Raw genomic sequence first — 72,089 nt, forward strand, 5'->3', positions numbered from 1 at the left:
GGTACAGTAAAAGATCCTTCAGTATACGGACTGGCTTATTTGGGCGGGAGTATTCCCCCTCCCGCCTCTGTGCGGGATTGCTCCCGGCTTGGCTCATTCCTTCAGGTGACACTGAACGATTGAGAGCTAAGTGCCTTGTGCGTGTAGCCATGCTGCGCGGGTGGCCTTCCCTCATGGCTTGTATCCGAGGCTACGGGAACAGGCGGAGTCCACCATGGGAGGCATTTCCTGCGGGACCAGCTTGCATACTGCGCGTAAGGACGTCACTTCTCTGAGCATGGTTGGTCCTGCGGATCCAGTTGGTCTCTGCGCAGACGTCCCTGTTTAAGGTGAGTCTTGATGGTCCAAACAAAGAAACACCATTCCTTTGCATTGGTGTATCGTTTATTCAAGTTGGCTATCGTATTACCCGTCGCAACCGCAACCGTTGAAAGATCATTTTCGGCGATGAAGTATGTGAAGTTCGATTTGCGTAATCGAATGGGTTATGAAAATTAAAGCGACAACTGTATTTGTTACATTGAGAAAGACTTGTTAGTCAATGTTAAAGTAGATGATGTAATGGTTAGATTTCAAAAAATGAAAACTCGTAGAGAATAACTTTAATATATTTGTTTTCTAATATTTTGTTTGGTAATTTTTTTTATATATATGACCCGACTCGACCCGATTCGACCCGACCGGATTCGACCCGACAGTTGTAGTAGTTCCGACCATAAAAATTCCCGACCCCTATGAGAAAATTTTCTGAATCCGCCACTAACGTACACCCATTGATGACTAGAAGCTCGGGCACATGGTTTTCAGACCAACATAATGTACACCACAATCACTCTTAACACGTTTATCATCACATCTAATTACTCATGATTTTGAATAAAAATAGTTGGTATGCTAACATGCTTTTGTACCACAATTATATGATAAGTGACTCTTTCTCTTGGAATTCTTTATCCCAATAAACATGCTAAGATAATTACATCAAATTTACACTTTTGTACTCCTATTCTTTTTTTAAGCAGCTCTAAACATATGAACCTTACCAATTTACCATACACACACACTTACTTAAATACATATACACGTGGACGCGCGTACACACATGTACATAAAGAGAGGGGGAGAGTTTTAATATTTGGTTTAAACTTTTATTACGTGTGAAAAAGAATTTAATAAAAATAATGTTTCACGTGTATTACTATATATATAATTAAGAACTTTGGTACCGTAATTGACATATTCTTGCGGCACCGTATTCGTCGGTGATTTTTGATTTTTTTAGTTCAGTTACCATAATAAATGTAATGAAAACTTGTCAATAGTCAAAAATATTTTTGTTTTAGTTCCGCGACCATAACAGAACTGAAAGAAACCGACTGAGTTCACGTAGACTTGCGGCCTTATTTTAAGCCCATGACCGACAACACTCCGTTCACCCCCCCCATTGATCATTGGTCCACCTCAGTTTTTATATTTTTTTCCCGTTTTTTAGTTACAGTACCGTAACGTACGTAATAAAACGACCATGTCAAGTTACTGTCTCAATGCTCAGGACCGACAACACTTGGGTTTACCATCGCCCGAGTTTGCCAACCAAATAAACATCGTCTTAAATATTTTGTTTTCTTATATGTTATATGTTAATTTAACGAATTAATTTTTTGGGTTTTAACGCTCAAATTTTAGCAATGGTGTGTATATTGTAACAAACGTAGCCGGTACTGACTAAATTTGTGTTGGCTCATCGTCGTAACACTCTGGTTTATCCAACGTTGGGTTTTACTAACTGCCCCGACGGCCGACGCAACGCGCTGAATAAAAAAATTCTAGTTTAGTATAACTAAATTCTTTTTCACACGTAATAAAAGTTTAAACCAAATATTAAATTATCAGTAACTATTTGCATGTGCTTATAAAAGAATAGTATACAATTGGTAGTTACCTTTACTGTCAATTGACGACACGACATGAGGGCAATAAAATAATAGAGAAGACGGAAATATAGATTAGGTATATCCACGCGTGTTAAGTTAATAAATACAACATTCATATAGTTTTCTGGTATTCAATATTATATTCAAGTAAATTATAATTTCAATACCGTTATACATTATAATATAAGAAACTGAATCAGTTTTGATATTTGATATTCTAAAAAAATCCCGACGTAGAGTAAGCTTAAATGGTAGAATTCTTTTTCTATGACTGTTTATAAATTCCGTTCCGGTTGCATCTCTTAAAATAAGTTCAGTATCAATTTGATTTCACCTATCTCATAGATTCTAGTCAAAGATTCATAGAATCGAAATTCCATCATCGCTAGATCTATAGGATTTTAGTTGATATTTGATGGATAATGAGCCAGCCAAAAAAATCACCCAAATACTAAGAAATTCCCCCTTGACAGTAATATATATTGTAAGTGATATATGTTGTATATGTAAATACTAGATGTGAAAATATGCGGAATATTTCTACGAAAAGATAAAAAAATAGAACAACAGGCTAGACGTAAATCAATATAAATAAGAAGAGCCGATGATATAGAAATACTGAATCGTAAATAGAGTTCAGGTTCTAATTCAATAGAAAATATAGATGGGATTGTCTATAATGAAAGACAAATGAAAGATTTTCTCAAGATTATTATTCATCTACTTGATATTTTATAACTTATAAGCATGGAAATAGGTTCAATTTTTAAACCGGTTTCCAAGTGGAAAATATTGGGCTAGTTTGATACTGGTTTTTAACAAGTTCGGTTCGGTTTTAGGGGGTGTTTGGGATTGCTTATTATTATCAACTTGTAACTTATTAACTTTTTAAAAAGTAATAAGGTGTTTTAGATTGCTTATATTGTGAGTGAAAAAGTTTCATAAGTTAAAATGTTGTAACTTATTAACTTAATAAAAAAGTTATAAGGAGGTAAAATAAGAAATTGCAAACACCCCCTTAATTGATTTAAGATCGATAGTTCGGTTTAGGAACCGGTTTCGGCTTTGGATCGCCTTCTTTTTTCTTTTAAATGAAGCCCTGTTGAGGGCCTTTTCAGACGGGACAACGGCCCATGTATGATCCAAATCGGCCCATTAACTATTAGTCATTGCTCCGTTCTGTACTCGCCTACTGTCATCGCTGCAACTGCCGCAATACGCCGTCGTATTTGATCTTCTGAAGCAGTGGGTTAGTAGTTCTTTCGTGTCAATTGGTTATTATATTGTTTAATTTGTTTAAATTGTTATAATTTTTATTAAACTTAACTTCTAAATTATTAAACTGCTTTAAGACATGTTTCTAAGCTTCAAATCTTCCATGTTCATGCCACATCATTATTATCTGTATAATACTGTGTTACATCACGACTGGCAAACGGGTCGGGACGGGTCCGGGTCAAGGGTCAGAACAGCTTAGGGTCGAAACGGGTCGTTTAAAAAGGGTTAATTTGGTTCGAGTCGGGCCGGGTTCAGGTTGGAAGGGGTCGGGTCAAAACGGGTAGGGGCGGGCTTGAGTTGCGGGCCAGAACAGCTTAGGGTCGAAGCGGGTCGGTTAAAAGCGGGTTAATTTGGTTTGAGTCGGGACTCGGGACGGGTTCAGGTTGAAAGGGGTCGGGTCAAAACGGTTTGGGGCGGGTTTGGGTCAAGGGCCAGAACAGCTTAGGGTCGAAGCGGGTCGATTAAAAAAGGGTTAATTTGGTTCGAGTCGGGACGGGTTCAGGTTGAAAGGGGTCGGTTCAAAACGGGTTGGGTTAAAAAACGGTTAAGTTGCTGTACATTTCACCTTTGCTTTTGGCTTTCGGCACCAGTAACACACACTCAAACGTCGGTTACACATACCGGGGCCGATAAAAAACGCGTCCGGCACCACTTAACGTGCGTAAGTGAATATCTGATTTTTTCAATTTTTACTTAGGTTATGGATGTGGGACATTGCTACTTAGACGGAAACGCAGACGTTGTCGAGTTTTGTCCACACGACTCGTTCCACCATGTCTTGGCTGCTTCAACTTACACCCTGCAAGAGGGTGATCAACCGAGTAGATCAGGAAGCATTTCGCTTTTTAATGTCGACCTGGACCGAGTCGATTTGTTTTATCGGTTGAAAACTGTTGGTATCTTTGATATGAAATGGAATCCAGTGGGAACCAATGCAACGCATCCGTTACTTGCTCAAGCAGACGCTGACGGGTTCGTGAACATTCATCATTTAAAAAACTCTAACGGTACGTTAAAATGTTAAATTGATAAAATAAAGGGATTACTATATAGAATAGTAACCAAGTTTTGAAATTGTTCCAATTAGATCATTTATAAAATCTTTTGTTCCAATCGGGTCACTAAAGTTTTCTTTTTGTTCTAATCCTAGATATTTTACCTGGATAGCAGGTTATGTTGGTTTTTTTTTTATTTTTAAATATTTTGACATTGCAAAATATTTTTTAAAAATTGAGAAATATAATTTTTAAATTGCGAAAATTGCAAAATAAAATCTGGAAAATTGAAAAAAAACTGAAAAATTGCAAAAAAAATCTTTTTTTTTCTTTTTGCTATTTTTCAGTTTTTTTTTTTTTTTTTTTTTTGCAATTTTTCACAATTAATTTTTTTTTTCACAATTTTTACTAATTTTGTCAATTTAAAAAAAAAATTTCAGTGTCAAACTATTTAAAAATACAAAACAAATCTACAAAACTTGCTATCCAGGTAAAATATCGAGGACTAGAACAAAAAAAAACCTTTAGTGACCTGATTGTAACAAAAGATTTTATGAGTGACCTAATTCCAACAATTTCAAAACTTGGTTACTATTTTATAAAATGCCAGTGTGTCTAAAATGATTTGAACTTATGTAGGTGATGTTTTAGAAGTACATAAACAAAAAGTCAGTTCGTCTATGTGTCTATGCTTAGACTGGAATCCACGGGCCACATTAATCTCAACGGGCCTTTCAAACGGCTCAGTTTCGTTAATATCTGTTGACGAGACCAAAACAAGCGTGCTACAAGAATGGAAAGCCCATGACTTTGAGGTTTGGGCCACTACGTTCGACCCGGACCAACCACATATAGTCTACACCGGGTCAGACGACTGCAAGTTCAAGGGCTGGGATTTACGAACCAGCCCGTCCAAAATTGCGTTTCAGAATTCAAAAGCCCATAAAATGGGTGTTTGTTGTATTGCAAAATCTCCACATGATGTTAATATTTTATACACCGGAAGCTATGATGAGTGTTTGTGGATATGGGATGTTAGATCGATTTCAAGGCCTGTTAATGAAACGTCGGTTAATTTAGGTGGCGGGGTTTGGAGGATCAAGAACCATGATGTTGTTCCCGGGTTGATTTTGGCGGTTTGTATGCACAATGGGTTTGCTATTGTTAAAGTCAACGGGAGTGAAGTCAAAGTGGTGGAGAAGTATAACAAACACGAGTCGCTTGCTTATGGAGCTGATTGGTATAGAGGGAGTGTACGCCAGTTGGACAATAAAGAGAAAACTATCGTTGCTACATGCTCGTTTTATGATAAACTCGTTCGAGTTTGGGTGCCAGAAAACGATGTTATTTAATATCTGTAAGTCTACATTCAATTGTCTATTAAAGATGTAAACTTTTTAAAAAATTCACTTGTTTTCGGTTAAGCAAGATTTTCGTCTTCGGGATAAATTGATAAACATGATGAAAAAGGAAATATCTTGATGAAAATGATAGATAGGGTGGAGAAATTTTTGAGGTTTTATTATTGGATTTGAATGAGGCTAAGGTTTTGATTTTTTGTGGTTATAGGCTAATGTTTTGTGATAATATATACATGGGACCATTGGTTTTGGAAGTATTTATAAAGTCTCTTTGTTATTTGTTATTTAGAAGAACTAGTAAACATGAACTGACTTTAATGTCATATGATCATGTAAAAAAACTACCTCTTTGCAAGGTTATAAGTTCATAGATTTATGAAAAATAACAAAAATATTTAAAGAAATACAAATAGAGTTGTAGGCAGTGAGGGTACATATAAATAAATAGAAGTTACCACTACTCATCCGTAAATGTAAATGATGTAGGGTCTTTGATACATTGTTTGTCATTTTTGCAACTTGTCAGTGTGCAATAGGTTTGAGTATGATGGTTTGATGTTTCTGTTTTGGCCTCATAAACATTATCACTTCTCTTGGTGTCTTGCATCGACAACCCCCCCCCCCCCCCCCCCCCCGGTCGGTCCACAAGAGATAAAGATTCCATCAAGGATGTTGTCAAGCAGAAACATTTGAAAAAATACCACAAAAAGGGTGTAAAAGTGGAAATTAAAATTTCAATTTCAATGTCAATTTTAAACATGTTATTGTCACTAATTATATTTATTAATCTCTACACTTTTAAAACTTTAAGAATAAAAATTCATTCAGTATATAATCATTAACAAATTTACCTATTTGTAAAAGAACCCCAATATTAAAATTTGATGAAATATATAGTTTATTAAAAAAATTAACAATAATAGTGTCTCTTGCTACAATTTGCTGTCTAACTGTATTTGTCTAACTGTATTAGCATGTTACATGTCTTCTGTTTTGTCTACTCATCCAACATATGTACCACAAAACATTTAATAGAAATCCTGAGTGGTTTATCATGTCCTAAAATCCAAATTAAATGACATTTGTACACCTATTGGTTTCATCATCAAATTAGTTCCAATCTTAAGTATTCACTATTCTCTTAAAAAAAACTTGAATTTCAAAAAGAGAGACAGCGATGTTATTTTCTTCAGTTAGTATGTCCTTATTTTTTTAATCTATGAGAATGTACTACTTTTGATATCCTCTATCATCATTTTAAAAAAAATTATTTGAACTAATCAGATGCGTAGCTGTTATACGAATGATGCTTGCATTTGCTATATTGAAAATGAGTTGTTTATGTCTTTCTGATAGTCGCGACCGAAGATATTATGATTCGTTTTCAATACATGAAAACGCGTATGGAACAATTATAATACGTAAACTTTTTTTTTATATAATATAATTTTGTATTTTATTTAAATGTTGATAAAATAATTTTGTTATGGTTGTGATATTGTGTTTTATTTATTTGGCCGAATGATGGACCCGACCCATCCGGGCCCGAAAACTTTGATGTCGAAAAAAATCGAACACCAAAAAGTTCTGAACATGAAAAAATTCATGGCTCCGCCACCGGAAGTCATTATTTTTGTTTAATAGTGTGATTAATGGCCAAATCATATAAGTCCTGTTACACACTCACTCACACACTCACAGTTGTGGTCAGAGTGACAGTTTAACTTAGCTTTCTCATCCACAAAACCATTCAATCCCAAAAATAATAATAATAAATAAATAAATATAATAAATAAAAATCCCAAACTTTTATTATTCTTTCATCTCTAATCTGTCCACAGCCATGCACTCATGACCTCACACTACTCTCTAATGGCTGCTCTACTCAAAATGTTATTCACCAAACACTCATGGGTTACTTGCATACTCATTGTTGGATACTTGTGTATGCAAGTTAACAGTGAAAGCTCACACCTTTATGTTAAGTTAACCAAGAAACCTGAACCCATATCAAATCTTGACTCACCTACATTTGGTTTTCAACTTGGTAATAATGCTGACTTTTCTTGCACCAGTTGTACCTTCAGCTGCAAGGTTTGTACCTACTATATATACTGTTTTATGTTTCTTGAAATATGAAAAAAGATTGAAACTTGATGTGAAAAATTTGATTTTTTTTCAAGATTTGAGCTTTTTGTTATGAAATTTGCATGCAAGTTATTTTTAAGATTAAATTTAGCCAAAAAGATTATGACCCAATTCAGGAAAACTAGTATTTTAGTGTAAAGCCTCTAGAATTACAAATCTTGGCTTTGCTATTCAAAAGCTTCGTTTTTAGTAGGATTGACTTTGCTATTTAAAAGGGGGTTGCGGTGCAACTTGTTGCCCTTTACCTGCCACTTTATTGTAATCATTTTTGAATTTAATGGTAAAGCAAGACTTATATTAGTAAAAAAAATAAAAAGTTGTAATCCATGCAATGGTGTTCTTGAATATATTGGGAATTGGGCCGTTTATAATTTTGAGATGTGTTTTATATCTTGTTGGGAAACATGCAATTCAGCAGTTGACCAAATATGTGTAAATTTGGATTCTGGCGGAGCCTGTTTGACCATAAAAGTCAAAACTTGGTTTTAGGCTTGTAGTTGAAGGTGTAATTGATTCTAAAGAACTTGGTTTGTGCTTGCAAAATATATTATGTTACTAGGTTAGAAACATATGTATTACACGGGTTGAATAAATTCAACTTACTGTAAACCAGCAGTTTCTATGAAGATTTATATGTTGGATGTCGTTAGCTGTCGGCGAAATACGAAACAATGAAGATTTAGAAATTGAAAAAATATAATTTAAGATAAGATATAATGGAAATCTTATGATTTAGTAAGTTTTAATAAAATATTAGAATAAATTTTAGATTTTTAATTATTTAATTATTTAAACTTATTATACTTTAATAAAAAAAAGTTGCTTAATAGGAGAGAGAGATGGAAACAAAAAGCTGGGCTTCATCAGAAGTTGACATGTGACAACCTGAGTTACTTATTTATTATGATAATAAGATTATTTTTAAAGTGTTTCTTTAATCAGAATATACTCTTTTGCTTGCATTCAGCTGGATGATCAAATGCCATCAAACTGTACATCTGGAGAGATTTCTTACACTAGATTGCAAGACGGGAACCATACGTTTAAAGTTTGCAGCAACGAGTCTAATCTGACTAACTGCACTACCTATAACTGGACCATTGGTTACTCTACTCTCCTCCATGATATTAGTTTAATTTAGGTAGCTTTAAATCATGAACATAACTTTAACGAAAATATACTCGTTATCCCTGCAGACACGGTTCCCCCGACAGCATATGTGACAGCATCGACGTCCTTAACAAACACTTCAAGCGTTTCTGCGCACATATCATTTAGTGAACCCTGCAGTGGTGGTGGCGGTTTTGGATGTTTATCTGCAAATGACTGCAGCGTAAGTAGGTATATGATTTGTGGGTGAGAAAGATTTGTAGCCACAAAAAAAAATAATAAAATAATCATAACTCAAAATTTAATAAAAAACGAAAAAAGTAAAAACATAAAAATGTTTCGACCGTCTTTCTCATTCTCACAAAAAAAAAACACAATGGTAGGTGAAAAAAGTCGTTTTGTCTTTTTGTTTATCATTGTGTTTTGTGTTTATTTTCGTCATTGTTTGTGTCTTTTTTTATTTATATGGTGTTGTATTACTCAACAATGTGCAATATTTTGTTTGGCATTGTGTTATATTTTGCGATCTATTGTGTCTTTTTTTAGTTATAATTGTGTCTTTTGTTCATTTTCGTCATTGTGTCTTTGATCTTGGCATTGTGTCTTTTCGTCAATTTTTTTTTATTTTTTTGTATTTTTTTTTAACGGGAATGATGGCGGAAACATTTTAGTTTTTTATTTTTTTTCGTTTTTTATTTATATTTTGAGTTACTATTTTTTTTGAATTTATTTTTAAGGGTTTTTTGTGTGGTCGTAAATCCTTCTCACACTTCTCATTTTTGTCTCCCTTTGTATTTTTAACTTTACCCTATGATTTTGTATCTATATGTTATACATTTTGATCTAAGTGAATAAAGTATCTTTTTTTTTACTTGCAGCTTCTTGTTTACGGTCAAGGCCAAGTTATTCCAAACAGTCTAAAAACCATAAAGCCGAATCTAAAATATTCTTTTTCGGTCAATTTGTCTACAAACGTTGATTACGGACGAGCAGTGTTAGTAACCGAAAAATATACGTGTAGAGATGCTGCCGGGAATCAGTTTACACGAACCACGGGTTCAAGTTTCTTGGTTCATTTTGGTAAGACTTATTAGTTATTTCCTTAAGGTCAAACAAGTAGTTTGACTTAAAAAGTCAACTGTACTAATTTCCTGTCCGGTTTTACAGATAGAAGAAATGTAAATGTTGACCTGAGGACTCATATACCCGAGCAGCTACTTCAACTCGATAACAATACTCGATCGGTTCAAGTGACTAACAAACACAAGAACTTGAAACTGTATCTATATTTTACCGAGCCTATAGTCAACACATCAACTGAAATCTTGAAATCACTCAAAGTTAGTCAAGGATCACTTGTTTCAACCACTAGCTATAACGAAAGCCTTGGAAACCGAAGATTCGGGTTTCAGTTTAAAGATATTAATGATATTGCCATCGTCACCACTGAGCTCGATTCAGGATCACTTGTAAGCAGACAAGGCACCCCGGTTTCACCAGTTGCACCTGTCACATTCCTATTTGGTATATTTATTTAAAACATAGTAGCTTTAACTTTAAAGTTAAAAGCTTAAAGCATTTAACTTGTTTTAACTTTTAACGGATTAATATGGGATTTAACAGATTCTCAACGGCCTGATGTGAGATTAAGCACGACGAACCATATGAAGACACAAGAGGAGCGTATCCCGGTGACGATAAAGTTTGTGAAGCCGGTTTTCGGATTTAATATGTCTCATTTATCGGTTTCTGGTGGACGTATGCAAGGGTGAGTGTTTCTTCTTTGAATATGTGTTTTTTAAAAAATATATTTTTTTTAAAATTCTGTTACATGATTTTGTGCAGTTTTCGTGAAATAAGGAAGAGTATCTACAAAGTTGAGATTTTACCGTTCGAAGAATGGGTGATAGTTCTCGTTCCTGAGAATGTTACTACAGATGTTGCTGGAAACAAGAATCTAGCATCGAATGTCTTACGGTTTTTTCACTGTATGATTTCATTATTGAATCTTGCTAAACCAGTTACACACTTATATAAGTAGCATAATGAAAACCCCGTAAGATATTTTATATATTATTAATCAACTATATAATGCAGATTCTGTACCGGCTGCATCTTTGGCGCTTTCTAGCACTGCAACGGCTGCATTCGTGTTGACCGCCGTCGTTGCAACCCTGCTCACCGTTTCCACCGCTTCCCTCCAAAACTACGGAGCATTTGCAAGCCCGTCGCCATTATTAACTACGAGTCCAGCGAGGATTCTATTTGTAAGTTGTGTTTTTTAAACTAGTGTACACTTTTATAAAGAAGAAGCAAACTTGTTTATTTGGTTCGTGAAACTAGCGCATTGTATGCCACATTCAAATCTTTGCATTATCCGGATGGTTAGCGGTTCCTTTACCGATCGAGTATAGTGAGTTTGTTAAGGGTTTAAGATGGAGTATTCCGTATTTCAAACTCCCGTGGGAATGTGGTTACGTGAAGCCCGTTTGGCCTATGAATCCACATTCATACGGTTCTAGAATCACCAGACCTCGAATAAAAGCCACGAGTCCAGACTCACTTTATGGATTGCCACTCACTGCAATGGAGTATAAATCATTTTTTGAGGTTAGTTGGTTTTATTTCCCAACATTGTTAGTTATTTTATTTTTCGCAACGTTTCTAATGGCGGGTTGTACACGCAGAGCCAAAATATTGTGCCAGAGGCAGAATATATTGCAGACTCAAATGATTCACACGGGTAAGTTTGACCCGTCACTTTGACCACTCACATGTTTTGGCATGCTCTATTAAGTTGGTTACAAGTATTGAACTTGGAATATTATTTAGGTGGACGGATTTTAAACGCAGCATGTTTTGGCTGGCGGTTATGAGTGGCGGCTTGATTATTCTGCATGTCTTGTTCCTCATAATATTGAAACTCCGAAAGAAAAAAGAGAAAGAAAACACTTACGTCTCAGTTATTTTTCCAAGATTTGAAATCTTTCTGGTAATTCTTGCAGTTCCATGTGTTTCTGCAGCTGCAGCGTCTCTACTCAAAGGTAAATATTTACTTTTGACTTTCAAGGTCAAACCTTTTACCTTTAAAATCCAAAATTTACTTGAAATTTCTTACTATCTTAAAATTTTAATTTTTTAAACATGTTTATGCTTTTTATACTGTTCACATAATCTCTTATACTTTCTCAAAACATTGGATTCCATACTGTTTTTCAACTCGACGAATAGTCAAACTTTGACCGCAAAAGTCAAAAATTTACGTTCGTTTTTGACTTTTTTTCAGATGGATCTGCTTCAAGTATCGCAGTTGGTACTTTAATACTCGGAATAGTGTTTTTTCTAATACTAGCATTATTTATGTTCTTATCTATCGGAATCTCACTCGGTAAGCTACTTCAATACAAAGAAATCCATCATGAAGATCACAAAATGCATTGGTATCAAGCACTTGTCAAGGTAACTTTAGGCCCGGGAAAACGAGGCCAATGGACCTGGATCAACACCTCAAATGCCAAATGGCTAACAATATTAGGCCCACTTTTCGAGGACCTAAGAGGCCCACCTAAATACATGCTCTCACAAATTGCTGGCGGGTTGGATTTCAACCCGTCCAGAAGCAGTATCATCGCGTCAGACGATGAAAACGAAGATGCAGAAGCACCCTTTGTCCAAAGGGTGTTTGGGATCTTAAGAATATACTACATTTTCCTCGAATCGATAAAAAGGGTTACTTTAGGAATCTTGGTTGGTATATATTCAAGAAACGCGTATTCTGAAACGCCCACGAAAATATTACTATGTGTTACTTCATTTCAACTTTTTTTCATGGTCCTCAAGAAACCATTTATCAAGAAAAAGGTTCAGTTGGTTGAGATAATATCGGTTTCTAGTCAAGTTGCGATTTTTGCGATATGTTTGGTTCTTTTGAGGAAAAATTTTTCTACCCATGAACAAACCAAGTTCGGGATCGCGATGCTTTGTTTGTTTTTACTTGCATTCGTTGCGCAAATCTTGAACGAGTGGAACTCTTTGATATGCCAGATTAAGCAGCTTGATCCGGATAATAAGTCTATATGCATGGGGTTAAAAATAGCATCATGGGGGATACTTTTGCTTTTTGTCCCCATTAAGTTAATGAAAAACATTGAAAGCCGGTTCCCATTAAAGGGAAGGACATGTGACGCCACGTCACCATCGGTAGTACTGGCTAGGAGGTTTACTAGCTCGAGTGTAGAGCGACCGTGGATGAAGCAGTTGAGAGATTTGGCTAAGTCTAGTTTTAGTAGAGAAAGCGGTGGGACTCCAACTGACCCGTCGAGTAGTCAGACGAAATGGAGCGGGTTTTGGGGTGAGAAGAGAAGTGGGAGTTCTTCGCAGGCGACGTCGATGGATTCCAAGTCGAAACCGAAAGCAATGTATAAGGATTTTGAAGCTCTTTTTGGGTCAAATAATAAGTGATTTTGTGCATGGTTATTAATATAAGGTTTGATGATTAAAGTTAGCTTGTAAATATGATTAATGATGAAAATTGGTTGCTAAATGCTAATTAACATATATGAAGATATGCAACAAGTATTAAGATTTTAGATTGGGATATGTTATTCCAAATTTAGAAGTTTATTAGTTTTGGAATCCAATTTAACAAAACCTTACCTATTCCAAGATTTTAACATCCATTTGTGCGCATAATAGGGGTGTGTGTTGCGGTTCGGTGCAGTTTTTGACTAAAACCAAACCGGAAACCAAAACTTCGATTAATGGAGTTTTTTGAAACCGTCGGTTTCGGTTTTTCGGTTTTTGTTTTGATTTTGGTTCGGTTTCGGTTTTTTCGGTTTTGCCATTTGAGCTTGAAAATTTTAGGCCGAAAAAACATTTGGCAAAAAATAATGAATTTAGGTAGAAATAATTATGTTAATTGTAAAATAATAGACTATATACATTTAATTAAAAATATTGGAGTTACATATTTATTAAATTCTTACAAATTACTTAATATAAAATATAAAAAAAATTAATTAGGAATTCGGTCCGGCTCGGTTTTTTCGGTTTTTTTTTACATGCAAAACCAAAACCGAACCGTTAGTGTGGTTTTTACAAAAACATAAAACCAAACCGTCGGTTTTTGTTTCGGATTGGTTTTTTCGGTTTGGATTTTTTAGTTTTGTGGTTCCGGGTCAGTTTTTTCGGTTTCTTGCACACCCCTAGCGCATAATCACATAACTGTATTTAGATAAGGGTTAGGCTAAACGTAACTTTAACACGCATGATTTCCCTTTTAATCCCAATTCAAAGCTAGCTTGTTTCCAATTATAATCAATTATCTTATGATAGATACATACACTAAGATAACATGGTGAAATGGAAGACTATTTGTGCTAGTGCACATCTAGCAGTGCAACCAATAGAGACATCAACTACGTATGGTGGGGAGTTTTTAGGAAAGTTTTTAAACTTTATAAAATAAACTGCTTTTATATAAAATAGTTATCTATCAAACTTTTTTTTTATAGCAAATCAACTTATAAAACAATGATGGCTAACTTGAAATGTATGCTTTCAAAGGCTCTGAATTGGTAAGTGTTCTTGAACTATTTGAATGGGTTCATGGCTCAGAAATAGATGCATCTGAAAAGTGTAAAGTTACCAATTCTGCATCAATCTTTTTTGACCATGGTCCTAAGAACAACCCATGTTTTTTACAAATGAAATTCATCAAAAAGTGAGTCATGGTGTTTTTAGTTAACTTTTTGCATGTGTTTATGTACATGCCACTTTAACTTGTAACATTAAATTTCTATTAACAGAAGTATGTTGGTATATATTAAAGCATAAGGTACTTGGTATAACAAAATAATAACAATAAGAAAACATACATTTTATAACACTATAAGCTTGTATACAACATATAATTACATCACACATTTATATCCAAAGTTTCTAGGAATGCTATTAACATTCTAACATATATATCAGTCTCACAAGAAAATCGCAAGTGTTTGGTTCGCCTCTATGTTTGCCACCAGGCTTCTCTTTATAAAGAATACTTTCCTCTTTTAGCAAGAAAAATCTATGTAAAATTTTTTTTTTTGCGATTTAAAGAACATATCGGTTAGACTCCGGGAACCATTTTGACAAGAGAAAATGCTTCAGTTTTATAACTAAAACAAAAATTCCGTAACATGGTACGTGCAACATTCCCACCGATAAGTACCTGCAAACATACATGTCAAATGTTTAGATTTTAGAAGCAATTTTTCGATGAAAACACACATAACACCTAGACTGTGTGTTCTTGTAAGAAAACATACCATAATGGAGATAATGGATATGAGAGATCAAGAAAAGGATATGGCCACCTGTTAAGATTATTATCAATGTTAGGAGATACATTAGTTAAGGTTTATTGTAACTATTTATATCATAAGTAATTAAAAGATAGAGTAAACTGCGGTTTTCGTCCCTGTGGTTTGTCTAAATATGTGATTTTAGTCAAATAGTTTTAATTTGCGATTTTCGTCTCTGTGGTTTCGTTTCACTTGCAATTAAGCTCGACTCCACTAACCTCGTTAAGTATGTTCGTTAAATCCATCAGCGTGCCCCTCACGTGAGGGGCAGTTTTGTCCTTTTTCTCCATAAATAAACTCCAACCCTAATTCTGGAAGCCCTCAAGTGAGGGGATAAGTGTATTTGGGAAAAAAAAGGACAAAACTGCCCCTCATGTGATGGGCACGCTGATGGTTTTAACGACGTTAGTGGGATTAGGTTTAATTGCAAGTGAAATGAAACCACAATGATGAAAATCGCAAATTTAAAACTATTGGACTAAAACCGCAGATTTGGACAAATCACAGGGACGAAAACCGCAGTTTACTCTAAAAGATATGAAAGACTGATAATTTACCAAAGTGCTATGCATGCGTGAACGACCCATTGGAAGACGACGAAAACACACGTCCATAGGCCAAAGTATGCGATTCGAAACCATGGGAACCGCTGCAAATTTCATATATGTAAGGGTCATAATCGGAAATAAAAAGTTTCGGTTTTGTTAAAAATACGAAAAACAACTTACCAAGCTATTTAAGGCAGTGTCACCAATTAAAAACACAACATTGATAGAGTGCATATTTATAATCAACTGCACAATATAACATCCAATAATCATATAAAATTACTTAAATGATACATATATTTATTCGAATCGAACAAAGGGTATGCTGCACTTACAAAATTCAAATTATAATCTCTAATGGCGAGAAACGGAACTATGATAAACCAGAAAACACAGTCGGTTAGCACAACTGCGCCGGCTTGCATCTGAAAAACAAAACATTGTCATGAATGTTGACTTTTTCGGTAACCTTATTATTACTGCTTTTGGTATTTTACCTGAAACATGATTTGAAAAACATAGCCCCAAAAGCCCGCGACTTGTCGAGTATCCGTAGGGCCCACGTATTTACCCGCATTGGGCATATTGGTAATTTCAGCTTGTTCTTCATCTAACTTGTCACTTCTGCCACCACCAGCTTTGTCGTGGTACTTGTAGCATCCATATATTGACAATAAAGATCCAACCTGTTTAAAGAAAGACACCAAGAACATAAAATCAAGAAACTGAAAATAAAAAAAAAATAAAAAATTGCAGCTTTAATAAAGAAAGATAAAGAAAAAGTGTGTGTAACATACCCCAAAATATATAGTAATCAGTGTAAAAGTCCACCTGTAATAATAACCATCCAAAAAAACACATCTTTTAGAATCATAAGTTATATGATTAACCAGTTGCATAATTTTACATGTTTTTGTACACCAAATGAACCCATAAATTTTTTTTTAAAAAAAAACCCAAATTAACACCATTTCTTGATTCTGTGTGATTATAATGTTAAAATTAAAACCATAGATTTTTAAAAAAATGCATGACAATGAAGAATCAGAATAAAGTATGTAACTTTCAAAAGGCTATCAAATTTAAGTAAATAATAAATTAAGAAAACAATTTAGTATTAAAAAAAATACCCAAATTAATACCATTTTTTGATTTCTGTGTGATCATAATATTAAATTTTAAAAACCATAGATTTAAAAAAAATGCATGCCATTGAAGAATCAGAATAAAGCCATTCTTGGTATGTAACTTTCAAAAAGCTATCAAATTTAAGTAAATAATAAATTAATAATAACAATTTAGGATTTAAAAAAAAATCACCCAAATTAACACCATTTTTTGATTTCTGTGTGATCATAATGTTAAAATTAAAAACCACAGATTTAAAGGAAAAAAATGCATGCCATTGAAGAATCAGAATTAATAAAGCCATTCTGCTATATATGTAACTTTCAAAAAGCTCTCAAATTTAAATACATAATAACTTAATAATAACAATATAGGGTTTTTAAAAAAATCACCCAAATTAACACCATTTTTTATTTCTGTGTGATCATAATGTTAAAATTTAAAAACCACAGATTTATAAATAAAAATGCATGACATTGAAGAATCAGAATAAAGCCATTCTGCTATATAACTTTCAAAAAGCTATCAAGTTTAAACAAACAACAAATTTAGGATTTAAAAAGGTGAATTTAAGCTAATTGTGATGTTTTTAAAATATATGCAACATATTGTTAAAAAAATTCTTTAAAATCAAGGTTAAATTCAAGATAAAAACTTACTGTGTGTAATAGTAAAATATACCACCTCCATCAACAATTGCATTAAGAATAATAAGAACCAAGAGCACAAAAAAAGCAAATATTCTATAACTCATCAACCAAGCTGGATGTATTCCTTTCAAACATGGCATCCAAATTTCATCATCATACAACACTCCACCATAATCATCTTCATCGTTTTCGCGGTTTCTTGATTTTCGATTCGAGCCTGCACCTTCATATTTTGTTATAAGATATGAAGCTATGCCCATTGCTAATAACACCCATACAGAACATAACAACACTCTCCAGTTTAACCAGTAACTTGAAGTTGTTGTATCTGGACCCATGATAGGCTGCCACGTGTGCTTTGACCCTCCTGTCAAAAAATCCATCTTTGTGACAAAAAAAAATATTGATTTTTTTTTTTGAAGATTTATGAATTATTTATGGGAAAGATTAAAACTTTAGCAAAGATTGTGTTCATGAAAGAAGATGATGATCAATTGATCATGTGATATATATATATATATTATACATATGAATATATCATATAGCAAGCAATGCAAGTGTTTCAAGAAAAAGAAATAAAGATTAAATTTTTTTTGTGAATTATTATGGGAAAGATTAAAACTTTAGCAAAGATTGTGTTCATGAAAGAAGATGATGATCATGTGATGTATATATATGTATATATATCATATATAGCAAGCAATGCAAGGGTTACAAGAAAGACAAAAAGAACACCTGCCCATGCATATTGTGCTTGATACATTAATGGATGAAACCATGAAGCTAGCATAAGTAAAGATTCCAAACTTTAGATTTGAATTTGCATAAAAGATATAGATTAAAAATCATTAAATATGAGAAGACTATTGAAAGAAGATGAAAAGATTTGAAGTTGTTAATTGCAAGCAAAGGAAAGTTGAGATACTCACAGGAGGTATGCAAGAACACAAGAGATACTTTGCTTCTTTGGTAATGGTTAAGATAATTTTTTGTATTTATATAGATTAGAAAAAGTGTAAGGTACTACTACTATCTTTAAGATTTATAAAAAATAAAAATTGAAAAAAATATTAATAATATGAAGTTGTGCTTGGAGTATAAGCTTTGTGCTTTTAAGGTGTTTTACATGAGAAGATTTTGGGGAACAGAGAGCTATGTTTTGTGTGTGGTCTTATGTCACAATCTCAATAAAAATATATGCTTTCTTCCATGCAATTATATTATTCTTTTTACAGAGGGTGTTTGTCATTTGAGTTTTTTCCAGGTGGAGGCCCAATATCTAAAGAATGTTTTGATAGTTAATAATTTATACATTTAGTGATTAGTCTATAATCTTTATTATAAAATACTTAAGTTAAGTTTAATAAACATCAATAATTTGCAATGAGTAAAGATCATAAATTTATTTTCTACACTAGTCCATAATTTTGGATGAGAAGAAAAAGACTGTTTCTAGTAAGTCACTAATAATAACTATCAACCATTTTTGTTAAAAAAATTTAAGACGTTATAGAAAATTAAATTTTATTTTCCTAATCTTGTAATATAAGTTCACAATTAATGTCATAATTAAACATAATATACTTTCAAACACCAAAAAGTTCTTGTAGCCTAATAAGAAATGAGCATCTTTTGCCGAATATAGGTACCATACCGCTACCATATCAGTACTACATTGAAGCGATACCAACTGAAAACCATTAGTACTGGTTTTTGTTTTTTATGTTTTGGCATTGGTACCATTCAGTTTTGATATTTTCACTGGTATCAACACTGATGGGTAGTGAATCAAATAAATCGACATGGTATTTGGTTTTATGGTTTACTCATTTTTTGTATCGGTGTTTCTTTGGTACCGCATTGAAACGGTACAATCTTCTCCCTAAATTTAGTAATAATAAGATGTGTAAACAGTGGTATTATTTTGGAGTATAACTAGACGGGTGTGTTTGTTGTTAAAACAAATATGCTTTCAAAATCAATAAACACTTATTGTATTGCGATTTACTTTAACAACGATGCATTATGTTAGCCCTAAACAGATTATGTGAGTTTGGAGAAGAAAGGAAAACGAACGTTTTAAGGGGCATTTTTGGCAATCAGAGGGATAATCAATGCAAGTATTTATGTTAAGGCGTTTTTGAGAGTTCCCATTTGTTGTTGCAATTATGCGATGCTATGATTTTACGTCTCCTAATATAAGTTGGAGCCTTTCTATAAAATCAAACCCATGACTAATGGTTTAATTGTTCGCCCATAATCGGTAGAATGCCTAATCAGTGGTCTTTCATATATTTTCATCAGCTTTATCTACTTAACTCATAATAACCGATACATTTATGGTTGGTTCATTATTAGTTGATAACCGTATCTAGTGACACTGATTATTTCAATAGTAGTCCACTTCATTTTATCAAAACACTTACATAAATTTGCGTAAAATTCGAACTTAACTTGTTTAACCATTTACGTTTATGATATTTTGATATGAAATGTTATCATCGTTTACCTATAAATTGTACTTTTTCCAATCATAACTTTAATTTCCTATTTAAACTACTTTTGCCTCACCTTTTATATTTCAAACATACATGATTTTTTTCATGTAAATTTCTCATGTTTTTTTATAAAAACTTAGCCGTGTAATTGTTAAGGTGGAGAGAAGAAAAAAAAACAAAACAGCTTTACTTGTGAAACAAGATTGTTAACGCGTAGATAAAATTTCCTAGACAATATCACGGGTATGCTTTTCACACTTTCTTGTTACATATTTTTAATACCTTAATGTCTTGATAATAAACAATCTATCTATGTAAAAGATATACTTTCTCCGTTTCATTAAAAATGTCCACATTTCCTTTTTTATTTTATCTCATTATAAATGTCCACTTTCAAAATTTATTAGTCAATTTTCAAGTTTACCCTTAAACAAACACAACTAACATTAATAAACAATATTGATTAATCCAATTTTCAAGGGCATTATTGTCATTTGGTAAGCAAATAAAACAATAATTTAATCTACCTTAAACTTTGTGTTTTTCAAACTAAGACACTTTGACCGGGACGAAGGGAGTATTTATCAGTCGGGTCATTTTTCAAATTAGTTTAATGCTTAATATACTAGCACGATGATAAGTTTAAAAATAGTTGGAAGTTACTCATGGATTAAGTCGTAAAATAAGAACTCCTCTCTTTTGTTGACTTCCTTTAAAATCTAGTTAATTGCACCCGTTTTTTTAAACTCAAATTACTTTTATATATTATATTGTAATTTAATTTTAAATTTAACTTGACCTTATTCTCTTTAAATTTAGTATATAATACGACTAGAATTAATTTTTTTCTTTTTAATTTGACATTTTCAAAAGGCGTATCTAGCTCATTTACAAGGTGCATATGTGCGTCCAAGTTTGTAGTGGGTTTTGGTTACTCATTAGATAGTGTGTGAGCTCAAGTCCCGAATTGGTAAAATATTAACACATTAATTGGATAACTCCCAAACACTTTACTATAACCAAGAAAAGTAACTCAAAAACTTGATTACAATATTAAATTATAACTTACTTTATTATACCCTAAACTCGTTAGACAATGATACAAATTGTAAGAAAATATAACCAACTTCTTGTTATATATACTTACCACCTTTGTCTTGTGCTACAAGTTTTTATTTCTAATTACTTGCAGACCAAGTTACTTGCGGCCCAAGTTCAAATATTAGCCAACCTAAACCCTATTTACATAATGCATACAAATACTCCTAGCTCATAAAACTCACACATATCGACAATATATCTTCCTATGTTTTTATAAAAATGGTTTTCTTTTAAAAAAATCCAACCTCATATAGTAGTGTGTATATTATGATTTAAATAGATCCAAACGAAAAAATATATCCTTGCCTCGAGTCTAAAGATTATTAAGCATAAAATTTGCTCAAATTATGGGATTGTATCAAGATTTTATGCACAAAATTTGCTCAAAACATTTATATAAATAAAGTAATATTCCTATAGTACTATAAACAGGCAAAGTATTTCCTTCTCTATTCTCTAGTTGCTACTCACTTTTTTTCATTCATATATATATTTCAACAAGAAAAGACAATATCTTAAAATATTTTATATTTGTTAAATAATCTTTGCTTTAGTTGTTACTAGATTTATAAGAATTTAACATGCTAGTTATGAAGTTTACAAATTTAATGTAACAAACTTTTTATTCCTTGCCACATGATGGAAAATTTACCATGTGTAGCTTGTAACAATAAGCTTTTCGGTTTTATAATTTAGTGAAAAGCGAATCATAGCCACATCATAAGATCGTGAAACATCATGAAACCCATATAACGATATAACTTGTTTGCGTGTTCATCCAACTCATTATTACTTAGTTTGCAATCAAAATTTCCATATTCATTCTAAAAAAAGAGTATACATACATACCTTCGAGTTTCACAGTGAATGGTGCCATGGCAGTAATCGAAGATGGGATAGCTATGCAAATGACACAATTGTTTCACAAACCGAATGATTAATACTAGGGTAATCTTAAAGTAGTCCGACATAAATGAAAAAACCAACGTTTGTGGTATATATGAGGGTAAAGCTATAACATAAATGAAAAACAAGGACCTAAATTCCTAAAAGTGGAGTAAATGAATGAAACAACACACATGGTCACATGGGTTAATCCTAAATAATCGATCAAGTTTATGTTGTAACAAGGACAAACGAGTAGGTAATCAGTTCATATGTTTTGTGCATTGTACCATACTTGACGTTAAACAGATGATAACATGCATTAAAAGTTGAATGTCAATGATTAAGAAAAAAAACTACATTAATTGCTAATCAAACCAACCTAATTAGTCAAAATATTATTAGTTTTGGTTAACAGTCACTTAACCCAACCAACGTATAAAAAATCGTCTATCGTGTAATTTGGAAGCATCTTATCAATATAATTTTTTTAAAACGAGTGTTAAATGTATATCAGTTGGGTGTCTATGAGTTTGTTCTGGTTAATTATATAAAATCTAAATCGAAATAAACTGAATACATGCATTTGTTAAGAGAATTTGAATCTATATTTTGGGCTGGGCTATTTCAGCCCAACAAGTAATACATATGACTATATGAGGCTGTTTGTCATGACTCGTTAAACTGAACATATTTCATAGTTTATAGTATTTTTATAAGATTTATAAGATTATGATGGGATATATTTAATAGATTTTATCGTTAACAATCAATGATTTAAATTGGGAATGTTTGTCGTTGTTTTCAAAAGTACCTATATGATAAAGTTCATAGTGATAAATGATAATATACAAAAAATATATATATATATTAAGGTACAGACAGAAAGAATTAAGTTAAGGGTGTTTCGGTCATTCTTGTTATGTAACAATCCAACTAAACAACATTTACATGTTTAGCCACCCACTCATAAATAACATATGTTTTATGAGAAAATCCTCAAAATATTCATTGGGTGTAAATGAGCCGATCTACTCGTAAACCACTTGAGAGCTTGAATCGATAAAAAAACTCGAAACAAGTTGAGCTCTTTCGATGTCGAGATGAGCCCGAGCCTTAAATAAAGCCCGTTTAGTTATCGAGCTTGAGAAGTATAGGAAGCTCGTTTAGGCTCGTTGAGCCTTGTATATTTCTAAGTTTGACGTTTTTTGGACTTATATGTATCAATTTCACACCACGCGGCCGAGCTCGAGCCGTGCTTTGGCTCGTTTAAGGTACCATGCAAGCTTCAGCCGAGCTTAGTCTCATTTAAGGTTTTTCTAACTATATAAATAAATAAGTAAAACATATATAAATAAATAAATTATTTTAATAATAAACAACATAAAAGAGCCAAGCTTGAGCTTAGAAAAATAGTTTACAAGCCAGTGGCGGACTTACCGTATATCCAAGGGTAACCTGGGTTACCCCTCAACTTTTGTTGCGTAGTGCAAAATTTATTTACTTTTTACCGTTTTCTGTATCATGATACGAATAAGAGAAAATTAGGTTACCTTTGAACAAACATTGCATAAAGAGTGAAAGTGAGAACGCTTCATCGGAATTTTTTTCCGGCTATATGTATAGTTGCAGGTAGAAAGAAGATAGAAAGGTAGAATATGATGAGTTTGGTTTTGTACTTTTCTTGAGTTTTTTAAGTTTCCCAAGTTAAAGATGAAATGTAATAAGCACTATAACTTTTTTCCTTTCATGTCCAGTTTGTGTTTTTTATTGAATTAAGAATATAAAATATTTTTAATTGATAGTAGAGAAATTTGGATTTCTATTATGTATTTATACACTTGTTATTTTTAAGTTAAACCTTACTTACTTTAATACTTTTACTTTATTGTTTTATTGATATTATATTCTTTTTTTTTGTTGCATTTATACTATATTCTTAATTCAGTAAAAAAAAATTCACAGTGTAACGAACATAAATAAAGATATAGATATATTATACTACTTTTGTTAAAAATGTTGTTTTAGCCATAATTGACACATTGTTTTGTTATTCTTTTATAACTTTAAATTATAGTGGCATCTATATTTTGTTATATATTGTTACGACGTACATATTTTTATATACGTTTCAATATAAGTTTTTTTTAAAACAATCTGGTCTATGTTTCAACGTAAATTTTATTTAAAACGAGTTGGGTCAAATATCATATTATAAACAACCAGAGTCATCAGCGTTAAACCCATTTAAAAATTCAGAAAATAAAAAAATAAGGGCCCGTTGTTTCACTCGTACAGGCCTTGGGAGTTTTTAAATTGGCCTTGTATGAATGCGCGATAAAAACAAAAAAAGATAGGTTACCCCTGAAATTTTTTTCTAGATCCGCCACTGTTACAAGCCAAGCTCGAGCTTTCGAAAAGGAGCTCGACTCGAAACAAGTCGAGCCAGAGCCTAGTCGGGCTCGTCAATTTTCCTTTGTCCGTTAATGTGTAGCACCTATACCTATGTGTTATTGATGTGATGCTTTAACTATAGGCCTCTAGTTAGCCCACAACACATAGTTTTATAATTACGGTTACTTTTTTCTTTTTATTGTTGTTATGTGGAATAAAATATTGAAAATACGAGGTCTAAGGTTTATGATCAACATGTGGAGGTGTAAATGTCGATATTATTTGGAAGAGTAAAGTGGGCCCGAGTCGGGAATGACGTGTGGTAAGCAATGAGTAAACGTAAACGTGACACCCACGAGTGACCACAATACTAGGGTCATATTGGGCCAAACCTTTGCTTGCTTCCCAACAAGTGTCATTCATCTTATCCATATTTCTTACTTGTAAACAACCAATATCATTTTTTATATTTCTCTTAGATTAAGGTGTAATTGAAGTTTTGATTACCCATGAGGAGATAAATTAGATAAGCAAACTAACTAGATTTTGTTGAACTAATTTTATGATTTAAACTAGCCGTTTGGTTTTGGTTATAAATATTTGTTTTACCAAGCCGATTTATATATAGAGAGGGGTTCTTGGTAAAACCCTTAGAAAACGAGAAAACTTATCTTGACCCTTGATCTTTATTAATCAATAGTAGATTAACCTACAATAGTACTTTAAAAAGATCACCTAATTGTTTTGTAGATTTAATGGACTGAATTCCATCTAGTTCGATTAGTAACTTGTAAGAAAACGATTGCATTTAACCCACCACGTATTTAGTTTCTAATTCTACTCATAAACAACATTTACACTCTAATTCTAATTCTAAACCCTCAAACTCATAAAGAGCGACACGTTTCTGTTTCCCCACAACTTGATGCAACTAGGACACAAGTCATTTGCTATTAGCAAACAACCAGTAGATGTGCAACACATGGCATCAACATGTTAGCGTCTTGCTCTTAGACACAACGTATGCCAGGTGTTAACATTAGTGGTATTCAAAAAATTTGAATCCGCATTAGAATTATCTGAAAATTCGAATAATTATCGGATAATGATTTTGACAATTTTTTGATTAATCAAATATCCGAACTATACGAAATATTTTTTAATTATTAAATAATAATATTATTAGTATATTTCGGATAATTTTTGGATACTTCGGATAATTTTTTTTTGGATATTTCGGATATCCGTAATATTTTTAAAAGTAGTTCTTTAATTTTTTATAATTATTATTTTTTCCAAGTTTTTGGATATCCGATTCACTATCTGACAGATATCCGAACTTCTGTATCCAAAATTGAATTCAGGTATTGAAATCCACTATCCAAAAATTCCGAATATTCGAATTTCGAATATCTAAATGATATCTGACTTTGAACCCCCTTAACTAACATGCCCAAATGACGCCTCCTAGTTAGACCACAATGAACAACCTTTTAAGGTTATTCAAAGAGTTAATTAATATAACAAGTTTATATTTAAATAGTCCGAAAACAAAGCAAAAAATAACTAAAAATATAAAGAAGGAAAAGTTAGTTGGAGATGTGCGATAAAAACCAAGGAGAAAGCAACGAAAAAGATGAAATAAGAAAAGTCAAAACAATCATCCGACGCATGCACGTCGCTAACAAGAAAACAACAAAATATTATTATTAAGTGGTGGAATACGAAAACAAAGCTGCCTCAACAATAACAATGGATCAAAGAATTCTTCAACAAGTTCTTTCTTTTTTACACCAACAAACCAACATATTATTCATCCTCATCTTCTTCAACCACTCCTTTTATTCCTCTTTCATTCCAAAGGTATTATTATTAATATTTTCTACCCTTTTATTAATGCTTCATAAATAAGGTTTTGTTCATATAGAAATAATATTTTTATGAGTTGTTATTGATATTGTGTAATATTGTGGTGTGATTTGGAAACAGTATCATGTTTGGTGGTGTTACAAATGGCCATCGGGGTATCCGGCCTTCCCGGAGGAGCACCGGGCGCAATATGATGTGACTGCATTGCCTCAGCTTCAGTTATTTGGTAAATGTAAGTTCTATATTATCATTGTCAAGATTATCGTTCGTTAAGGTTTTATTGACAAACAAACGGTTCACGAACAGCTAAACGAATGAAATTACTTTGTTGTTTGTGTTTGTTCATTAAGGAAATGAATTTGTTTGTGAACGGTTCAGAAACACAAAGAAAGGAATGAATACAAACAATGTTTTATTTGATTTTGCTGGCTACCAACTTTTGTTGGTGTTTTTTTTAACATTAATATTCATATGTTAAGTTTAAATATAAATTAATCACACAATACTTGTATATATTTTTGTTTTATGGTTATTAAATTTGCTTCAATCTATATGATAACATTAGAAAAATCATTAAAAAGTATTAAAAACCTTTAATGAACAAACATAAACATTAATAAACATAACGGACGTAAACGAACATATTATCAAGCGTTCACGAACATAATTGAACGAGCATGGCCTATGTTTCGTGTCCGTTCATTTAGTTAATCGAACAAAATTTTTTGTTCATGTTCGTTCATATATTAAATAATGAATTTCCCGTCGAACGTTCAGTTTGTTTACATCCCCGCTTATTTGTGTTAACTCAACTCGACTTTGTTTGATGCAGTTCCAGGTGGTTGTACAATTGACAACATAAACTTTGTGGGAAACGATCCTGCAATGGCTACTAATCGACCCGTCAAGAGGGCTCGTGAGCCAGGACCCATGAACACACAACAAAAGCTTCACATATCCTTAAACAACTTTTATCAAGATGAGGTTACAAGAAACAACATGAATCTGAATCATGTATCTACCGGTTTAAAACTATCTTATGAAGAAGACGAACGCAACTCATCCGTCACATCTGTTAATGAAAACTTAAAAGCTTTGTATCCCATCAAACTTGAAATGGACCGCCAAAGAGAAGTCATTGATCATTATGTTAAAGTTCAAGAAGAGAATTTGGTTAAGGGTATACGAGAATTGAATCAAAAGCATACGGCTTTGTTGTTAAACGCGTTGGAGAAAGAAGTAATGAAGAAGTTAAACGAGAAAGACGTTGAGATATTTAACATGAACCGACGAAACATGGAATTAAGTTTGAAAATAAAGCAAGTTGCAATGGAAGCTCAATCTTGGCATTACCGAGCAAAATACAACGAGTCGGTAGTGAACTCGCTCAAGAACAATCTTCAACAAGTTATTGCACAAATGCCCGTGCAACAGAAAGAAGGGTATGGAGATAGTGAGGTGGATGACGCTGCTTCTTATACAAACGCCATTCCAAATCAAACGGTTTCTAAAAGCTCGTTAAACTGCAAAGCCTGCAATGTTAAGGAAGTTTGTGTTTTGTTACTGCCTTGTAGGCACTTGTGTTTGTGTAAAGACTGTGACGTGTTGGTCGAAATGTGTCCTGTTTGTCAGACAATGAGAACCGAAAGTGTACATGTTTTCATGTCTTGAAATAAGCGGTCTTGATGTGTTTTGTTCGAGTGTTTTTCGAGTGATTATGCATAAAAAATGAAATCTTGGTTATTCGAAATGAAGTGTTATATGTTTTTTAAATTGTTTATGATGTTTTAGGATACTTTGAGCAATATTTCAAAACTTATATTTTAAGGAAAATGATTATTTATGTCACAAGGCTATGTTTTAAAGCAAATGTAACAGACTTGCTTTACCAATTTGACAAAAAAATCCTACCAAATGTGAATAGTTTTTAGCTAAAGTTTTAAGCAAAAAATATCCCTGAAGCAAAAATGAAGGTGGTCTAAATTTGGCATGAACTGCTCAATAAGATGTGGGGACAACTATCTTACCAGAAAGTTTTAGATTACCAGCTTTATGAGATATTAAAATAATAATACAATGCAGCATCTGATTACTATCAAATTCAGAATAGTAAGTCAGTAAATGATTAGTAATTTTACTTGAGAACAGTAAGTCAACAAATTAGTCAAAGTCGAAACGTTGTACCTTTGCAATATTAAGTTCAATATCTACAACAAGCAGGTTGGTTTGTATATGTAGTGCTTCAATATTATTGCAGTCGACAAATGCTTTCTTAATATGGCTAATGGCTTAGATAATTGCAGTCGACAGCGTCTAATTCCAACAATACATATATACAATTATCTAAGCCATATTAAGAAAGCATTTGTCGACTGCAATAATATTGACAAATGCTTTCTTAATATGGCTTAGATAATTGTATATATGTATTGTTGGAATTAGACGTTGTCAAGCTTTGGGAAAGAGTGATAGAGGTTAGACTTAGACGGGAAACTCAGGTTACGATGAACCAGTTTGGTTTCATGCCGAGGCGTTCCACCACAGAGGCAATACACATTATAAGAAAATTAATGGAAAAGTATAGGGAGAAGAAGCGCGACCTTCATATGGTGTTTATTGACCTGGAAAAGGTGTACGACAGTGTGCCACGCAAAGTTCTTTGGAAGTGCCTACAGGGTAGAAGGGTTCCAAGGAAATATATAGAGGTTATTATGGATATGTATACCAGGAGTGCAACAAGTATCCGTGCGCCAGTGGGGGATACCAATTTCTTCCCCGTGGAGGTAGGCCTTCACCAGGGGTTAGCGTTGAGTCCGTTTCTTTTTGCAGTAGTCCTGGATGAGTTATCAAAGTCAATTCAAGAGACACTCCCGTGGTGCATGTTGTTCGCAGACGATATTGTGTTACTTGCTGAGAGTAAACAAGAACTAAACCAGAGGCTAAAGGAGTGGCTAACAGCTTTAGAGACAAAAGGATTAAGGATTAATCGCTCTAAGACGGAGTACCTACACTGTGATTTTAGTGGGGTAAATGACAATGAGGACGTTCAGATCACCATTGAAGGGCAAGTGGTCACGCAGGTAACGATGTTCAAGTATCTAGGATCATTTGTCCAGAGCGATGGGGAATTAGACAGCAATGTGGCACATCGAGTTCAAGTAGGATGGTGTAGATGGAGAGCAGCCACAGGTATATTGTGCGACAAGAGATTCCCAACTAAACTAAAGGAAAAATTTATAGGGTTGCAGTTAGACCTGCAATGTTATATGGAACAGATTGTTGGGCCATCAAGAAGGTACAAGAGCGGAAAATGGAGGTAGCAGAGATGAGAATGTTACGTTGGATGTGTGAGCACACAAGGTTAGACCGAATTAGAAACAGGGTGTTTCGGGAGAGATTAGGAGTGGCTAACATATCCGACAAGATAAGAGAGTGGAGATTGAGATGGTTTGGACATGTGAAGAGAAGACAGTTGACGAACCCTGTTAGATCCGTAGAAAACATTACTATAGGGGGGGAGGATGGGTAGGGAGGACGGCCTAAATTGACTTGGGACGAGAGGATTAGACATGATTTGCTAGACCTAAACCTCTCAGAGGACATGATTGAGGATATGAATTCTTGGAGACTTAGAATTAAGGCTAAGGATTTTTAGGGAGAAATGAATACCTTAGAGGTTTTTTTTGTTTCTTTACCTGATTTTGGTCAAACACCATTATGTTTCTCTTCTCGTATAGTTCTAAATGGTTATCTATACATGTATTGGTAATTTTACTAAGTGTTATTATCAATTTTACTACTATTGTACGCTGATGCCACTTATTTTCTCACATACTATGTTACTTTGAGCTGAGGGTCTCACTGGAAGCCACCTCTCTATCCCATCGGATAGAGGTACGGTGTGTCTACATCCCACCCTCCCCAGACCCTACTTATAGCTTTGCTATGGGTGGGATTTCACTGGGTATGATTGATTTGATTTGAAGACGTTGTCAAGCTTGAAGTAAGTCTGGATCAGTTAATGCAACTATGCAGACTCGGTTCAATATTTGGTTTCACTTCAAACGAGCGATAAAATACATATTCTCCAATAATACCTCACAATAGCCAGTTATACACTTATACGGTCAGAGTAATTCATAGAAGGCTATTGGCAGTGTCTCGGGGGGGGGGGGGGGGTAAAGACAGAAAGCTAAAGTTTGACGGTACAGTTTAGACTTTAATGTGATTGCTTGTATTGGAACCTTTTTTCTAAAGCATTTTGGTAAAAAGTACCATTTAAAGATTGATGAAATCTGACAGATTCAATTCAAATAATACACCAGCCATGCTGCATGATGAAATGCTTCAACGTTAAGTTTTCGTTCAACTAATAACCGGACTTCCTGGTCCAACCGGAGTTTTTAACATAATCATGTTGTTCAACTCAATGCAGTCCAGACCGAATCAGTAAATAAACTTTGTTGGATGATCATATATAACAGTAAGTCTTTATATATAAGAAAATAAAGTGAAAAGACTTATAAACAAGTATATAAATAACAGTAAGTGTTCATATAGAAGAAAATACCACATCTGCAAAAGTAAATATTCTTAACTCTTCATGTTTAATACATTGCACTCTTGGAGTCTGGGGTGAACCAATTGCTTAACTTTTGAAACCTGAAAAGTTACAAAATAACTTATATACTTACACTTGTATCAATGGTTCATATTTATAAAATTATACAAAAATGCGAAAAACCATAAGGACCAATTATTCATTTATTTTTTCTAATTTAATCGTTTACCTACACATATGTAGGTAATATACCCCACAATGACTTACACATGTGTAGGTCTGATACAAAAGTGTTTTTTTGTTGAATTTTTTTTAATTTTGTTTTGCGTGTTTTCGCAAAACATGTGTTTTACCTATAACCCTTTGTTTATACAAGCTCTTTATGTTTTAGGCAAGATTTAAACCGTCAAACAGATGTCGGTATCGTAAACACCCCTTGTTTAGTACTTTTTTCACTTGATTTGATATCTTTATCTTTTTAGAAAAAGATTTCAAACATTTATGAAGAGGATTTTTAATTTTACTTTTCCTGGATAAACTATGGATGCTTTATCTTTTAACATCTTTTATCAACTAAAGTTCCTATGTTTAAACTAAATACTTTATAAGTTATCAAAATAATAGAATCTTAACTACTTAAATAAACTTAGGTTCCAACTTCAGTTATATTCCTTCTGCCCTTAAGTGAATAGTCAATTCATATATTCATTTTCACTCAAACAATATACAAGACAAAATATTTTAAAGTTAAATATCATGTATTGCAATTTGATTTATAAGGTGTGGTCCAAAAGGTGAACATGAGGTGGTCACTAAAAGATTTGGTTCACAAAAAAGAAGGCACACAAATATAAATAAAGATGGAGGTACAAGTTGAGTCAGTTGATAAAATGTAGTGGAATGAACCCTTTGAGTTCCACTAAGAGATGTACCCTCAATTATCATTATATGATTGAGCTAAAATTTGGTAGAGTTGTGTTATTATTCATTGTGTCATTCATAACAAGGGGTGAAAAGCAAAAGTTCATGTTTCAATTCACCCCAAGCCACTCAAGTGTCCCCTCAATGTTCCTATTCCAACTTCATTAATTAATGAAGCTAGATTTCATTTTTAGTAGGTTTTAAGTGATATGATAATTGATTGTGAAGGGTGTTTGGGTATAATAAATCAAGATTATATAAGCCTTTATTAGTTGTATTTAGTTCTTACTTGTAAGTTTACATGTGAATGAATTCAAGAAGGTCCAAATATTTAAATACAAACTGGCAAACCGCCTGATGTGGCCCCAAGTGTAGAAGATCGGGATATGATATTTCTGGAGGCTCAAGATCGCGCTTTCAGAGGTGTTGCACAAAAATGGGCATAACTTGCCGCTGTTTCAAACGTGCTACCAGTCAAAACGACCGTTGGAACGTGGGCCACGTTGTGGTAACCAACCATAGGTGGGTTATCCCGTTTCTTTTTCCGAAATAAGCCTTCTTGATACATTTTTGGGTCACTTTTATGTTTTTTTGTCTAGTTTTTGGGTTGTTGTTTGGCCTGTGATTGTTTTTGTTGGCCCAAACTCATTTTGGATGCTTTATTAATATGTTAAGTTACTTGTGACTGATCATTGATCAAATTTTAATAAAATATGAATTGTCTTTTTGAATTTTAGCCTTTTGGGGTCGAATTTGGAGGTTTGGGGAAGGATCATCACGGGTATTCACAGAATCAACGTGATTAGCCTTCATTCACTCTTTGTACGCTGCATCACCGCCTTTAACCCTCTTGAAGCCACCTACAATGCACAAGTTGCGTCTTATCTGATCCCATTTATTAGTAGGGTATTGAGTTTTCTAGTAAGAGGTTTTCATGTAAAAGAAAATTGCATACCAAAGTATTCATATAATGAACTTCAAAATTTATTGATATGTGTTCTGCCCAGCCTATGCATGCATACATACAAGGATACTTCAATACTTTGTATATCATAAAGATACTCTTTCCACAAAGTACTTACATTCCATGAGAAATACAATACCTATAATATCATGATTAAAACGTAAGCGCCATATAGCAAGATGATGAATCGTGACTCGTTTAATCAAGAACAAATGGGCGTGGGCTGGGAGTTTTCTTGATCTCTAGCCCGTTCCCGGATGATTTAGGGCTCATGTCAACTCGTAACTCATTCACACGTGGACTATACGCAGGCTTCATATCGTCTACTGTAGTTTGGGGCAAATCTTTAACTTTTACACTGCTTGTGTGGCGAACCTCACCTCGACTTCTTGTCATAATTTCATCAAGAACTTCCACACTATCGACTTGTGGGGTTCGGGTTCTTGAATGAGAATCATCCTCCTGCAAGAACACAAAACTCGTTTTAGTTTGAAAAAGTTTGACTTCATAGTTGACTTTTTTTCAACAAGTTGACTTACACCAAAGGTCATATTAAAGGGCTTAGCTGAGGCTTCTTCATATTCAGCTGCATCCAAATCTTGAAGATGTGCACCTTTAAAGAATTTTGGAAGTAAGTATTGCCTCGCTGGCACTAAAAGCATGATCATAAGCGGGAAAAGAACACCAGCGATTGGAATCCATGTTATTCCAAAGCACGCAAGCAAATAAACAGTTTGAAACAATGTGAATGCAGCAACCGTTTTGAAAGGTACGGTTTCCACAAATGTAGCATGATGTTCTTCCAAGACCCTAATCAAGATTTTCAAAATTATTACTAAAAATCAAAACTTTGACTTCAAATTTGTTATAAAAAAATAGTCAAACTTACTTGTATCTTCGGCTTGGAGCTGTGAAAAGTAATAATATTCTTTCCCAAAACTGATTTCCGGGCAAACTTTCAATCGCCATAAACGCAAAATACCCCCAAAAAACCGAAGTTGGAATCTTTTTTATAAATGGCATTGCAGCCAAACACCCACCAACCATTAACGCTTGTAGCACGTTACTAAGTCGTTGCTCTTTGACTTCAACATGTAAAAGATCATCAATATCCTTATCAATATCAAACACTGTTTCATCAACGGGTGCATTTATGTAACCGCTACTAGAAGCTTGTTGAACTGTTGACTCTTTTAGCTCTTTCAATCCCTATGAAAAATGGAAAGTAATAAACGACACGCAGATATTAATAAAAATTGGACTGAACTAGAGTAAAAGGTTATTTACCAGACTTGATGGAATTTGATAAACAAGCGGTGACTGCATTTCGTTGTATGCTTGTTGCATATTCTCGTATAGTTCACTCAAATTTGCAGTTTTATTTATACTTTTGCGCGCAGTGTCCACAAGCTTACGCCTTAGAAGCTGTTTCACAAGTAAAACAATATTAATACTCTAAAAAACTCGGTTTAATTTGAAAAATTAAGATCAACCTGATGTTTTAAAGTGGCTAAGCTCTTAGTGTGCATCGGAGATTGCGGAATAACACCATTGGCTGGAGGAATTCCAAGTAGTCCACATAGTAATGTCTTACAAAAGATAATATAAAATGCTTAACTTAGCAGCTTAATTATATGATTATATATTTATATTATTAAATCTATTAAAGCAGTGATCTTTATACCAGAAAGCCCAAAAGAAGAAGATCATAATGATATGATGAAGGTTTCTTTAAATTAAACTCTTTTTGTTGAGCGAGTTGAGATGCAACACTATGATCAAAATAGTAAAGCACTGCAATCATGGTTGCTGGAACGAAAGCTCCAACGATATACACCGGTGGCACATTTAACATTTCCTGCAGGTTAAGGTCTTATATTCAAATATGAGTTAAACTAAAACAACTGTATGCGTAGAAGTAGTAGTTATAACTTATAATTTACCGTTGCAACGGTCCAATTTGTATATGCACCAGGGGACCATGGATTCGGACTAAATAACCGCCTTGGTATCCCTTTTGGGACACCATTTTCTGGCATGTATGAAATACCGGTCCAAACAACTACCATAACTGGAACACCATAATCCGCTATGAATCCACGTAACCATCCTTAAAAGATTAACGAAAAGTTAGAAAAACGAAAAAATCCCAACTTGTTGAGCGTTTCATACTCAAAACCTTATACACTAACCGGCTCCATAACGCCAAGACCGTGCTTTACGGCTCTTTAAAGCAGTTAAAAGAAGTCCAAATGACAAAACGAGTGCAAACATTCCGTTCCCAAACCGCCAAGAAGGTTGAAACGCAAGCTGGTTCAAATCCTCAAATTTTGGGATACCAAATTCCTCCACAACTCCCTACGAAAAACGATAATTATATGTCAATACTAATAACATATTAGTGAGTGATCATGTAATGTTAATAAAACTCACTTTAATAGCCTGTTGCATGAAGAGCATTGCTATAAGAAGACCAATCAATTCACCAGCCACCCGTGTAAACCGATTGATAATCGAGCAGGCACCCAAAACCGATAGCAAAACCAGCAAAAGTGCAGTCCACATACAAACCCTGTTCTCAATGAAATATTGATATTACACAACTTATTTATAATTTTTTTTTATTTTTTTAAGCCAAATGAATAACTAGAAGCTTAGACAGTACCATCCACACCAAGCTAGAAAAAGGGGTTTCCCTAAATCCTTCTGGTCTTTCGCAAAGTTGAACATAAACGTGTACATTAACACGGTTGGCTCAGCGACACCTAGTATCAGTAATGGCTGTCCTCCAACTATGGAATGGATAATGCCACAAAGCGCTGTTGATGCTAGCGTTTGAACTGCGGTTAAACTCCCCTCTGTTTAAAAAAATCATAAAGATTCATGTTAGTAAAAACCAAAAAAAAAAATCATTTGGCAACTGAAAATATTCAAACCAGTATCTCTTTGTAGTTGTTCTCCAAACGATATAACCGGAATTGCTGAAGCAAAGAATATATATGTTGTTGGAGCCAGAATCCTGATTAAGAACTAGTTATGCACAAGAAACTGTTTAATAAAAATGCAAGCTTTAGAGAATTAATTTATACCTAATACCGGCATGGATGCCACTTGTCCAGTCTTGCTTGTAGCACAATAATCTTCCTTTAAGATCTTTCTTGATTCCACGAAACGGAACAAATGTTTCTTCCATCTTGCTAACTATGCTTCCTTTTTTTTTCCAAAAATATAACTTTGAAACAAATAAAGCACATACAACACAAGCTCTAGAGGCTAATGCTATAACAACTTAAATATGTATACACACCATGTGTTTAGGAATGGGCAGAAACGCGGTTGAATTATTAAATTTGTTGTGTAAAGAGTTAAGGACCCTTGATGCTAAAATCTATATACACTTGCTAGATGATTACATCTAAGGGGGTTATTAAAGAATGAATATTAGTGATGAATGTGAAGTGTTAACGAAACAATGCAATATTAACCAACGTAGCAATTACATGCTTGTAACAGTTTAAAATAATATGTATATGATATTAAGGAGAACCCATGGTAGAGAAAGGTTTAGCTAGATAGGTTTTGGGTGGTAGCTAAAGAGAATAATAGATGGAACAAATTACTTGGTGTATATATGTTGTTACATTATTATTGTTATATGAAGAAGAAATTAATTAGAAGCAGCAGAATATATGTGGAAAGGGTAAGTTGAAGAGGAAATAAGTATGAAAGGTTGAGAATCACATGAATTTGGAATGTAGAGTGAACAACAACATTAATGGATGGAGAGTGATTTGAGGAAGAAGAAGTAGAAGAAGGTGAAGGAGTTTTTGGCGTGAACTAGGAAATAGTGTGTGGTGAGTAAGCATATATATATATATATATGATGGATCATGCGAGAAGTAATATTACAGCGAGAAGTGCGAAAAGTGGATCTCAACCATTGATTATCTTCTAGTTGTTCAAAGCATTAATTCCCCTAATTACTCCTAAATTATTCTTCATATTAAATCTTGTAGAAAGTTACAAATTTTAGAAAATATAAATTGATTTTTACATAAAAAATCCTCTAGAATAATTTTAATGAAATATAATCAGGAGAAATTTTTTTACATTCATGGTTTCATAAGATTTATTTGAATTTTCTTTTACGTACCTACATATGAAAATAAATGTATATGTAGGTGAATTGTAATTAACTGATCTCGTACACAAGTAACACAATAATCTACGTATAGCTCATGTTTAATTATACAAATTGTTAGTTATTTTTATTTTTTTCAAAATGAAACTCGTATTACAAACACAACTTATTTTCATCTACACAAATTTTGTTTCTTTTGTTTTCACCAACACATAACTAATAGTCACCTACACATAACCGTATTCACCTACACAGATTGCTAATTCATTTTATTTTCACCTACATATAAATAATATTCACCTACACATAACTCGTATTGCCTACACATTAAAGATAGATTATAGAATAATGAAAATAAAAATAAAAAACATGATGTGTTCATACGTTGCGAATATTTTACAAGTTTCGGTTAATACCATTAATTTTATGTGATATCATGAACAAGTTTTGTTTGTGTAGGTTAATTTTCTGATCTGCGTAGGTAAATAAAAATAGGTAGAGTATAACATGAAGTAATTAAATTTGTATATATAGGTTAACATTGTGATTTGTGTAGGTTACCATGATCTAGTTATGTGCATGTATATTAATATTGTGATATGTGTAGGTGATAATATGAACTAGTTTTTTGATGTGTATGTTAATATTATGATTTGTTTATGATGGTTAATGTAATTTTTTATAGTATGAGTATGGTGGTTTTGTTTTATGTATTTTTTGAAGATTAAATCAAATTAAGAAATAAAAATAAATGTATAGTCATTTGTAACTTAACATTTGTTAGTATTAATTACCAAAGAAAACTCATTAAACTTTTTACTAATATACTTCTACAATTAAATAATCTAAAAGTAAATATAAAAATTTTGATTGGTTAATATTTCTTCTCGCACTTCACAACATAAGAACACTTCTGAAATGAACCAAATCCTATATATATATATAACACATCTTACTAGCTGCTAAATAAACTACACAAAACAGGTATATACATGAAGTGAAAGGGACATGAAAATACATGATGAAAAAGTATTTTGAATATTGTTTTTAAAATTAGATTCTTTATTACATGTTGATATTTTTAAATATAAAAATTTTCACAAACTGTTGAGCAATAGTATATATTTAAACTCATAATATCTAAAACTATCTTATATAGAAACATTTTATGTGGGTTGAAATATACAAATGTTTTCTCTAATTTTTTTTATTAAATTTGTAAAAAAACATTGCAAAGTTCGTAAATTTAAAGGTGATACTTAAATATATATGAAAAAGAAAGCTGCAACGTAGGGGAAAGAGACATTCATGTGTACTACTCATGAATCGGCCAGTCATGTACTGTCACTTCATTTCTACAATCAAGTACACACAAACCATAAAATCAATGTAACACCTACCCACAAGTACCTTATAGTTTTTTGTTTTTTTATTTAAAATAAATTAAACAATTAAAAGTAATCAAAATTAAAAATATTACATAACTAACAATCTAGAAAAATAAAATACGACAATTTAAACTCAAAAAATAAAGTACGAAAATTTAAACTAAATGTTTTTTCACGATCATGTCGAACAATTTTTTAGGAATGCTTGATGATGTTGTCGTGTCTTCCTCTTCGACTTGCTCAACGATATATTTGAAAAAAAATGTATAGTAGTATCGTTTGAGAAATTAGTCGTTGAGGGTTCAAGTGAAAAAAATAATGGAAGATTTGATTGAATAAAAATGGTGAAGGGTTGATGGTATTTATTATGTTATAATAATCTATAAGAAATCAAGAGAAAACTATGATTTGCCTCCTTGTGTAATTTCGTTGGGCACACCATTAATCTCTGAAAACTAAATTGCGCATGTTGTACCCTTATCTTTATCTGACGGGCTCAGTTTGACCCTTTACGACAGTTGACCGTCGTTGACTGACGGATGACAAGAGCATTTTGGTAATCCTCTATTAACAATAAGAATACTAATAAATAATAATAATAATAATAATAACAGATCTGATGATCTTCATCATCATCAACCTCAAAACACTTCTGGAAAACATATATGATGTTCTTCATCATCATCAACCTCAAATCCTCAAATCCACCATCAAGTAATCCCTCTGAATCTTATCATCTTCATAACAAGTAATCCAAAAACCTTATATCTTTCAAGCATTCATCTTTTTCATTTTAAACTAAACCCTAGATTTCATCACTCAAACCCTCAAATATCTCAAATCCCACCACCAATCACTTCAATAATTCAACCACCGTACCCATAATTCATTCCGATCAAAACCCCTAACCTCCGGCACCACGCCGCCGCCACGTCAGCCACCGCCGCCATGGATTCCGGTCATCTCGTTCTTCCAGCATAAAAGGGATAAAGTATTAGCCGGGGTCGGAAAAAGATTATTGGCCGATGCTTGTCGTTTGGATCGTTATTCTGATCATGAGCTTGTTGAATCAGCGATGCTTATCGTTTGGATCGTTATTCCGACCATGGGAAAGACGGAAGGTAACATATTATTGGGTTCTTTAGTGATGGGCAGTGACTGGTTGTGCTCGAAGCTTGAAGTATTATTGGGATGACGATAATAAATCTTTGATAGGTGTTAATAAATCTGGAGATGATGATGAACTTGAGATGATGATGATGATGATGATGATGATGATGATGATATGGTGATGATGATGAAGCCTTTAATGAAGTGGTGAAGTGGTAATATATATTTCATATTATACAACTATACCAAACATCAGATTAGCTCACATGATAGGTTTTGTGTGTTGTTAAACTGAAGGTCGGGGGTTTGAACCCCAGCATCTACACGATTCTGCAATATAATTCTTATAATTAAGTATAGGTTTAGGGGTAAAATGGTAATTTCAAATTTTTTTTTTGACAAGTCAATGACGGTCAACTGACGGAAATGATCAAACTGAGCCCGCCGGAGAAAGATAAGGGTACAACATGCGCAATTTAGTTTTCAGGGATTAATAGAGCGCCCGATGAAATTACACAATGAGACAAATCATAGTTTTCTCATAAATCAATTATTAGTTCATTTAATTCTACAACTACATAAAAGGAATCAATTTATTTTATGCAGCAAACATTTTCCATAAATTAAAACCATGCACCTTACTCACATAGAGTGACGACGATATTACCACGTGGTTTAGAAGTCGTATACCCTACCCATATAAATATCTCCTCCTCTCTTATGACAATTATTAGTGACAACTACCCTCAAAGTGTAAAGTAGTATGTCTAAAAAGGGCATGCACATGTCATTTTCAAATATTATAAAGTGCTACTAAAGATTTTATACCTAACTTATTTTGGCCACCGGATTATTAACACATACTAGTCTATATATTTATTATCTTGCAAGATTGATCAAATCTGATATCTTAATCTTGTTCCATAACATAGTTACACATGAATATAAAAGAGATGATAAAGTATAAAAAACATAATCTACGAGGATCTTCAGCCAATAATTCCTCTTATACGTTGATACACTATCTTTAGTTAATCATACGTGTTCGTTCAAATTTGCATGCTCATCTTAATAATAAGGTGACTAAGTGTTGCTATACACTTGCATATTAAAATGATTAAATATTGTTCAGTGGGGTATAACAAATTACGAGCCAAACAAAAGGTAGAGGTGGTGGTATAAATCTTCTTGCCCCTTGAATGAGAGAGTTGCATTACCTAACCAAGTGTTATGTTACAACCTCAAAGTGCATTGATAGAGATGTTTGCTGATATATTGATATGTGAAAAAATTAAAGATTGATGGATGAAAAAACAAATCCTAAGATTCTATATTTTGGTCATGGTTTTAGTAGTTATGATAGATTATCTTATATATTTAGCCTAAAAACCATCCTTATCATCTACTTAAAATGGTTCTACCACATGATGATCCTACTTTCGTGCATGCATAAGTGTCCATTAATAAAAAACTTAAATTAATGTTTACTTAATTTAGGATGGCAAATCACTTCTCTTCTAGTGAATTAGTGTTCTCCTTGTTTACTTTATAGGTTTTGTTATGTATTCTATGTTATAATGTTTATAGTTTAGTTTGATCCTTGTATTACCGTTTTGTAAAGATTTCATATAATTAACAATCATGTTTTCATAACAATAGTGTTCATCATTTCTATATAGTTTGAGAAATTGTTCAATGCGATGGTTTACATGAAGCTCATAAAAACTATACTCATACTAATGGGGTGAAAAGATTTCTGTATTATGTTATTCGGGTAAAGGAGAACGAGCGGAAAAATAAATGTGAGGTTTAACCATATATAAAGCGTGTAAGCGACACGTGTTCTAAAACTTACGGTTTTATTAGGTAGAGGTCTAGAGGATGATAATTGTTTTCTTTAGAACTAACTAGAAATTAAAGGCTTAAACGTAAACAAGAACATATAAAAAGTATAATTCTATTTCATTAAAAGTTTATATTTTTTATCTTTTACTTGTATATAAAGCACTCTCACTTACAATCTTGATATGAGAGTTGGCATTCTTGTCTTCCAATAAAGAAGTACAATAAGACTCAATATTCAATCTTATCTTTAGATGTATTATCTGTTTATTAATTAAATCACAATATCATCAAGTAGCTAGAAAATATAAATAAATAAATTACACACATCTAAATAATACAGTATATGATTTCAATCTCATTAAATCCTTTTAACGGCAAACACACAATGTGTAAATGTGTAATCATACTTCTAAATTTAGATCGTTGTCTACTTTAGAGTACTTAGAACACTTAAATTCATGGACATAGACAACATTTTACACACTTTGATACCGCTAATCCAATGCATTTTGTTATTAGTCATTTATCTTAGCATGCAATGTTCATGCTATTTAATATAAGCCGAACAAAATTTTCCATATTTATGCAAACTAGCAAAAAATAGTATCAAGTTGTGTTGGTCTAAAAATCTGAAAACGGACTTGATAGAGTCATAGACTCATAGTGTTCAATTAAATTCTATGTTGCCACACTATTTTAGCTTGTAAATTTCAGCATCTAATATCGCTATTTAAAAACATTCGGTAACGTTGATATATTGTGATCTAATTTACTGGATATGAAATTAACTTTTAATGAATCAGATACAATTTGTGAAACTCGAAATAAAACCGATCGAAAACCAGCATGTTCAATATTGCATCAAGTAGCTTGTCATGGTTGCACACTTGACGAAAAAGGTTATCCATTTAAGCAACAATTATTATTGATTTGAATTTATTAATTAGTGATCACTGATCAGCATGCTTGTAAACTTTTAAATCCCCTTTTTTGGGTTTATTATAATAGTACTCTATACTTTTATAGATTTATATATTGTACAGTAGTACTTAGAGCCGAGGGTCTCTCTGGAAGCCACCTCTTTATTCCTTTGGATAGAGGTACGGTGTGCCTACATCCACCCTCCCCAGACCCTACTTATAGCTTTGCTGTCGATGGGATTTTACTGGGCATGATTGATTGATTGATATATATTGTACACGTACAATTAAAATGTTATCAAATGTAATACTTTAGTAGACATCAGATGTCATACCAGAAATTAAGAAATAGTGAAACATTTGTCGCATTTTGACATATTTTCTACAACACTAAAAATATCATTAGGTTTCAAAATACCTAATTTATTCTTATCCTCCATATAGTCCACAAATTTTGTCTATTATTATTATTATTAAATATTATTTGGTTTTCTACGAGTTCCGTCACAACTCAACTCAACTCATTTACATTCATAGAAAAGAAAAACAAATCAAAGTGTTAAAACTCTTTTAAAATTTGTTACTTTTTTAAGGCGATTTAGATAATTAACGTGTTACTCTTGATTATATAACTAGTTTTTATTTTTTATCTCCCATATTACGGGGGTTGTTTTATATTATTTGTTTCTAATATTTATTTATTTTTAAATTTTTTTTTTGTTGTATGAAAGCTAATAATATACTTATGGCTTGATAATAAATTATTTCACAAATAAATGAGATGTTATAACTTGTTTTAAAATCTACATGAGTTTATTAAGACCCAAGACCCATTTAATTTTTTTACTATAAAATTGGTTTTTTAATTATAAATAATATATATCTTTTTTTAAATAAATCATATATAATTTTTAATATATCCCTACTTTATAGGAATTTTATATTAAATATTTGGTGATATTAGTTTTTTATTTAATGAGATGTTATAACCCGCTTAATAAATATATAGGTTTGATGTGACCTATACCCGTGAATTCGGGTCAAATGCATGAGAAACCTCCATTTAAAAATCAAGCAAATCCGATAACTTCAAAAAAATGGGAAGCGATCACATCACGACACGTAGGATGTTTATGGTTTCGTTTATATATATTATAGATTAAATTAAAGATAAAATTGTAAGATATGTAATACATATTATTATATGTAATAAAGCATTATAAGTACAATAAGATAATTATGGTCAAATTGAAAATGAATAATATATTTTATGCGTGATAATTGGCACAAACCTTTAACGGCATATATAACGCCCATTTATTGGCTTGCTTTTAGTGGGGTAAAATTCGTTGTATCTTATCTATTGGTCAAGATATGAACCGATAACTTATATCTATATATTATTTAGTTAGGCATGCATCTTTAAAAAGGCCAAAAGGTTATAAAATATATATTTTAAGGGTGATTTTTTGTTATTTGTGAGTTTATAAGGGGCTGTTTGGGATTCCTTATTTTAACTCCTTATCTCTACTATATATAATGGAGGAGGTAAGGACCTCCTAATTTTTAAGAGATATAAGATTTGTTGCTAATTGTACAACACACAATGCATAAGATTATGAAGTTTTAGGGATAATATGGTCTTTTGAAACTTTATGAACGGTTAACAACTTAACATTATTTCATTCAAATATAGTTACAAATGTGGTCCTTTTACTTCAATCAAATTATGTTAATTTTGTAGTATAGTTACATATAAACCCCCTTATCTTTACCCATTTATTTGACAAGTTTATATATAATTTTTATTTCTTCTATATCTTCTAATATATTATATTTAGAAAAAAAAACCGAATTTACCGTTGTGACGCGCTTATTTTTGTCAACGTTTTGGTATAAAAAAATTTCAACAACTATGTGTAGTCTATAATGTACAAGTTAATAGAGCATTAATGTACAAGCAAATGTTACACATACAACCCATGTTCTCTTTTTACCATACCTCAAATATAAAATTACAAAACAAGTCCTTCCAATTATACCACCATTCAAACTACAAGATTTAGCGCCTTAACTTGATAATTATACGTCATTAATCCTTATAACAAATAAATCACATAATAAATATGAATTGGTTTTGTTTATTTTTCATTTTTAGCATGGCATTTAATGCAATTATTATAATATGTTTAAATATAAGTTTGAAACAAATTATTGACTTTATTATTGCATTATCAAAATTATCAACATAAAATCTTTATTTTTCGTAATTGCGTACATCCTTTGAAACTATAATATGTTTTAACATCAAGTGAAACTTATTTTCATTAGATTATATAAAGAAATATTAGCATTAATCTTATATAAGTTTGTTACTATTGTAAACATGTTAAACTTCTATCAAGGAACTGCACTGAACTCGAACATGGCTCAAGGGTGACATCCGTCAAATTCGGGTCTCAAGTCGTTTTCGTTTTGTAAACTTTTATTACGGGAACCCAACTCAACATTTTTAGAACTTTATTTATTTATTATACAATATTATATTATATATTTCGATCACCAATAAATCGATGTTTTATCATATTATAGTGTCGTTAAAGAACATAAGGGATTCAAACTAATTTTTTTTCGTAAAGTCGTTATAGGCTTTGGAAATCTTTAAATCTCATATAAACGTTGTTTGCAACTTAAGAGACCTTTTATGTAAATATGTACCATATACATATAACTAAAAACCCTAAACCTAACATTTAAATCACAAACAAACCACACCAGCCGCCACCCTCCCTTCCTGCCATTTTCCGGCGACCGGAATTGGTATCCGGCGACCTCCGGCCACCTTACTCCCACCTTTCTTCCTCCGGCGAGCACCACCTCCGAACACCACCCACCACCTCCACCGCAGCCATCACTCCAGCCGCACCACCACCTCCTCCCTTTTACCCTCCACGATTTTCCGGCAGCCCCCTTTTCCCCTCTATCACGTTTTTTCCGGCGACCTTCGGCCGCCGTGGCCTCACCGGAAAACCGGCCCCCGTCGCTCGCCCTCTCCGGCCACCGGTGTAGCTGCTTTTCTCCGCTCGTCTCTCTCCCTCTCGTCTCTCTCTCTGTGCCGTTCTCTCTCTTTGTTTCTCTCCCTCTCCGGCGAGCTCTCTCTCTATTTGTGTTCTCTTTCTCTCTCGGTTTTTTTTTTTCTCTCTCTCTCTCTCTGTTTCTTTCTCTGTCTCTCCCTTGTCGTTGCCCTCGTCTCCGGCGGGCTTAGCTCGGGTTCATTCCCGGCATCGAGCCACGACTCGTGAACACGAAAAAAGGTATATAATTTTGGGTGTTGGTGTTATTAAATTTCATATATCGAATTTTAGATCTAAATTGCTCGTAATCGGTTTTACTTATCGGTTATAATCTTTAAAACGAGTTGGTTTGATTTGGGTAAAAGACGAACACCTGGGAAATGGTTATGTTATTTTTTTATGGGTCTATATTAACAATTGTTTACCTTGGTTTCGGTTGAGTTGTACGTTAGTGATTTAAACTAGAGGTCTCGGGTTCGGGTCTCGTCCTAGCCGGTTTTGGTAGTATATTTTCATACTATAAAATTATTGTTACTATTATTAATAATATCGCTACGTAAAGATTATTATTGGTATTATTACATATAACTTACTATTATATTTATTTATCATCATTATTATTATTATAAATATTTAAGTTATTATTATTAATAAAGACCATATTACTATTATTTATCAAGATCATATTTCTATCATTTATTTATTAGCAATAATATTATTATATTTATTTGTGAACTCGTTTAGAACTCGAACCGACACCGAGGGTGGTATTATTATTTACTATCAATATTATTTATTATTATTATCATTTTTATCAACAACGCTTAATTTAGTACTTGGATTTTTATTCTTTAACTGTTATTATTAATATCATACAATATTAGTATTATTAATAATAATTATTGTTATTATTATTATCATCGTTATCTTATACATCTATATATATATATATAACATTTTTTTTAGATTTATTATTATCATTACTATCATTATCATTAATAATATTATTATAAGCTATATTATAAATTCATGTTATGAAAACCGAACTTTTGATTTAAAACCCGTTTTGTTTCTATTTAATATTGGTTTAGTTATTTAAAAGCCCAAATAAAATAATATTATTTTATTTTAAATTACCAATTAAGTATGAGTCCCTAACCATTAACAAATTAACCGATAATCCGATTTACAACCGAACCTTCTCGTCCAATGTTTCCAATATAGTTTCATTATGGTTTCAAGTTCATTAATATATATTACATTATTTATTTTAGCCAAGGTCTTTATCGTTTCAAGTCGGATCTGTTCGTTTACCGTTCGAGCTTCATTTATTTGTCTATTTATTTCTCGGTTCATCAATCGAGGTGAGTATTTTCATACCCCTTTTTCCATCTTTCGTTTTGGGGTGACATTTCATACTTATCAAACTAAATGCTTTAATTACTTGCATCTTAAACCCACAAACGTGATTGTATACCTTACTTGAATAATTGCTCGATTTGGTGTTGTATGCTTATTTGACTATGTGTTTACAGCTTTTGGATGGTGAAACTATAAATCCTACACCATTTGGCAATGGCAAGGTGTCGTTAACGTATGCTATTAACGATAACTATAAATCCTAGACTACTCGGCATCCCCTTGTAGCTAGGTAGTGCTAATGTAAGCTTATTAGCAACTGTCATAAAATCCTAGACTAATTGCCAATAGCTAGGTGTCGCTAACTTGTTTAGCGATAACTATTTATTCCAATTTATAGCTCTTATTTATTGTTTTGTATACAAGTTTTGTGGATTTTCATACTATACACTTATATGCTCAAACTTATGAATTGCTCACCAACCTTTGTGTTGACAAACTTTATTTTATGAAATGTTACAGGTTTGACTTTTGTTGACTCGAGTGCTTGACGGAAAACGTTACCAAGACCTTTAGGATATTAGCAAAACGAACAATATAATTATTACTTGTATTCAGTTTGTTTGTGTAGACGAGAAGTGTTGTTTATCGATTTGTTGAAATAAAATGAGTTAAATGAATATTGTCACTTTAAATAGTGTCTTGTGTATTTGTCCAATCACGTTGCACCCCGGCATGTTCCGCCTTTGGTCGGGGTGTGACATCAAGTTTGTCTGAGACGAGTCTTAACTCAAGTTCAAACATTAAAAAATAAACTCCAACTTGGTGATATTAAGAAAATCGAGCTCTAAATATATAACATGCCACTTTATTACGGTTACTTAAAACGATGTTATAAATGCATGCCACTTATATTAAGTTTTACTGTGTATGCTAATCTTTAACAAACATAAAATGAGAAGTTATGTTGACAAAATGAGTAAAAAAAACTTCTAAAAACAACGTTGAAAATTTAACACGTAAGAGTCATATAACAACTTTTAACACATATAACCACTATAAAATCACATGTTACATAAATTTACGTTAAACTACATCTTATTCTTATATGTAATGGTCACAAGGGAAGGAAGAAACATTGGTGATGCAAGTAGCCATAACGTATGTGCAATTTATGTAGAGTTACTGGTTATACTAAGTCATATAACATAAGAGAGTGAAACGTCTCACTTAAATCTGTTTAAAAAGGTAGCATATCAAATCCACTTTAGCTAGCTCGAATTGTATCATAGTCAAATTGAAGTTCTAAGGGTTTGTTTTATTTTATTTTTTTAGTTTTAAATTCATTGAAATTTTTTTTCTTTTTGAACTACAAATTCGTTTTAACTTAATTGACTACTATGAGCCCAAACTATCTATGATTTATTATGGATTTCGTTGTGATGTTAATAGGTTATTATATAAATAAAGAGAGATAAAAATTGAATGATGAAAAAGGTCAAAGTTAAAATTTTGTTAAATACTTAAATAACCAAAAATGCTTCTAATAATGTGTTATCCCAATACAAATATGTCATTCCTTTAACATTAACACCAAAACTAAAATTATTAAAGTAATTTCATCTTTATTTAAGTTGATTTTTTAATTTGTTTGAAAATATTGCATTATACAGGGTTTGAATTATTTACCTTATATTTCACATATTAAACACCTTACCACTCAATCAAAGTGAGAATGACTAATTTAGTTTGAAATAGTTGCGCTCGATGATCTTTGATTTTTCAAATATGACAACTTTTTTTAAGTATTTGTAAATTTACATATCTATACTATATTTAATGCAAGAGTGGTGGACCACTTAAAACTTTTTTATATGGCAGCCATGTAATGCTTATAAAATATATATATCACATTCATGTTATTAACTTAAAATCTTTAATAACTAATAAACAAATAATATTATGAAAACTTGTAACATATTGCATGAATAACAAAACTAACGAAAGTACTATACAGTATATCACGAGATGATTGATAAATCAACATAAACGAGTATTTGCAAATTGCTGACGTCGCAGCATCGCGCGGGCACTCAACTAGTACCTTATAACTTATGGGTTATAAGTTATAAGGTGTTTGAGAAAGTTAGGTTTTGTGATTGTATAAGGTATAAGTTACAACTTTATAACTTATACCTTACGCCTTAAATAAGTTATAAGGAGGTAAAATAAGGAATCCCAAACACCCCTTAAATGCTAACATTTCCTTTTCTTTTGTCGTTTGAAAATAAATGTTATAACCGATGATATAACCATTATATGTTAGGTTAAAACTAAGTTTATTGCGATTTTATTAACCAATTAATAGTTAAAAAATCATTAAGTTATGAGTCTTGGAAAGTTAAAATTAGTTTGTTTTATTTGATTGTTGTATTAAAATTTAAAACAAAACTCTATTAAAATTATTTGGTGTTAGATTGTTATGATATAATGTCTTATAAAATTAAAAAGCAACCACTATAGCAAAAAAAATATATAAATCCTTATGACCAATTTTTTTATGATCTTGTTAGAGCCTTGTAGCAAAGATCAACCTGGTCACGGGATTCAATGGCGAACCTTGGACGAAAACATTGGGTAACTAGATTCACCCGCATAACACGTTTCATATACGTGGGTGGCTGAACTCAAAATTTTATGACGAAAACATGTAAAATTACACTACATATAAAAATTTTCGGACGAAAACTCATATTTACACTACCGAGCAAAAAAACGAGGATGGCCGGAGCCACCCAAGCCACTATACAAGCTTCACCCTTGACGGGTTCACACCATACAAACAACCACAAGAATAGACTATATGTCTCGAATACAGGACCAACCCATAGCATGTACGGGCTAGGGCACCGCACAAGGCCCAAAATAAAAACCAGCCTTTAAATCATAGATAAATTATAAACAAACGCTATAAAAGTAATAATGCCAAGTGGTTTAGCTTGTAGGATGCTCAGTTTGGGAGGTAAGGAACCTGAGTTCGAACCAAGCTTTTACACTTCTTTTTTCTTTTTCTTTTTTTTTTTTCCTTTTAAGTTGGTGGCCCATCTTCATGTTTATATAAAATGAAATGAATTATCATTTGCATATGATACTTTACCACCAGTATCATAATATAGTTCAAGCTAGACTCATTGAAGTAATGACACATGAAACCCAACTAAAAATTGTAAAATAAAAGCCTGTTTAGTTTCGAATAATTTAAAAAATTACATGAATTTGTATTTTAGCCCAAACTGATCAATTAGGGACATATTTTGGTTTGTTTTTAAAAACACTTTATATTTGGGACCCACATTTTTTACACGCATAAAGCCCACAAGGTAGAGACGGCAATGCTCAAATAAAAATGTGAAACTAGTTAAATATGTGTAGATATTTTACTTTTTGATTATGATATTGGTTTTAAGCAATGTTTTCACGACCGGACCGGACCGGCTGGTCGAACCGGTTGGACCGGAGTTCGGTGAGCCAGCGGTCCGGTTATACATAATTGGCTCGCTTCTGTAAAAACCGGCCGGTTAGGCGGTTGAACCGGAGAACCGGGATCGGAAATCGGACCGATATATACAATAAAGAGAGTGCTTCCGTCTTATCTGGATTGGAAAGGCTGTGAAGTGACGGATTTGAACGTGGGGGAGGAGGAACACCGGATTTGGACGTAGATTAGCCACAAACGAAACCGGATCTGATAGATATGATGCAGCCTTTAGAGATGAAAAACTAGAATGCAGAGACGGTATGCTTAATTGCTTAGGGTTTCTCTTTTTTTTTAAGCTATAAAAGATGGGCTGATGGACTGATGGGCTTACAAGTTACAAAAGCCCAGTTAAACAAATGTCAAGACCCATGCTAAAAATTGGTGGATCACAAATACCATTAATAGATATATATATATATATATACACACACATATATAAGCATATCCGGTTCGTAATTCCGGTTCAACCGGTCCGACCGGTTCAACCAGTGAACCAGTAAGGTGTCCGGTTCGACGTCCGATCTGGTTATGAAAACATTGGTTTTAAGAATACTGATTTATGACGGGCTCCACTTTCTAGTTTTAGGAATTTAATATTTTAATATTTTAACACCAAAAGAGTAATCATAACCGCACATTTATCTTAACCGATGTCAATCCTATGTAGTTTTCTCATTAAATTTAAAACACTTATAATAAAGTGGTAGACAAACGAGCAACAGACTGCATGACAATCCTCTTTTTAATAGCAAAGACAATCCTATTAAAAGCGAAACTTTGAGACTTAGAAACCGTAAAAATACCATACCATGTACGATACGCTGGACCATGCTCAGAAAATTCACATGCTCAAAGACCAAAAAAACAAATGTATTTTAATTGGGTAGATTATTTAAATATTCAATTGTACAAAGGACTCACGAACCATTAAGCATTCCTAAAATAGCAAATTGACGTGTGGAACCCTCTACCAAAGGGTTTCTAAAAATTTTGGGGTTAACAATTTTTATATAAAGCTATTAGGTTATTAACTCGTGTATGATACGGGTGGAAATAAAAAAAAATCGTATAACAAACACATGTAATTTAAAACCATAACATATGCTATACACAATATTTCTGAAATATATATTTCTTTTTAAACTATATATAAGTTAACTATTTTTAAATCAAAAAGTGTATTAAATTTAGTTATTAGTTTATAAAACTAAACTCCCTAAAAATGGAAAAGTAATTTGTAATAAAACTATTGTAAGTGAAGAATATATGATATCACCATTAAATGAAAAGTTTCATATTGTAAGAGCATATATATTAGGCATTTTTTTTTGTTTAAAATTTTAAAATAACAAAATATGATTTTAACATCAATGTTTGACTTATCAATTGGATAGGTAATACTTACCTTGGAACTAAATTTATTAACAATTATATTCAAGTCTCCAACGCATTTGTACTTTCCAGCCACTACATTGAATCCATATAGCTCGCGTAAATATGTTCGTCTGCGCCAACAGTCGATTATAATAAGAATATAATAAAAAACAGAGGGTCGCGTATACACTGGTGATGAGTCAAAAATAAATTATGACCCGTATATTTGACTTTCAAAATAAAGAAAAAGAATGTTTGTGAAAAGAATTCACATTGAGAAAATTAATGTTTGTAAAAACATGTCATCAAACATATAACTCAAATTTAGGAGTTAACTAATTTCAAACTTCCGAGATTTGAATTACTAAGTCAACATAATAAATTGTGATTAAAAAAAATTAGGAAACTCAACTCAAAATTAAGAAACAACAATTAAAATTAAAACGCTAATAAAATGTGATTGTGCTTAATTAATTATCTAATACTTACGAACATAATGAGTTACCTTGTTACTCATATAATAATATGATAATTTAATTTTCTAAATTTTAATTATTAAGTCAACATAATATATTTTGAGCAAGAAAAATAGGGAAACTTATTTCAAAATTTAGAAGAAACAAATCAAATCAAATTAAATTAGAAAATTAATACAACGGAAATTTATTAAATCAAATTATATTAAATAGTTAATTAAATTAAAGTATACGCAAAAGAAAAAAAACATATATAATTATTGGTTTAATTACATAAACAAAAGCATGTCAAACTCAACCTGCCAAAAATGGCTGGTTGCAATAGTTTTAATTGAACCAGTGGCTGCTTCTAATGATCGTTTGGGAAACTCAGTCAAATGATCTTTTAAGAAACTCATATGACTCCTGCAAAAAATGATATAATATTTTAGATATATGAAATCAAACAATTACGTACATTCTGAAGAACAATTCTTTATAACTTTTTCCATTGTTAGCCTGAAAGTGCACTAAAATTAATTACATGGTTAGGTTTATCATGTATTACCTAGACAATCCTTCCTGGCTATTTACAAATCCTTTGACGTCACCCTTATAATGAATATATATTATTAAAGGGAAAAGGTCAAACAATAATAATAGAATTTAAGTTTAAATAATAATATCAAGAGAGAAATAAACAAACGTTTCACCATCAAACCAAGCAACTAAGAAACACGAAACCATAATCCATTTAAACAAACGTATTCAAATGCTGAATCGAATTCAATTTTTTTTCTAGAATGGGAAAAAACCAAAACCACCACTGAACTTTAGAATCAGTTGACCCAAACTCATCTTAACCCATCGCCCACCCTCAACTGACCCTCCCGTTTTGCCAGCCTTACTTTAGACCCATTTGATGTAATGTAGCTTGCCATTCCATTATAATCCACCAAAACTAAATAGAAACCTAAGGACTCACAACTTGATTTCGATACCTTATCTTAAAAAAATATGCATTGTACCTGGTAAAATCTTTGTTGCTTCCGCTTAACTACTTGCACAAGTTACCGTGGCCTGCAAAATTGGCTTTTACTAACACAAACAAGTATTAAGATAATAAAAAATGATATGTTACAAACTTGTTGAAGAAATTATAGGAGATCGAGACATTAGGTAAATTGACACCCATAATTCACAAAAAATATGCGATGTGAACTTGCAAGTTACATTGTTAGCAAAAAAATCCTATATGCCTTCACATATAAACCAACTCAAGTTACAGATTCTGTTATCATGCAAAAAATAAAAAAATAAAAACTACCCAAGTGGTATGAAGTGTTGAAACCACATGATGTTCGAAAAAAATACAATTTATATGTATTAAAAGAAATCAAATTCAATTAATCCAGTAATGTTAGATTTCAAGTTGCAATTTCACTATATAGATTAAAAATATTCATTTTATATGGAAAAATATCTAACTTGTAACAATTTCATAGGGAAGACGCCAATCACAATTAGTCGATTAAACCCTAGACCCTAAATCATTTAAAACCGACAGTCCATTTTAGAGCACTAAATCAAACTTGTAGAAATATCCAGCTTCTCCATATTATAACTCTAAATTATTTAAAACCCACTGTGGATTAAACACAAATCGATGAAGATATTGATTATCCAACAATAGAATAAATGCATATCGTTTAGATATGATAATACCTGAAATATGGGTGAGATTTCTCATCCAATCAAAACAGAAAAAGAATGAATATATATAACATTAATTGTAGAAACTTTGTGATGATTGAATGGTGGAAGACGACGGAGTGTATTAGACGAAATAGAGAAGAAGTAGTTAAGGTTTTGCGTAAATTAATTTTGAAATTGCTCTTCCAATTGAAACGGGTGAAGAGAGTGTATATCACTTTCAACATTGTAAGTTTTTTTGATTTATTATAATAGATAGAAATTCTATGGATGAATGATAATTTTGGAAAATAGTCAATTGAACCAATAGAAATGTGTTAATAGTCTAAATAGATGGGTTCCTAATTAATTGAATTTGTTTTTGAATTATACAATTGGAAATAAATTTTAAAAAGTGGTTGTTATATATGGAAGTAATATGGTTGAACCAATAAGAAGATGTCATGTGTCAATAAACTCTATTGGTTTAATAGCATATAGATTATTAATCTGTGTACTATACGGGCAGAAGTATAAAAATCGTTAATTAAACACAAACATACACATATTTATATTTGAAGAAATGTAATGGATTGTTTTACATAAATTGGTCAGAATAAATTGTTTTACCATAGTAGAAAAGTTATGTCATGAATTGTGTAGGTTCCCAGCCGGATCTACACGGAATATCTCGTTCTACGTAAGACGTTACGAGCGTAGAAGACGATACGAGTTAACACGATCGAACACACGTTACAATAAGCAAAGACACGTTGTATATTGCAACCTGAAACACGTGATATCAATCACTGATTACACAACTCGTTACAACTCGAATGACAACTCGTTACAACACTCAGCCGTAACCTAATGAATATATATCACGACAACTTCGCCTGGCATGTTCAGGCGAAGTTGTCCCTAACTTCGCTTATCTAACAAGTTCGCCTATATCAGCGAACTTGTTAGCTAACTTCGCTACATACAAAACACAAATCCAAACGACTCGATTACAGACACTATATACTGAACTACTGACATCATGTACCAACAGACTCCCCCTTGGCAGTAGCTTCATATCTTTATCTTCAAGAACGTGTCTTGTAATCTTCAACAATCTTGTATCTTCGTCTTCTAAGCATGAACTCCTTCACGTACACAAACTGATACAATTCTTTGATATTTCTTCGCTTCGTCTTTCCAAGCAGGAATATAAAATATATTCTTCTCATTCAGCACCTGCATATCAGCTTGAGACAAGTTCACTAGATGCATCGGATCATAGACTCTCAGCAGCTCTTGTTCATCTTCGTCCTCCATTACTGCTTCAGCTGTTTCACAATCTACATACCACCACTTCAGGTCTTTGAGCACATCCTTGGGCATTTGTTTCATCGGCACTTCTTTCAAACACCGGATCGGCTTATACTTCATGATCATCCAAGGCTTGCCATCTGCTCTCAATCCTCTATCTTTGTCTTCAATAAGTTTTCCCTTTTGTGGTTTCAACAGCTCGAACTTCTTCTCTTTTATACTCTCCTTCCGCACTATCTTCCCGATGACTCTAGCCATATTATCATCACTTCTGTTTATCAATCCCAATCTGGCTAAGTCTTTCACTTCACATTCAGGCAATGTATTCAACGATCTCAACAGCCTTTTGAAGTACTGAACACCATCATATCTTTTAATCACAAAGAGCCTCAACTGCTCATCATATATCCAGCATATAATCCCCTTTTTCGCTTCAGCATAGCCTCTAATGTTGTAACTCTTCTTAAACATAGTAGGGACCGCTGGTTTCTTCGTTTTTACAAACCACTGAGCATAGCCTTCTTTCCATCTAGGCTGCTCTTCCCATTCTGTCTCATCATTTCCAATCTCTTGACTCATATCTGCCTTATCGACATCCGGAATTTCATGCTCCACATTCTCCTCTACTATCTCTCCCTCTTCTATCTTATTATAAATAACTATCTCTGCACCAATCTTCTCTATCTCATCCACTGGTAATACATCATCATCACCTATGAATTCATCATCCATCTCCTCAACGTCCACTACCACCACATCATCACCACCAGCTGCACTTGTCGACTCCCCCTGAGATGTGGAAGTCCCAAGAGCTTGTTCAGTTCTTGGCAACTCTCCACCTGCACCTTTCGATGCATTGGGATCATCGTCTCTATCATTTCGCTTCTTAGTCCTTAGCTCATCGCCTTTACAACTCGTCTCCCCCTGAGATGCCAAGAACTCCTTTAAAGCATCAATGATTTTGCCATGTTCTATCAGCAGGGACGACTGTATCTGATTCTCTGCAACAAGGCGCTGAATAGCATGGGTCTGGATAAGATTCACCCTTGATTGTTCTGCCACGACCCGTTCAAGTGCTGCTATTCGTTCAGAGTCTGATAAGGTTGCATCGAAATCAAACCTCAGATGTGATATATCTTGAGTGTACTGAGGAGGGATTTCCGATGTCACCGGGACCTCAGAAGTAGGCGTAAACGTAACCGTAGATGGCAACGTAACTGGTAATCCTGCAGTTGCTACAACCGTCGACTCAATAAATCTTTCCACGACCTCCGTTGGAGTAAGAGTTGGAGGTGGCAACGATACAATCTCAGGAGCCTAAAGTTGGAATGTAGTGGGTGGGAGGCCAAATGTAGATGAAGTAGCCACCACGGGAACATCCGTGGCGCTTGGCCTTGTAACTTGCAATGATGAAGGGACCATTGTCATACTGGACAGTGCGGATGGAGTGAAACGTACCACCCTTGAGCTCTCACCAGCTCCCGAACCTGCACCTATCTGTTCCCTTCTTGATCTACGAATCAACTGATGTACCTCTTCTTCATAATCTGACTCGTTGTCATCATCAGTTCTCTTTCTTTTCCCATGAATACGTTCTTGATTTACCAAAAATCGTCTCGCTACATTCACATCATTATCCGAATCAGAATCAGCCACCATTGTAGCTGTCCTAGTCACATTCACACTCGAAACCTGTGCAATCGAGACTTGTACATTTTCCTCTGGATCCACCATCTCCATGTCAAAGAAGCCTTGACCACCAAATTCAGCATCAAGGTCTACGTTCTCTTCCGGTGACACAACAGGAGCAGCAGGTATAGCTTGAGGCGCTCCTGCCTGTTGTGGTGCCGGGTCCCGAAACTCGTCCCCACGAGCAGGCACATACTCCGGGTTGATCAAGTACCCAAATAGTGGAGTATGTCGAGGACGGAGCTCAGGTTTGCTCCTCGCACTGGAAGATCTGCACTGGGCGAAGATCCGTTTACTCACACTTTCTACATATCTGATTGGGCGGCGCTGAGGTAGCGTTGGAGCAACGTGATTCAAGATCATCTGAATGAATCTTGGATACATAATAAACCTCTCACGCGCCACCGCTCTTCTCTGTCGATCTATCTCGTAGTAGACCATCTGACTAAAGCTGTAACGCTTATTATAAGTCAGAGCAGTCATCGCCAACTGCATGGTCGCGCCCATGCCATCAGTACCTGCCTTTCTCCCTGACATGCACACGATCATGACATGCATGAGAAAGCGCCACTGATCTAGTAAGAACCCCTTACGTCTCTGCGTATCCCCCAAGGGACCAGAGTATCGCATTCTCAGAAACGCTCCGTCACGGAATGGAGCTACAAAGTATGTCGGGTCGTCTCTTGTCTCATCTCCAAAACGCAAAGCCGCCCGGATTTGTTCAGATGAGAACTGAACAATCTGATTATTGACCGTTGCTCGCATCACCGGGGGCTCTACGCGACAGTCATATTCCACGGTCTGCCAAAAATCCTCAATGTTTGGCAAGGATATCGGCAGTGTTGTTGTAATCGCGTGGAATATACGCGAGCGGATTAAGAATGTGATGATTTCGCGGAAATCATCTACACCACTTGCGTCCGGGTCTAATGTTATGTACATGTTATGACCCGGGAAGAACTGTCTTTGGTTATCACCACCATCATCACCGCCTGCACCGCCTGCTCCAGCTACAACAGCCATATCTGCAACAAACAGGCTAAGTTAGATAAACGTCAAGGCAAATCACAAGTTCGCCTGTCACCATGAGCGAAGTTGTGAGTTATTCTGTATAGGCGAAGTTAGAGGTGGGGCGAAGTTGGGAACAACTTCGCTTCAACTCGAACTTCGTCTAATAAATGTTAAATAAAAGGGCCAGGCGAAGTTAAAGATAACTTCGCCTAACCACAACATCGCCTCATATACTGTTGCATAATTAATTATCAGGCAAAGTTAAATCTCAGGCGAAGTTACGGATAACTTCGCCTAAACTGTAACTTCGCTGGAATATGAATCAGCAACAGTTAGACGTTCAATACGACGTGTAGTTAGTGAATTTGGAGATTTAGGATCTCGTAAAACATGTTTTTATGAAGTTCTAGACGATCAATATGATTACGACTACGTGAAAGTAAGTTTGAAAATCGGGTGTTAAGGTTTCAAATAAACGAGGTCGCTAATCGGGTCGATACGACCTCTGAATAACATCAATTGACAGAGATTATATGATTCGACTACCCTACAGACCTTTAATCACGGACTAGAACTGAGAAATTAACAACACAGATGATCGAGATTAAGTTCGCTGAGGGTTACGATAAGTTCGCTTAGGGTTTCAGAAGATAAGTTCGCTGGGTGTTTGAGAATAATGAACTGTTTGACCTTAAAAATCCTTTATATAGGGTCAAAATTATACAGGCGAAGTTATGGATAACTTCGCCTATTGCAGGCGAAGTTAGGCACAACTTCGCCGGTATTAAAATTTTCAAAACAAACCCCTATAATTTGAACAATTTTCAATTAAGTTTTAAAACGTCCTTTAAAGAGTTAAATGATACTATCAAGGCCAAGTAACCAGGTATAAAATCATACAACTAACTAACTAAAAAAAAATTTAACAATAAAGTACACGGGATCAAATTTCAGTCTCGACAGGGACTACCATGTTTTAGAAAAGATCCGAACAGGAATCATATACTAACTAAGTGACTGTCACACAGATCCGTGTTCAGCTGTATTATGACATAAAGAAACAGGTTGTAAGCAGGTAAATAACTTTCAATGGTTTTCATTGTTTCTGTGATACGGGTTAGGTTCAATTAAGCTCAAAACTTAAGTGGACACCAACTCAGAGATTATGATGCCTCCTATCTATTCTCAAAGCGTATTTGGCTTTCCCCAAGTCACCCCGAGTTGACCTCGACCCTTAGTGTCTGATTAAATAGTAAGTACTCTTCGATCTTTAGACTCTTCATCCCGTACTCTTTCTTACATCTTGATTGAGAAGTATTAACATTATGAACTCTAGAATGTCTCAATCACTCACACATATTTTTTTTATTATTTTTTTTAAGTATTTACACAACTTCAGAGTAGTAAACAACTGCAAGTCCCGAATCTGGATCACTGCAGTTTCTTGACACGCTATCTTCACGGGAATCAGAACACTCACGGGCTCGTGTATGACTGGGTAATCGCTTTTCTGCCTATCATTCGGAAAGATATATATGGAGACATACACAACTCTTAAGGAGTTTCCACGTAAAATCGAGTAGATTTAGTTAGTATCACTTCTACTTTTACGCACCATAAAAAGCTACCATGACATACAATGACTGTTCTAAAGTCTTTTAGGCCTAATAACTTCACTAGTTAAGCACACAGAATCAGTATATCTATCACTTTCCAAGGTTGGATCAATTTTCTGTTAAACATAGTAAAGGAACTTCTTACGAAGTAGTAGACTTGAAAAATAATTTCATCTCCCGTTTCGGTGGGAGAGCATCAAGAAGCTTTTCAACGATCTCATCTTCTTTGTAAGCAATGGAATAATTGCTTAGTTCTGTCATCAGATGATAATATCTCGTGATGATATCATAAAGTGATTCATTTTTCAGATATTTGAACACCGAGAATTGGGTTTTAAGTAGTTTAATCTTTGATGCACGAATCCCCACATTACCCTCAAATCGGTTTTCAAGCGCTTCCCAAAGCTCTCTGGCAGTTTTATACTTCCTGAAGGTGTGAAGAATCTCTTGTGGAAGAGCCATTGTAATCGCTGCATGAGCTTTGCTTTCAGCCTTATACATTTTCTTTTCTTCTTCTTCCATCTTGTTGTATTTCTTAATCTGATCACGACCCTCATACTCAGCAGTTGGTGGAATGTATCCATCTTGTATGCACACCCACATCTTAGCATCTTGGTACTTAACATACTGTTCAAACCGATCCTTCCACGCCACAAAATCGGTTCCCTTAAGCATCTTCGGTGCCTTAGTAGCTGAACCCGCTTCCACTTCCATCTTCACCAGTTCCGTAATGTTTATTGAAGTCATCTTTCACGAAACACAATGAAACTCGAAAAATAAAAATTTTATTCTTAACAGTACTGTAGGCGAAGTTGTGGATAACTTCGCTTAAGTCTTAACTTCGCTGATTCGGAACTTCGCTCTCTTTTCTAAATTCGCCTGAATTGGCGAAGTTGAGAATAACTTCGCTTAAGTTAAGCGAACTTGGGAGGTAGGCGAAGTTGTGGATAACTTCGCTTGAGATAAGCGAAATTGAGAGGTAGGCGAAGTTGTGGATAACTTCGCTTAACCTTATATCTTCGCCGAAACCCTACTAACAGTGACGGCAACTTCGCCTGATGAACACGATGGTTTTGCAGGTTTGATTTCTGGATTTTTCGAGGTATGTGAAGGTGTAATGGGTTGTTTATGATGGTGGGAGGCGAGTAGGACACAAAAACTCGGTAAACTCGTCCCGGGAATAGTCGAACGGAACGATTTCTACACCCGCGTAATAATCCCGAACCACACAATCACGAGCAAAAGCTCTGATACCAATTGTAGGTTCCCAACCGGATCTACACGGAATATCTCGTTCTACGTAGGTGCGGAATCCCTACGTAAGACGTTACGAGCGTAGAAGACGATACGAGTTAACACGATCGAACACACGTTACAATAAGCAAAGACACGTTGTATATTGCAACCTGAAATACGTGATATCAATCACTGATTACACAACTCGTTACAACTCGTTACAACTCGAATGACAACTCGTTACAACACTCAGCCGTAACCTAATGAATATATATCACGACAACTTCGCCTGGCATGTTCAGGCGAAGTTGTCCCTAACTTCGCTTATCTAACAAGTTCGCCTATATCAGCGAACTTGTTAGCTAACTTTGCTACATACAAAACACAAATCCAAACGACTCGATTACAGACGCTATATACTGAACTACTGACATCATGTACCAACAAATTGTGCGATGCAGCCTAACCATAAACATGATCAGTTCAAGTGTTCGTAAAATTATTAACGTATCAAACATAGACCAAGCTAAACAAAAGTAAACATTGAACCAATGTCTCTGACGAAATAAAAGAATTGACAAGCCATCATTTTTATGTTTTTGTTATGATCACTCAATAAACTAAAAGATTAAGAATTCAAATTTGTTACATGTACGATTTACCAATCATTACTAAAATTCACCATTATATATTAGAATACAATACTGAATTGAATATAAAAACGATGTCTATATGTAACAACCCATACTTTAACCTGCAAGAATAAACAAAGCAAACAAACATTATTTACATGACAAAATTTTTAAAGTAATTATTTAAAGAGGAAAATTAAAAATGAATAAATGTTACTCACTAACTACTTATCTTAAAATAAATATGAATTAAGAATAACAACTTGAATACCTATTTTAAGGAAACGTCAAAACCTAATTAAATATAACTAATACAAAATAAATATTTGATTTTGATAAATAAGGAAATCGTATTAATTGTTTAGAAATTGTTTGAATAAAAAATGGTAACAAGTTTGTGTTAAGCATTATAGCAAGGTAAAGAGTCTAATTATCAAAAACATAACTTTTTCTAAAATTATTTTAATAAAGGTCAAACATGCATCTTGAAAGTAAGCATTTTGAATATAACAATGTAGAGTATGTTTTGCAATTGTTTTAGTAAACAATAGAGAATGCAAAACTTGAATATTAACCATTAATTTTAGGTTTTGTATCATGAGGTGATGGTTTCTTTTTGACATTTAAGAATATGAATAAATTATAATCCAAAACAAAACAATATGAAAATGAAGTTAACTAATATGTATGAAAAAACATATTAACAGCTTCAAAATGATTCGAAAAGACTTAAATTTAAACGGATTTACATATTCACGTATATAGAAAGTCTAATTTTTTTATAAAATAAAATATTATATAATTAAAGTTTCATTTAAGATATAATTATTAGTCAAAATTAAATGCAAAAACATTAATTCAAAGAGCTTCACATAAATATAAAGTATAGCTATTGTTAAATCAATAATTATTGGTCAACATAATACAATTTATTATTGAAACTAATTTTTAGATATATGAGAATGTTGTAAACCCATTACCTTTATATATGGGCTAGAACTTCCCACTGCAGCCACAATTACAAGTCCTAAATTATATACGGTTGCAAGAATATCTAAAATAAATAACAATGATTAAATGAACTAATAAAATGGTTTTGTTCATAATAATAAAACTTACACTGATAAAACTTTATCAACGTTTCATATTATTTTAGTTCTCAACAAACTATTTAGCTTACTCTGTGTGTATACATTTTCATATTTATAAAATAACTAATTCCATTTTATTGCACATTGAATTTTTACTTTTAAAATTTAATAATAAATAAATTGAATTGTTTTATGAATGTTCGATTTCTCGGAGGTCAAACTATGTAAATACATTAAAATAGAGCGTTTTGTCTAAACATGTTCATTTTGATCAATACTATCAAAGTATTTTGGTAGAGATTTTGATACTTTTAGCATGGTTGAGTAAACTTGCACTCAATCATTAATTTTACAAACAATAAACGTGTACTCAGTCATTAATTTCACAAACAATACCAAATATGAATAAAATTGTACCTTGCGGGAACGATATGCTTGCAAAAAACAAATATAATCAACACAAAGAACAGTTTTAACACCCTTGTAAATAAATTTTAAAACCTTAAAAATCAAATATTTAGACAAAGAATATCAATAAACGAATAAAAACCGAACCTTACCATGATGATCAAACAGTGAATACAAAGATCGGAATCAAAATCCTGCATGAAACACAATCAACCGATTAAAGCCGTAAATAAATAAAAAGTTTGATTAACAAACAAAAGAGACAATATTCATAAACCTAATACCTTAGGGAGAACAACGACTATAGAATCAATTGGATTTTGAGCGGCTATACTGAAATTAGGGTTAACTTTACTTGAAATAGATGATTGGTGAGTTATATATATGTCATTGAAGAATTTAAACTAAATGATCTCAATTGATGTGATCATTAAATCATTTGACTACCAATTAAAATAGTTGAAAAAATAAATAGTGGTCAAACTTCTTTAAATGATATTCTCATACCTATTTCCTTAAATCAAGATATTCTTAATGATCATAATTTATATATTTAAAACTTTCTGTTTTGGTAATTTAATATTTATTTATTATGGTAATCATAAATTGGTTGTGATTAATTAAAATTTGTTTTTGAATTATTTTATTGGTAAGAAAATCAAAGAAGAGGTAGTTATATATGAAAGTAATATGGTTAGATCAATAAGAAGATAACATGTGTTCATAAACTCTATAGTTTTAATAGTATAGGTAGATATAATTCATATAAGGTGTGAAAATAAAAGTTACTAATTTTGTTATATATATGCATATGATAAGGTTCCAAAGAGAACCCTTTGCAAATTGAGAACTTTGAGAACCATTTTTGACCACTAAAAACACTTTTAAAAAAATATTTAAAAAAATCATAAAACAAAAAATAATAAAAAATTTTAAAAAGTAAAAAAACCAAAATTCTTATATTTCTATCCGGTTTCATTAAAAAAATAAAAAATAGAAAAAAATAAAAATAAATAAAAAAACGTTGTATTATACACATATGTATAATTTTATTTAATCTTTAGTTACGTAATATACACATATGTACAACATCATTTATCTTAAATTATACACATATGTACAAAAAATATATGTAAATGTACATATATGTATATAATATACATATGTGTATTTAATTTAGCTAAACCGAGTTTTTTTTAATATGAAAACGGGATGATAAAATAAGAATTTTGGTTTTTTTACTTTTTTGATTTTTGTGTTTTATTTTATTTTATGATTTTTTTTTATTTTTAGGGTTTTTGTGGTCCAAAATGGTTCTCATAGTTCTCAATTTCAAAAAGGTTCTCTCATGATCATGATCCTATATATATATATATATATAACTTAATTGTTAATTAGTAAATCGTAATTATAAGTCAATGTTTACAATAATAAGTCAATGGATTTGTATTATAATTGTTAAAACTTAATTAGTGACCGTAATTAAGTCAGTGGGTCAATGGGTCAAATGAATTAATTATAATAAACTTAATGATTGTTAATTAATTCAAATTTACACCATAATTTGTACAATAATTAATTCAAATTTACAAATTAATTACATTCAAAGAATATATAATAATTAATTCAAATTTACAAATTCTGTAATTAAACCATTTCCTTAACCAAATGGGTCATCCTTTCCTAAATTTAACATGAATGGTACAAACCTTTACAACTTTATGAATTTGATAAATTTAATTAAATATAATATTTTAACAAAATTTTAATATTTTAAATGGGTAATCTCTCTATATTATATGTATTATCTGTAATCTCTATATTAAATCCGTAATCTCTTGATTAAATATCAAATAATTATCTAAATTATATTATATTATCTAAAAAATTAACAAAGGTGGTGAATGAAATCAACCAAAAATAATAAAATTTCATTTTGAATATTTGGTTTTCGAAACTATAGTAAGATTTTAAAATATTACATTAATTAGAATATTCAAAATAAAAAATTAGACATTAAAAGAAAGAGGAAAGATAATACTTTAATAGCAATGATGAATCTTATTTTAATATATTATTGATTTATTTTATTAAGTTGAAAATTAGAGAAAGCATTGATATACATGGAAAGTATGAGAATCAACCAATAAGAAGGAGGGATATGGACTTAAAGCCTATTACTTTAATAGTATAGTTAGATTTGTTATGTCGTCAAGTATGGCTGTATGGGTAAACTTTTTTTTTTGCTACGTTTTAGTTATATTAGATATAAGAGATTTCAGTTTTTACACTATATTATGGTCTTACTCTTACATGATATTATAATGATGATAATATGGGTGAGCCATTTTACATTTAATTATTTACTAATAAATCATTATCATTAACTCTTTTTGTACATATATTTATTTTCAATTTAATATTAGTTATTATTAACATTTTATCATCCAAAATATTGATCATTATATGAATTGAATTTATCGCGAGCTTTATTAAAGGGAAAGATGTTGGTGAGAGATGACCAGAAGTAAACGGTTGCTAGGTATTTGTAGTTTTATAGTTTATACTAATATGTTTTGGCACGATAAAAAATTGTTGGTGTATTATGTCAGTAGTTCAGTATCTAGTGTTAGTAATCGTGTTGGTTTGTTTTGTTTTGGTTTGTATAGGTTGTCTTACAAGTTCGCCTAATATAAGCGAACTTGTGGACAAGCGAAGTTATTGACAACTTCGCCTAGTCTGTTAGGCGAAGTTGTCGAAGGTTTTATATGCCTTGGCTACGGCTTGTTTTAGGGAGGGATTCCAGAACGTGTAATTGTGATTGTTTTGTCACGTGTTGAAAGGTTGCAATACAACGTGTCTTTTGGGTATTGTAACGTGTGTTCGTGTTCGGTATTAACGTAGTTTACATCTTACGCTCGTATCGTCTTACGTAGGGATTCCGCACCTACGTAGTACGAGATACTTCCGTGTAGATCCGGCTGGGAACCTACAATTGGTATCAGAGCATTTGCTCGTGATTGTGTGGTTCGGGATTATCACACGAGTGTAGAAATCGTTCCGTTCGACTATTCGCGGGACGAGTTTACGTTGAAATACCGAGTTTTTGTGTCCTACCCATCTCCCACTATCAAATATAACCCATTACACCTTCGCATACCTCGCAATACGTCAAATTAAAACCTGCAAAAACCTTGTGTTCATCAGGCGAAGTTGCCGTCACTGTTCGTAGGGTTTAGGCGAAGTTATAAGTTTAAGCGAAGTTATCAACCAAGCGAAGTTGATCTCAGGCGAAGTTGTCAGCGAAGTTAAGAGTTTCAGCGAAGTTAAGAAATCAAGCGAAGTTAAGCTTAAGCGAAGTTAAGCATAACTTCGCATACTGGTCACTGTTCAAATTAAAAAAAAAAAAACTTTGTGTTTTCAAGTCGTGTTTCTTTCAACGATGACTTCGATAAATATTACGGAACTGGTAAAATGGAAGTTGAAGCCGGTTCAGCAACTAAGGCTCCAAAAATGCTTAAGGGTACCGATTTCGTTGCTTGGAAAGATCGGTTTGAACAGTATGTTAAATATCAAGATGCTAAGATGTGGGTGTGCATTCAAGATGGATACATTCCACCAACGGCCTTGTTTGAAGGTCGTGAACAGATTAAGAAGTACAATAAGATGGAAGAGGAAGAAAAGAAGATGTATGAGGCAGAAAGTAAAGCTCATGCTGCAATAACAATGGCTCTTCCACAAGAGATTCTTCATACATTCAAGAAGTACAAAACTGCTAGAGAGCTATGGGAAGCACTTGAAAATCGATATGAGGGTAATGTGGGAATACGTGCTTCCAAAACAAAGCTACTAAAAACCCAATTCTCTGTGTTCAAGTATCTGAAAAATGAATCACTTGACGATATCATCACCAGATATTATCACTTGATGACCGAACTCAGCAATTACTCCATTGTATACAAAGAAGAGGAGATAGTAGAGAAACTTCTTGATGCTCTTCCACCGAAATGGAAAATGTATACGGTTTTAATGAGAGAGGATAAAGAATTTGCTAATATTGATCTGGAAACAGCAGTCAATAAGTTACGAAATTTTGAGCTCAATATGGTTCGAAAGGAGACACCGACTGATCAGGTTCAGGATCCGGGAATGTATGGTGCGAGGGTCTCTCCAAGTTCAAGTTCAAAATCAGAATCGTCTGCCTACTACTCAAAGGGAGAATCAAACTCCAACTCAACTCGAGATGGTCATGTGATTCTCAATATGGATGGCGACGTATGCTTCGTAGCTGTAGGTAGTAGTTCTTCAAAACCTCAATCAACAACTGGTAATGTACCCTCAAATGTTCTGACCTACAATTACTCACAGATGCCCATGAGTGTTAAATCAGCTGAACAGCAGTTTGCTCTCTATGCATCCTTCATTGCATCGTATGAAAACTACATCAAAGGTAAAATAGTCGACCCTGCAACTTTGGATGAAGACTATGATCAGATCGATGCTGATGATTTAGAAGAGATGGATCCGCAGTGGCAGATGGCTATGATTGTAAGAAGGGTTAAGAGATTCATGAAGAAAACAGGTAGAAAGTTCGTTGGAGAAAGACCAGGGTTTGACAAATCAAATGTTAGATGTTACAACTGTCAACAAAATGGTCACTTTGCCAAGGAATGTACAAATGAGAGAGTCGAACGTAGTCAGAACAGGCCTGTACAACAGAATTGGGGAGGTAGTGAGAACAGGGCTATGGTATCTAGACAAAATGGTGGATACAACTGGAATCTACAGGTTGAGGAAGTATTCGAACAGGCAAATTTGGTGAACATCGAAACTGGAGGAAACGAGAGAGAGACGGGAGAAAATCAAGCTTATATGGCAGAAGTGAACGATCAGCTCTCTGAGGTAAGTTCTGAACTTCATTGTATGCAATGTGAAAATCTGTCTGAACAATTGAAAACAGTAACTGATCAGTTTGTTAGTTTGGATGCTCAATTTAAAACGTTAAAAGAAGATCACCACTACACTAAAACTAGAGAAAACAGTTACTTAGTAAAAATAAAAGCTAGTGAAAAAGATATCAGAAGTCTTAAAGCCAGTCTAGCTGATAAAATACAAGTAATTGATCTTAGTTATGAAGTGGTAGAGGAAAAAACCAAACTAATTGCTGAACGGGATAAACAGATAGCTGATTACCAGGTAAAAGTGGTGGAATTAAACAGAAAAATTGAACAGTTTAGAAATTCCTCAGCAATGCTTGATCACATCGTTAGTGTTCAACGTTCCCCAGTTAACAAAGGGGGAATTGGATTTTCTGAAGTTCCACCACCATATAACCATAACTATACGTATGATCCTAGTAATCAGAAATCTGTTGATGTTGAGATTAGTCAGACAGTTCCTGTCAAAGTTTCGATTAAAGAACCTGAAGTTAGTAAAAGCGAAACGAGTAAGGCTGTTTCGAATGTTAAGATTTCTGTTCCTAGCTCTGTCTCATCAAATTCGGACAAGACATCCGAATCTAGTGAGATAAAAGAAGAGGTAGTGTTACTAAAACGTGGGGAGGAATATAAGCCAACTGAAAAGAACTCTCCCTTAAATCCGTTTGTCCCACCTTATGTTAGACAAACGAATAGTAATGCAACCTCAACATCTGAAACAACTGTTGAGACGAAAGTTGAACACAGGAGTTTTTTCAGATGCAATCAAATAGGACACCTGATTGCTGATTGCCCTCTAATCAGAGATTCAGAGTTATGAGGCCTCCAAAAACTGAGAATAAAACGAATAGTAATTACTATAATGGTAAGAATGCAGACTCACCAAAGTTCAGACATTGGACTAAACCAAGATTTCAAATATACCAATTTCAGTTTTTCCCAGTTAACAACCAAACCTACCATCATAATTCGGTTAATTCACTAAGGTTTGGTAGGTCTCATAGTCATTCTTCAAGAAGGTTTCCCTTTAGGACTTACAGAAATCATTCTCAAACTGACTTTGGACAACCAAAGTATGGGATGCCGTTTAACAGATTTAATCGAACCAAGACCAATAGGTCTTGGGTCCCCAGATTTTAATCTTTTCTTTAACTGTGCAGGAACAGTTGAACAGGACTGTAAACAATCTGTGGGTTGTGGATAGTGGCTGTTCCCGGCACATGACTGGTAACAAGAAATTGTTGCATGAATGGAAACCTGTTCAAGGAGGAAGAGTTAGTTTCACTGGAAAGAGCGGAGGAAGAATCACTGGTATTGGAACTGTGACAAATGGTAAAATGAAGTTAGAGAAGGTGAATTTTGTTAAGGAGTTGAAGCATAATTTGTTGAGTGTGTCTCAGATTTGTGACAAAGAGTACACAGTGCACTTTACTAAAGATGAAGCAATAGTTCTGTATCCGGGTTTCAAGATACCAGAGGCATGGGTGGTGATGAAAGCTCCAAGAGAAAAGAACACATATATAATGGATATGAGGTCAACTAAGATGACAACAGAAGAGTCATGTCTTCTGTCCAAGGCAACTGAATCTGAATCCGAGTTATGGCATCGAAGAATGGGACATATACATCTTCGTAAAATGAATTACATTGTCAAAAATGGGCTGGTGCTTGGAGTTCCCTTGAAGAATTTTAACTTTGAAGATCAATGCTTATCGTGCAAGAAGGGAAAGCAACACAAGAAACCTCATCACTCCAAGAAGGTTAACTCAATTGTCAGTACCCTAGATCTACTTCACATTCTTTGGTCCCGTGAATGTAAGAAGTCTAGGTGGAACATCATATTGCTTGGTAATAACCGATGATTACTCTCGATACTCTTGGGTATACTTTCTGAAGGCAAAAGATGAGACGGTTCAGTTGGTAATCAACCTGATTACCAAGGTTGAAAATATTGTGGGGAGAAAGGTTAAGTACATCAGGAGTGATAATGGGACAGAGTTCAAGAACTACCAGATGGAGATGTTCTGCTTACAGAAAGGGATAGACCACCAGTACAGCGCCCCGTACACTCCGCAACAAAATGGAGTGGCTGAGAGGAAGAACAGGACGCTAATTGAAGGAGCCAGAACCATGTTGGCTGATGCTAAACTTCCCGTGGTGTTCTGGGCTGAAGCTGTTGCCACAGCCTGTTATATCCTTAATCGTGTTTTAACTGTTAAAAGATTGAATAAAACTTGTTATGAACTTATGCATGGTCGAAAGCCAAACTTGAATGGTCTCGAACTATTCGGGTCCCCATGTAGGATATTAAAGACAAACTCTAAATTTGGTGAGAAAGCCGACGAAGGTATTTTAGTCGAATATGTTGTTGGGACACCCAACAGAAGAGTCTTTAATTTATCGAACAGCAAGGTTGAAGTGGTATGTAACACCGACATCATGAGTTACAAACCACCAAAGCCTAGCACGGGACCCGCTGAAGCTTTTGACTATGATAAACTGTTCAAATCCTTTAATATGCCTTACTTGAATTTTGCAGAAGTTGATGAGAAAATTGCTTCACAGATTCTGTATGATGAGGAAGAAAATATTGTGCAACGTCCGCGATACGATGAGTGTCATCCTTCCTCGTCAAGAACCGCTGATATTCCTGCTGCCTCTACTGAGGAAGAATTCTACAATCCTTTTCACTCTCAACATCAATCACCCATTGATGAACTCTCTTCGAACTTGGAAAACAATCTGGAAGTCAGTACGGTTCCGACTACTGGAGTTCACAAAAATCATCCTTTGGAGAACGTGATAGGTGATCTGTCTGATGGTGTACAAACAAGACGAAGCTTGAATGAGCACACCTGTGTTTACACAAGCATTAAGGAAACGGGTATCATTAATGAGTGCTTGTACACCTGCTTCATCAGCCAGATTGAACCAAAGAACTATCAAATGGCTCTCAAGGATAGCTCGTGGGTCGAAGCCATGCAAGAAGAGTTAGCTCAGTTCGAGAAGATGGAAGTATGGAAATTAGTTGCAAAACCGAAGAATGTACATGCTATTGGCACAAAGTGGGTCTTTAAGTGTAAGAGAGATGAGAAAGGGATAATCATAAGGAACAAGGCGAGGCTGGTAGTAAAAGGGTTCAATCAGCAAGAAGGAATCGACTACAATGAAGTGTTTGCTCCTGTGGCAAGATTGGAAGCGATTCGACTATTTTTGGCATTTGCTGCACACAATGAAATGAAGGTGTTCCAATTAGACGTGAAAAGTGCTTTTCTTAATGGTAAAGTCGATGAGGTAGTGTACGTTGAACAGCCTCCGGGTTTTCCTGACCCTGACTTTCCTGATCATGTGTACAAGTTGAGTAAAGCGCTATATGGACTACATCAGGCCCCTCGTGCCTGGTACGCAACCTTATCTGATTACTTACTTGAGAATGGGTTCGAAAGAGGAAAGATTGACAGCACGCTGTTTGTCAAGAGAAAAGGGGGAGATTTTCTACTTGTGCAAGTCTATGTGGACGACATCATTTTTGCTGCGTCAAGAGTCGCCATGTGTCAGGAGTTTGAAGAAGTCATGAAAAAGAGGTTTGAAATGAGTGCAATGGGTGAATTAACTTTCTTTTTAGGATTGCAGGTTGATCAGAAGAAAGATGGGATGTTCATCCATCAAACTAAATATGTCCAAGACGTTCTCAAACGCTTCAAGATGGAGGACAACACTCCATTTGATACTCCGGTTTGCGTCAACCACAAACTGGGTGCTGTTTCGGACAGTGATGAAAACGTGGACCCCACCCAATATAGAGCAATCATAGGTTCTTTAATGTATTTAACTGCATCTAGACCTGATATTATGTTTGCAGTTTGTCTCTGTGCTCGATTTCAGGCAAGCCCAAAGGAATCTCACATGAAGGGAGTGAAGAGAATACTGCGGTATCTCAAAGGCAAGCCTAAGCTGGGATTGTGGTACACGAAAGGGGGAGACTTTGATTTGGTCGCTTACACAGATTCTGACTATGGAGGTTGCAATCAGAACAGGAAGTCGACAACCGGTGGATGTCAGTTTCTGTGAGGAAGATTGGTGTCATGGCAGTGCAAGAAGCAGACCTCTGTAGCCATTTCTACCTGTGAAGCAGAGTACATGGCAGCATCAAACTGCTGCTCCCAGGTTCTTTGGATACACCAGCAATTGCGCGATTACGGTCTGAATTTCACTCAAACTCCTATTTGCATTGATAACACTGCTGCAATCTCAGTAACTAACAATCCCGTAAAACACAGCAAAACTAAACACATTAACATTCGTCATCATTTTATACGGGATTGTGCTGAGAAGAAATTAATAGTGCTAGAAAAGGTTGATTCGTTGGATAATTTCGCCGATCTTTTACTAAAGCGTTTGACCGAACTCGTTTTAAAATCTTGTTGAACTTAATGGGATGATCAATCCCGCGTAACCGTGGTTTTTAGTTTTATTTTAAAAAAAAACATCACTATCGCTTAAAATTATGTCGGTTGCTTCAGTTTGAATGACATATCTTCGGATGTGTTTGGTCCTCACTTCTACC

The 72,089-nt window shown here is 33.5% G+C and overlaps 5 protein-coding genes and 1 long non-coding RNA gene across 6 annotated transcripts; 4 read left to right on the forward strand and 2 right to left on the reverse strand.

Moving 5' to 3' along the window:
* The first annotated feature begins 3,125 nt into the window (after positions 1-3,125).
* Positions 3,126-5,607, forward strand: LOC143584519 (uncharacterized). Its single transcript, XM_077066553.1, has 3 exons — positions 3,126-3,179; positions 3,910-4,231; positions 4,847-5,607. Exons 2-3 carry the CDS (start codon positions 3,913-3,915, stop codon positions 5,557-5,559), a joined length of 1,032 nt encoding a protein of 343 aa, XP_076922668.1. The 5' UTR covers positions 3,126-3,179; positions 3,910-3,912; the 3' UTR covers positions 5,560-5,607.
* Positions 5,608-7,252: 1,645 nt separating this feature from the next.
* On the forward strand, positions 7,253-8,957 carry LOC143584520 (uncharacterized). The gene is made up of 3 exons (XR_013144375.1): positions 7,253-7,662; positions 8,684-8,819; positions 8,913-8,957. It is a non-coding gene; the product is annotated as an uncharacterized LOC143584520 (long non-coding RNA).
* Positions 8,958-8,987: 30 nt separating this feature from the next.
* Positions 8,988-13,411, forward strand: LOC143584511 (uncharacterized). The gene is made up of 10 exons (XM_077066546.1): positions 8,988-9,049; positions 9,705-9,906; positions 9,994-10,350; positions 10,450-10,594; positions 10,672-10,814; positions 10,924-11,093; positions 11,170-11,436; positions 11,514-11,569; positions 11,659-11,870; positions 12,113-13,411. Exons 4-10 carry the CDS (start codon positions 10,491-10,493, stop codon positions 13,285-13,287), a joined length of 2,127 nt encoding a protein of 708 aa, XP_076922661.1. The 5' UTR covers positions 8,988-9,049; positions 9,705-9,906; positions 9,994-10,350; positions 10,450-10,490; the 3' UTR covers positions 13,288-13,411.
* A 1,307-nt stretch (positions 13,412-14,718) lies between these two features.
* LOC143584525 (uncharacterized) lies at positions 14,719-18,655 on the reverse strand. The gene is made up of 9 exons (XM_077066556.1): positions 18,235-18,655; positions 17,509-17,866; positions 16,519-16,552; positions 16,219-16,407; positions 16,057-16,146; positions 15,902-15,967; positions 15,731-15,822; positions 15,138-15,185; positions 14,719-15,040 (listed from the first exon to the last, which is right to left on the reverse strand). The coding sequence occupies exons 1-9, from the start codon at positions 18,287-18,289 to the stop codon at positions 14,923-14,925; spliced, it is 1,050 nt and encodes a 349-aa protein (XP_076922671.1). The 5' UTR covers positions 18,290-18,655; the 3' UTR covers positions 14,719-14,922.
* A 7,469-nt stretch (positions 18,656-26,124) lies between these two features.
* On the forward strand, positions 26,125-27,923 carry LOC143584521 (BOI-related E3 ubiquitin-protein ligase 1-like). The gene is made up of 3 exons (XM_077066554.1): positions 26,125-26,240; positions 26,367-26,478; positions 27,079-27,923. Exons 1-3 carry the CDS (start codon positions 26,130-26,132, stop codon positions 27,915-27,917), a joined length of 1,062 nt encoding a protein of 353 aa, XP_076922669.1. The 5' UTR covers positions 26,125-26,129; the 3' UTR covers positions 27,918-27,923.
* Positions 27,924-32,834: 4,911 nt separating this feature from the next.
* Positions 32,835-36,559, reverse strand: LOC143584512 (putative boron transporter 2). The gene is made up of 12 exons (XM_077066547.1): positions 35,782-36,559; positions 35,629-35,711; positions 35,358-35,550; positions 35,126-35,264; positions 34,885-35,050; positions 34,636-34,802; positions 34,377-34,550; positions 34,186-34,281; positions 33,980-34,117; positions 33,582-33,901; positions 33,232-33,502; positions 32,835-33,154 (listed from the first exon to the last, which is right to left on the reverse strand). The coding sequence occupies exons 1-12, from the start codon at positions 35,883-35,885 to the stop codon at positions 32,891-32,893; spliced, it is 2,115 nt and encodes a 704-aa protein (XP_076922662.1). The 5' UTR covers positions 35,886-36,559; the 3' UTR covers positions 32,835-32,890.
* Between the last annotated feature and the right edge of the window lie 35,530 nt (positions 36,560-72,089).

This window comes from Bidens hawaiensis, unplaced genomic scaffold (assembly GCF_021521415.1).
Source record: "Bidens hawaiensis isolate Kalapana, Puna unplaced genomic scaffold, B.hawaiensis_p1.1 tig00033153_1, whole genome shotgun sequence".
NCBI lineage: Eukaryota > Viridiplantae > Streptophyta > Magnoliopsida > Asterales > Asteraceae > Bidens > Bidens hawaiensis.

What these genes read in the sequence shown, in the direction of transcription:
- LOC143584512 (XM_077066547.1), bottom strand. Translation starts at nt 35,885, where the DNA reads ATGGAAGAAACATTTGTTCCGTTTCGTGGAATCAAGAAAGATCTTAAA. An exon ending in GTCTTGGCGTTATGGAGCCG is followed by an intron (nt 34,803 to 34,884) that starts GTTAGTGTATAA and finishes TAATCTTTTAAG; the next exon opens with GATGGTTACGTGGATTCATA. An exon ending in ATCAAATTCCATCAAGTCTG is followed by an intron (nt 33,902 to 33,979) that starts GTAAATAACCTT and finishes CATTTTTCATAG; the next exon opens with GGATTGAAAGAGCTAAAAGA.
- LOC143584511 (XM_077066546.1), top strand. Translation starts at nt 10,491, where the DNA reads ATGAAGACACAAGAGGAGCGTATCCCGGTGACGATAAAGTTTGTGAAG. An exon ending in TCTGGTGGACGTATGCAAGG is followed by an intron (nt 10,595 to 10,671) that starts GTGAGTGTTTCT and finishes GATTTTGTGCAG; the next exon opens with TTTTCGTGAAATAAGGAAGA. An exon ending in AGTATAAATCATTTTTTGAG is followed by an intron (nt 11,437 to 11,513) that starts GTTAGTTGGTTT and finishes TTGTACACGCAG; the next exon opens with AGCCAAAATATTGTGCCAGA.
- LOC143584519 (XM_077066553.1), top strand. Translation starts at nt 3,913, where the DNA reads ATGGATGTGGGACATTGCTACTTAGACGGAAACGCAGACGTTGTCGAG. An exon ending in CTCTAACGGTACGTTAAAAT is followed by an intron (nt 4,232 to 4,846) that starts GTTAAATTGATA and finishes GAACTTATGTAG; the next exon opens with GTGATGTTTTAGAAGTACAT.
- LOC143584525 (XM_077066556.1), bottom strand. Translation starts at nt 18,289, where the DNA reads ATGCTAGCTTCATGGTTTCATCCATTAATGTATCAAGCACAATATGCA. An exon ending in AGCACAATATGCATGGGCAG is followed by an intron (nt 17,867 to 18,234) that starts GTGTTCTTTTTG and finishes ATTTTTTGACAG; the next exon opens with GAGGGTCAAAGCACACGTGG. An exon ending in TGATTACTATATATTTTGGG is followed by an intron (nt 16,408 to 16,518) that starts GTATGTTACACA and finishes TTCTTTAAACAG; the next exon opens with GTTGGATCTTTATTGTCAAT.
- LOC143584521 (XM_077066554.1), top strand. Translation starts at nt 26,130, where the DNA reads ATGGATCAAAGAATTCTTCAACAAGTTCTTTCTTTTTTACACCAACAA. An exon ending in ATTCCTCTTTCATTCCAAAG is followed by an intron (nt 26,241 to 26,366) that starts GTATTATTATTA and finishes ATTTGGAAACAG; the next exon opens with TATCATGTTTGGTGGTGTTA. An exon ending in GCTTCAGTTATTTGGTAAAT is followed by an intron (nt 26,479 to 27,078) that starts GTAAGTTCTATA and finishes TGTTTGATGCAG; the next exon opens with TTCCAGGTGGTTGTACAATT.